The following is a 72,089-nucleotide window of genomic DNA, read 5'->3' on the forward strand; positions in this document are numbered from 1 at the left end:
TCTTTAAACATCACAAAAGCTTGTAATACTGCATTAAGCTCTACCTTTTGAGCTGATTGTTTGGGTACTAAAAATGTAAAAGTTTGATCAGGTGTAACTATTGCTGCTGTACCATTATTTGACCCATCAGTGAATATATTTGGAGCATTCATGATAGGTGTTTTTCTTGTCATTTTTGGAAAAATTACAGGATGCAATGACCAAAAAGACAATAAAGGATTAGATGGTAAGTGGTTATCAAATGAAACACTAGATTTGCACATGATTATTGCCCAAGTATTTAACTCATTAGCTAATTCATCAATTTGATTCATAGTATATGGAGTAATAATTTTATTGGGAGAAATTCCAAATACTCCCTTTGCTGTTTTTATTCCTTTGAGTATTAATTGTCCTACAGCCTCAGGATACCTAGTAAGAATAGTGTTAGGAGAATAAGATAAATGTATCCATAATAATGGACCTTCTTGCCAAAATACTCCTGTAGGAATATTTTTTGTTGGTAGTACAATAAATAATAAAGGCAAACTTATATCAATTCTATCCAAATGCATATTTTCCATATATGTTTCAATGATTTTTAATGTCTTTCTTGCTTCAGGCGTTAACATTCGGGGTGAATTTGGATCTGATGGACCTTTTAAGATATCAAATAAAGGTCCCAATTCTCCTGTTGGAATACCTAGATAAGGCCTTATCCAATTTATGTCTCCTAATAACTTTTGAAAGTCATTAAGTGATTTGAGTTGATCTACTCGTATTTGAATTTTCGGTGGACGGACCATGGTTGAGGATAATAGAACTCCTAAATAATTAATTGGAAAATTTAATTGTACTTTATCTATTGCTATCTCTAGATTATAATTTTTTAATAAGTTTGTAAGTGTGGCATAACATTCTAACAATGTGTTTTTAGCTTTGTGTGCTAATAATACATCATCCATATAGTGAAATATTTGTAGTTCAGGATTTTGATTTCTAAGTGGCTGGATTACTTTGTTAACATAAATTTGACACATAGTTGGGCTGTTAGCCATCCCTTGAGGGAGTACTTTCCATTCATATCTCTGATCAGGACCTTCATGATTCAGTGCAGGGATAGTAAATGCAAAACGTGGACTATCCTCAGGATGAATTGGAATTGAAAAAAAAACAATCTTTAATATCTATAACTAAAACATACCAAGTTTTTGGCAAAGCAGACAATTGAGGAATCCCCGACTGAGCAGGTCCCATAATGACCATTTCATTATTAATGGCTCTTAGGTCTTGCAATAATCTCCATTTACCAGATTTCTTTTTGATGACAAAAATGGGAGTATTATGGGGAGATACAGAAGGTTGTATATGTCCTTCTGCTAATTGTTGTTTGACCAGATCATGGGCTACTTGTATCTTTTCTTTAGTCAAGGGCCACTGAGGAACCCATACTGGTCTTTCTGATTTCCATGTAATTTTTATTGTCTCAGTGGCCCTTTGTGAAAATCCAACCCATGTCTGTCTGTTCCTTGATCTATTTGTATTGGTGCTGCTATACCTTGTTCTTGTTTTTCTAATCTTTTTCCTTTCCTAAAACCTTGTCTAGCCATAATAGTGGGTGCATTTTGATTGATGTTATTTATTAACGTCAAACCTAATTGATCTGGGACATCTCGTCCCCATAAATTTATAGGAAGATGATCCAATTCATATGACTGTATAGTTCCTTCACATCCTTCAGGCTCCTTCCAATCTAATATCATTGCACTTCTATGGGGATTAGTCGCCACTCCTAGGCCTCGAAGCATTTGAGTGGCTTGTTGTAATGGCCAATGTTTTGGCCATTCTTGACGAGAGATGATGCTAAGGTCTGCACCTGTATCCAGTAGCCCATTAAATTCATGTCCTTGAATATTTAGTGTTAGCATGGGGCGAGAATCTAAATTTAAAGAAAGCATAGCCCAATCTACACCTGTGGAGCCTAATCCCTTGGAACCTCTTTCTACAGCATGACTGGAAAATTTATCATGTAGGCTTGGTATTATTAGTAACTGTGCTATTCTATCTCCTGGTGAAATTATTGATATACCCTTTGGAGAACTGGCTATAATTTTTATTTCACCTTCATAATAGGGATCAATTACCCCAGGACTTATCAAAAGTCCTTTTAGAGTAGAAGAGCTGCGTCCCAATAATAAGCCTACTGTTCCTTTGGGAAGAGGTCCTTTTACCCCTGTGGGAATGATTTGAACTCCCATCTCTGGAGTTAGTACTGATCTGGCGGAGGCACAGATGTCCAACCCTGCGCTCCCTCTGGTTTGTCTGGTGAGGGATCTGATGGACAATGTGTCCTGGGCACTACCCTGATGGGGTTGCTGGGTTCCTCCAGTGCTCCGTATATTTGTGGTTTGGGGCCCCAGAGCATTGGGGCCCCCTGTCCATTTTTTGGCAACGGAGCCCGATGCCTTTGTCCACGATATTGTGGATAAACACTTGGTCCTTGTTCGTTTTTTGATAATGGAGTACCCTCTATTGTGGTTTGAGAATGGCATTCATTAGCCCAATGTAATGGAGTACCCTCTATGGTGGTTTGAGAACGGCATTCATTAGCCCAATGTAATGGAGTACCCTCTATGGTGGTTTGAGAACGGCATTCATTAGCCCAATGTCTCCCTCTACGGCATCGTGGGCAAATACCCGGTATTCTACTCCTTTGATACCTAGTTTTGTTAAACCCTTCTCCTATGGGGCAATTCCTTTTAAAATGTCCTGTTTGTTGACAATTGTAGCATGTTCTTGGCCTGGTATATAAAGCCTGTTTTACTGCAGCTGCCACAATTTGCCCTTGTTCATTAATGTCTCTGGCATCTAAAGCCTATAGGTTCTGAAAGAGCATATAATCCTGAGAAAGGATTCTCCTGAGAATTCAGGTCTCCTAAAGATGAAAAGGCCCCTCGTGGGGGGGAATTTATGAGGCTCCTTATTGCAGAGAATGGGGGCCTCTTTACAAGCATCAGTCTATTGTGCAAATTATCCTTTCTGAACTTTCGACTCACTTTGGCCTTGGGTATTCCGTGGGCTGCAAGAGGGTAAGTTTTATGAAAGCTGTGAGTTTTTTTGGAACGCGTGACTGGTTTATCAGCCTTCATGCTTTTAACTCGAGCATTTGCACCTTCTAAAACAAAAAGGGTGTAGGTTAAGTCTTTTGTTTTGCTTCTAATCTCAGGCTGTAATTTTGAAATGCTGGAGGTGGGAGATTTGCCCAAGGAGTATTGTTTGAAAAATGAAGAGACTGCTGGCTTACGTTCATTTGTAAATGAAGTGTCCAGGAGGGAGTTTCCCACTAACTTCCTGGGCCTCCACACCTTGTGAAGCTGCTCTAGTTCCCTTGGGATTGGTCTCCTGAGCCTGCCTTCTTGGGCAACATTCTTACGTTCATTTGTAAATGAAGCGAAGCGTCCAGGAGGGAGTTTCCCACTAACTTCCTGGGCCTCCACACCTTGTGTCACGTCTGGAGGTTGAACTCCAACACTAGATGACTCTGACACCAGAGCTGTACTTATTGTTGGAAGTGTAATCTCATAATATACAGGAGGTTTCGCCCTCAATCTCTTTATATGGCTCTGGAAGCTGAATTGGCTTCCCTGGCAAGGTTTGAGAAGATGCAACATCAATGTTGGGTTTTGAAGTTATGGTAATTTCCACTTCAAAAGATTGAGGCATGACCGAATTTTCCTCGTGGTTGATTTGAGGATTTGTAGTCTCTTGGTATGGACGTGGAAATGTCACATCAGGGGGCTCTGGAGGAAGATTTGTAGTTTCCAGATCTAGATGTGGAAATGTTGTCTCCGGGGGGTTTGGAGGAGGATTTGTAGTCCCCTGGTGAGGACGTAGAAGTGTTACCTCATGGGGCTTTAGAGGAAAAGCTGTAGAATGTAAAACTCCAACATTGGGCTCTGGAGTTATGGTGATTTCCACATCGTGGGGCTTTGGAGGAAAAGCTGTAGGATGTTCAACCTTGACATTGGGCTCTGGAGTTATGGTGATTTCCACGTCGTGGGGCTTTGGAGGAAAAGCTGTAGGATGTACAATGCCCACATTAGGCTTTGGAGTTATGGTGAGTTCCACATAGTGGGGCTTTGGAGGAAAAGCTGTAGGATGTTCAACCACCAAATTGGGCTCTGGAGTTATGGTGATTTCCACGTCGTGGGGCTTTGGAGGAGCTGTAGGATGTTCAACCCCCACATTGGGCTCTGGAGTTATGGGGAGTTCCACGTAGTGGGGCTTTGGAGGAAAAGCTGTAGGATTTTCAACCCCCACATTGGGCTCTGGAGTTATGGTGATTTCCACATCCTGGGGCTTTGGAGGAGCTGTAGGATGTTCAACCCCTACATTGGGCTCTGGAGTTATAGTGATTTCCACATCCTGGGGCTTTGGAGGTAAAGTTGTAGGTTGTTCAACCCCCACACTGGGCTCTGGAGTTATGGTGAGTTCCATGTCGTGGAGCTTTGGAGGAAAAGCTGTAGGTTGTTCAACCCCCACATTGGGCTCTGGAGTTATGGTGAGTTCCATACCTGGAGCTTTGGAGGAAAAGTCGTAGGTTGTTCAACCCCCACATTGGGCTCTGGAGTTATGGTGAGTTCCACATCATGGGGCTTTAGAGGAAAAGCTGTAGGATTTTCAACCCCCACATTGGGTTCTGGAGTTATGGTGATTTCCACATAGTGGGGCTTTGGAGGAGCTGTAGGTTGTTCAACCACCACATTGGGCTCTGGCGTTATGGGGATTTCCACGTAGTGGGGCTGTAGAGGAAAAGCTGTAGGATGTTCAACCACCACATTGGGCTCTGGAGTTATGGGGATTTCCACGTAGTGGGGCTGTAGAGGAAAAGCTGTAGGATGTTCAACCACCACATTGGGCTCTGGAGTTATGGGGATTTCCACGTGGTGGGGCTGTAGAGGAAAAGCTGTAGAATGTTCAACTGCCGCGTCCGGCGAAATGGACCGAGTCCGGCGAGAGACGTCAGGGTTAAAAGAGTTCACAGACGAGATCGGGCGCGTTCAGGGTGGTATGGCCGTAGACATACCAATGAATGGACTAATCATGTATCAGAGTTGTTCAATTTTCCCGCGCCTCATGATGATTTGTTCTGATGTATGCAAAGCCCCCCACCCTCTCCAAAAAGTGTACTTAAGCTCTGCTTGACCTCTGCTCTGGGCTCTGGGCTGCTCTCCCTTCTTGAGTGAGCACGGAGCCCCAGCGCGCTGGAACGGATCCCTAATAAATCCCCCTTGCCATTGCATGGAGCTAGTCTCGTGTGGTCTCTCCTTCTCCGACGCTTCGCCGGACCCTTACAAGGGGCGCGGAGCATGGAGAGGCTTACTCCTTTCCCGCCGCCATCTTTCTCTTCTCGCTAGCTATTTCGGGATGATGACGGGACACTAGCTCGTTCCCTCCAGTGTGTCTCAGCCTTGGGCTCCCGCGCCTCTCTCTGCCTCCGTATCCACAGCCAGCGCTGCCCCGGTCGCTCTCTCCGCCCCCGGCGTTCCCGGCTTCTAGCCACACCGCGGCCCGGTCCGTGGCTTTCTGGCTCGCGGCCCCAGCGGCGCCCGGGGCCGGGGAGGCGACAGCAGTCCCCGAGCCCCGAGTCCTGGCGGCCACAAACTGACACTTCTAATTGACCTACCAATTCCCGGCAGGGCCTCTCTTCACGGAATTTTGCTAGAAGTTCCTCTATATGTAGACTGCCGCTGTTCCAAAGGGTCTTTTTGGTCTCATTAAAGTGGAGACATTAGAATCGCTGTTTCCTCCTCAGCGGCCATGTTGGATCCCCCTATGCCCTTGTTGTTTATACACACATATTTAACTACTTACATGTTACTTTTTACCACATGGCTAGGATTGGTTGTGAATTTTGTACCTTTTAATATGAGAAAAATAAGTATTTTAAAATAAGCACTGATGAGAAGCCAATATTAGAAAATAAAATGTGCCAGTCGCTTGAGGCAAGACAGATTTACTCTCCGCCCTCTTCACCACCCTCAGGAGGAGCAGAGGTCTGTGATGGGGCTTCATCCCTGGGAGAAGAACAAAGCCAAGGTTGTTACTCTTGAAAGGAGCAATTAAGCTTTTCCTTACCTCTTCATTTGAGAATTTATATCACCCCCAGTCACTTACCCAGCATCCTTATTGAAAATCTCATCCTCATCAGAGGAGTCCTTGTCATGTAGCTTCTGTGCCATGTTTTTCTTACGTGTGGCATTGAGAGGTCTGTACATATCCCTAAGCCAAAGTGGCCGCCTTAACCAGAAAAAGCCCTCCTAGAAAACAGAAAGGGGAACATTAATTCTGCTTCCCACTGCCTTCCCTGGCCACAGCACTGGGTCCTCTTCAGATTTACCTGATTTTCACTTTCCGTTGAGCTTCTCCTACACAGAGACCCGAAACAGCTCCTGGGGGGAAACACATGCACAAGACAATTAGTGATGGATGCCATTTTTCATGTCTTTTTGTAATGTGCACCTTTGGTCTTTTTAGGACAAAGCCTATACCTTAGTTCATAAGCACAATGAGCAAAATCATGCTAGACCTGGGGTCCTAAAAACAATTCCCTGCATGCTGGGCTACCAGAACTCTCTATGTATGTTCCCAAAGAGCCACATGAGCATAGGCAGGATTAGCAACTCTGCTTACCCTCTTGGCTAAGTATCTTGTACAGTACACAACCATACTGGGCTGAAGTGTTTTACTCTCTCCAGAGCCTTTCACATCAGTCCTCTTTGGACTTAAAGCTCACATGTATCATCATTTTGGGGTGGGGAGCAGGTTGGTTCTTGAGGGAGAAGGTGATTCTATTTCCTAGCTGCTTTATCCTACAAGTTGAATTACATCAAGTAAATACCAAAGTCCAATTAGTAAAGTTGTCTAGCTCACTGATTTCCATATTGCAGGCTGTCACTTATGATTGAGTTGTAAAATCAGTTTAGACATATACATAACAAAAAACAATAGGAAAAAAAAACCTGTGCATTGTTTCAAACACTGCTGATGTTTACATAGAAATGTGTCTACTAATTCACAATATCAAATGTTGCTCACAGCCCAAGTGTGGGTATAATTAATGGAGAAGTACCTAGCTGGAAAGGAACCATTTTCTGACACTGTGACCACAGGGTAAGATATTTTCCCTTTCTTATTCTCCGTTTCTTATTATAAAAAGAAGAGACAGACTACTCTTTCTAAGCTCCCTGTTAAAATTCTATGAAATCTAGGTAAAAGGAATAGAGAGTGGGGGTGAGAAGGTGACCAGTAAGGCAAGAAGGTAAAGTTTTCCTACCACCTGGAGAAAGGACTCATACATTCCACTTCTACTTCTGCCAGCCTGGAAGGGGAATAGCACAGCACGCTAATGACCCAAGGCCTTCCCTGTCCCTGAAAACCTCAAAGAAGGGCTCCAGCTGAGTGTGATGCACGTGAACAGTGGGAGCAGGCACAGCCCAAACCTCTTGCCCTCCACTCTTCTTTCCTTAAGGACTGGAAACAGCAGATGCATCCCTGCTAGTGCCTTTGACCTCAGCAGGCTGGGGAACTAGTTTTCCTGGAGCCAGGGGAGACATGAGAGGAAGTATTCTTCCTGCCTTTAGCAGTTTCCTCACTGTTAAGATTGAAATAGATGAGTTCTAAAATTCCCATGTAGGGGCTGGGGTTGTGGCTCAGCGGTAGAGTGCTCGCCTAGCATGTGTGAGGCCCTGGGTTCGATCCTCAGCACCACATAAAAATAGATAAAGATACTGTGTCCAACTAAAAAATAAATATTAAAAATAAAATAAAATTCTCATTTAAATACTGCCGGGCTCATATTTACCCTAAGGCCTTTTCTTCATCATCTTGTGCTGCTGCTCTATGGGAATAAATCTGTTTTGGAAGAAAATACAGTCATAAGTATCACAATGACCACTAATTTCCAAGTCTCTATTCATTCCTTTTATTTATTTTGTCTTATCTACCCAGTGAGATAATAACTTTTCTGAGGGCAGGAATTCTATCCTTTGAATGGTTCTCTGACTCTTCCATAGTACCTAGCTTAGGGTCTTGCATGCAGCTGGCACTTAATATATTTTATTGACTGTTTTAGATAAAATTCAACAGATAATTCCTAATAAAAACACTTAACAGTAGAAAAAGAAAGAACTACTTAACTTGATAAACATGTCTGCCAGAACTTTAAACAACAGTGTCATTTTAAAATCAAGAATAAGAGTATTATTATTGCTGCTGTTCAACCTCATTGAGGAGGTCTTAATCAATGTAGTATGAAAAATAAATGGGGGCATAAATGGGGGAAGGAACTGAAACTATATATCAAAATGGATTCTACTGTCATGTATAACTAAAAAGATCCAATTAAAAAAATCTATGTAGTGAAAATACTAAAATTCAGCTGGGTGTGGTGGCACACATTTATATTCCCAGCAGTCTGAGATATTAAGGCAAGAAGATCAAGTTTAAGGCCAGCCTGGGTAACTTTGAAATACCCTGTCTTAAAATAAATGAAAAATATTTTTAAATTTTTTTTTATTGTAGCTCAGTGGTAGAGCACTTGCCTACCATGCGTGAGGCACTTGGTTTACTGCGTAAAAATAAAATATGGAAGGAAACGCTTCCTTTTAAAAAATAAAAATAAAAAAGACTGGGAGTGCAGCTCGGTGGTGGAGTGCCCCTGAGTTCAATCCCTAGCACCACAATAAATAAATAAATAAACAAACAAACAAACAAATAAATAAATAAATGCCCTAGAATTCTTCTGAGGCACATTAAGAAGAAATGAATATATGGCATGAGATTACATGTTCCCAGAATGTTGTAAAGATGTTAACTCACAAATTCATTTTCAAATTCAATGTAGTCCTATTCAAATTCAAAGACAGTTTTTTTAAAATTTGTTTGTTTTTGTTTTTGTTTTGTTTTTCTTTTGGCAGAGAAAATATATAAGAATAGTAATGAAATGTACGAAATGATCAGGAGAGCAGGAGCTTGCCCTACCAAATATATAGCTTGAAATATGTTATAAAGCAACTGGAATTAAGTGGTGTGATGCTAGTACTGGTATAGAAAAAGACACCTGGATCAATGGGAAAAAAGAGTCCAGATAAAGATGGTATTTTACATAAGTGAAGAAAGAATCAACCATTAATTAAAATAGTTTTAAGGGCTGGGGTGGTGGCTCAGTGGTAGAGCACTTGCCTGGCATGTGTGAGGCACTGTGTTAGATTCTCAGCAACACATATAAACAAATAAATACATAAATAAAGGTCCATTGACAACCAAAAAAATATTAAGAATAAAATAAAATAGTTTTGAAACAACTGGGTATTCATGTAGGGGGGAAAAATTCCCTACTCCAACCATACTAAAACAAAACACACATTCCAGAAGGATTAAAAATATAAATAAAAATGCAATGTTAGAAAAGCACTAGAAGAAAGTATCTGAAATCACCTTTATTCCATGAGGTAACAGAGACCTCTCGTTATAACAATAGCTCATCCATGGCCACAAGGCAGTGCTGGTGACAGAGGTGGGTGGCTTGACTAGAAACACACCTACTCTTCACAGCCCTCCCCCTTGTCTTTTTTTCTTATGGATTTATTTTCTTAAGGACTAACATATTTAGTATAAAAAAAAGTTTTATAAATCCATGTTAGTCCTTACAATGGTTTGCAATGGTTTTCTTTGTATTTCAACATTTCAAATATTTCCCAGTATTTTTGTCTCTTAAGGAGGTGAACAGGCTTTGTAATAGGAACTGGAATTTTGCTCTTGGTTAGCCACCGAGGACAGTTGATCTCCTTCATTTGTAAAAGAGGGTTTATAATATTCTCCTAACAGGATTTTTGTGAGGATTAAATAAAATAACATGTGGAAACTGTTTGTTCAATATGCTTCACATCCATACATACTATTTGCTAATGGGCATCAGAGATAGGATGGTCACATCTGCTAAAGACTGCTAAAGGTTTCTGCCTGTGCTATCAGACTTAGAAAGCTGTTTTCCATCAGGTTATAAAAATATATATATATTGCTTCTATTTTCTTTTTCTACTACTATCATGATTTCTTTCTTTTTTTAACATTTACTGAAATATGTTTAAGGTGAAAAGTAGGCATCTTTTGTTACTTGCTCCTTCATTAGGCTTCTATTACTATTAATTCATTTTTCCCCAGTGATTTGAATTTTTTATATTTATTTTTAAGGTGTAGATGAACAAAACACAATGCCTTTATTTTTATGTGGTGCTGAGGATCCAACCGGTCCTGCCTGTGCTCGCTCTACCACTGAGCCGCAATCCCAGCCCCCCAGTGATTTGAATATTAAAAGATGACATTTAAAAAGTTTCAGGGGCTGAGAGTGTAGCTTAGTGGCAAAGCATACCCAAGGCCCTGGGTTTGATTCTTAACACATAACATGCATGCATATAAATATATGCAAACGTATTAGGGTCACTTGAGTCTATTGCTTAGACTCTGTATGCTACTTCAGATACTGGATTACATGATTCCTCATTGTGGAATTGACATAATATCTCATCTCTTTTCTTTTGAACACCATATTGTCCACTATAGTAGTATCTACTACTATATCCTCCCTTGTCTTCCTAGAGCTCATCATCTAAGTCGGGAGAGGAAATAATAAAAATATAAATAAACACAAATATAAGATTGAATTGTACATACAAATTTGTTTTGGGACAGGGATAGACCCCAGGTGCATTTAATCACTGGCCATACTCCAAGCCCTTTTTATGTTTTATTTTGAGACATAGTCTCACTAAGTTGCTTAGGGCCTCACTAAATTAACTGAGGCAAACTTTGAACTTGTGATCCTCCTGCCTTGGCCTCCTGAGTCACTGGATTATAGCCATGCACCACGATACCCAGCTGTATAAACAAATTTAAATCAGTATAAAATTTTACAGAAATTCCAAGAAAGGTCACATGCCACCCAGAGATGCAGATCATACCATCTGTGCAATGGCCAGTGATGATCTTCCCAGAGGCTTTTTGCAAACTGACCCCATGTGTAAGCACCCCTTAGGCTTAGAAATTTGACTCTGTCTTCACTAAGAGAGAACTTACTTCTTTTCTTCTGAGAAGTCTCACCTTATAGATGCTACAGGACTGACCCCAACACAGATTGCCAGAAAATGACCAGATAGTAAGAAATACTTCTGCTCCACAAACAGAACATCTGTCTACACCACAAGGGAAATGCTTCTCTGTAGAGAGGCCTCTGAGGCATACTTAAGCCCAACTGGAAAGCTACTTGGTGAGAATAGAATTAGAACAAAAGGCTAAGGTAGATAGATCCATTCATCTCCTCTCCTGGCCAGGGGTTGTCCGGCCAGTGAAACTGACTCCACACCTGCCCAGGGATCCATTGCTACTCTCGCAAAATGTTAGGATGGGCACTACTCAAACCAGTTTCTTTTTTTTTTTAATATTTTTTATTGTTGATGGACTTTATTGTCTTTATTTTTATGTGGTGCTGAGGTTCGAACCCAGTGCCTCATGCATGCTAGGTGAAGACGCTACCACTGAGCCACAACCCCAGCCCTCAAACCAGTTTCTTTCTTGTCTTTTCTGTGCTTTTACTACTGACCAGCTCTCCTGTAGACATATTTTTCTTTTCTTTTTTGGTACTGGGGATTGAACCTAGCCTACTCTAGCTACTCAGCCCTTTCATTTTTTCATTTTGAGACAGGGTCTTGCTAAGTTGCCCAGACTGGCCTCAATTTCCCTGCTTCAGACTCCTAAGTCACTGGCAGTATAGGTGTGTGCCATCACTCCTGGCCTGGACCTATTTTTCTGTAGATATGTAATATACTCAGTCAGGTTTCTATTCAAGTCTGAGCCATCTGATCCTTATATATCTCTGTTCCACTCCATTAATGGAGCAGAGATGTTGGTGTTTCTCTCTCCTATAGCCATCTTTTAAAAAATTGTTTACCAAAAATTTAAATTCTGAGGGGAGGGACAAAGCTTCACAATCACCTCAAGAAATGGAGACAAATCTCATAGTTGGCATAGGTCCAGGAGAACTGGGGTATTCAGAGAAGGCTTTGTGAAGAAAGATGAACTTGAGTTGGTTTTTGACAGATTCATAAAACTTCCACAGACATGGCAAAGTAAGGGAATTTTAGATAGGCAAGGAATGAGCATGGTGTGACGGGTATATGGAGAGGCTGCTCTGGCTGGAATGGAGGACTGCTATTACAGTAGAAAAGGCAAACTAGCTAAGTTGGGTGGTTGAATTGGGAGGGTAGAATCAAGATTGTCAGCTTATTAAATGACTCTTAATATTCTAAACCTGCCTATTGAGAAAAGTAATAAACCATCATGTAAGCAAACAGAAGGTAAACAGAAGCCAAAGCCAGGAATATACTATTATCACTAGGACCTGCTCTGTAGTAGCCTGATGAGAATTTAGCTGCAGTGCTTTAACTGAACACCTACTTAGACAATACCTCACACACTGGAGGAGGAGGAAGCTGTGTGGATCCACTGAGTCTACATATAGCACTTTTATCTTTTAGCCCTCTCCTTTTACCCCAGGGTAATGACTGCTGCTTGAGAGTGAAGTCATCTCTTGTCATTTCAGTAACAAGGAAAGAAATCAGTGGTAGAATGAGAGTATATCAAAACTTTACAAAAATGAGAGTAACAAATTGTGGACATGGTTTTGGGTTGGATAAATTTTGCTACGATGACATCTCTGGCCACATTAGTCTTAATTTCTTAAGAAATTATAGCTTGTTCTCTTGGTTTCAATTTCTCAAAGATTCCCTGGAAATGAAGTTCCTTTAAAAGTCTCTGGGGCTGGGCACTGTGAAGCACACTTATAATCCCAGCTGCTTGGGAGGCTGAGGCAAAAGGATTATGAGTTCAAAGCCAGCCTCATCAATTGATCGAGGTACTAAGCAACTCAGTGAGACCCTGTCTCTAAGTAAAATACAAAAAAGGGCTGGAGATGTGGCTCAATGTTCAAACACCCCTGGGTTCAATCCCTGGTACCAAAAAGTAAAACAAATAAAAATCCCTAGAATATATTTTTCAATAAAAGAACAAAGCATAACTCAGTGTTAGTGACTGAAGAGAAATGTCAAGTAGTAGGTGGGGAAGGAGCTTTGATTTTCAGGGTATACGTTCTAAATCTATTACAATGATAAGATGTATTCTGGAACCTGAATTGATTGTTGTCCTTACCTCAATCAGACAGAAAATTATAATCAAAATTGTCACCACTGCAGTCACAGATATTGCCAAGATGAGTTTGTTGTTATAACCATATCCCGGGACTCCTTTTGTAAGCTAAAAGAAAGAAAAAGAATAATTTTTATTAAGTAAAAAAGAGACTGGAAAGGATGAAAGTTAACTATTCAAAATTTCCATTCTTCCAGGTGAATAGCTTGCAGTTTCTTAAAGAACACACCAAATTTAATATGTTACATCTTATTATCACACATTTTTTTCCTATTATTTGTTTATCTTGTGTGTTAAGTCCACTTTATTCTCTAATGGAACAAAATGGGGATCACTGTCTTGGGCAAAGTTATGTGGCCAAGACAAGATGTGGACTAGAAGCCCCTGGTCTTCCTGCTTGAATGCTTCAATTGTATAACCTAAATGATGAAAAAGTCTGGGCTTCTTGTTCAATAGTTGCCCTCACCTCACTTGTCTCCTCATGCTCTTTGTTATCACCCTGGGCTTCTGTGCTCTCATTGATATAGTTCTCAGTTTTCCACTGGTCCGTATCCCATTCGGCCTTGGACACCTTGATTTCTTGCTGCTCACTGAGAAGCTTCATCAGGAGGCCTGTTCTGGAGATGAGCTTGGCACAGGCCAGTTGCACATAGGGCTCAGAGCAGTCCAATTTCAAAGTCCGAATAACATGAGAAATGAGCCTTCTCACATCATTGTTGGGGATGAGGGACCGAAGTTGCTGGTTTAGCTGAATTTCAAACTGATCACCTGGGGATGCCGTCAATGGGTAGGATAAGTCTTCAGGCTTGGGTTGTGAGTCAGTGTTCGCGTTGAGGTATTCCCATTGTGTCTCATTGGTTTGTTGAACAGTTGGCATTATGTTGAAAGGAGTCACAGCAGAATCTACAGCCTCTGCAGCAGCGTTTTCATAGGTTGCATTTTCAGAGGTGGGTTCATCCAACACAGTAACGTTTGCTTCAAAAATACTTCTTTCAGAAGGAATTTTTGCAGTATTGTTTTCTGCAGGAACACTTTCTATAGGTTCTGAAAGAGCAGGTAGTCCTGAGAAAGGATTCTCCTGAGAATTCAGGTCTCCTAAAGATGAAAAGGCCCCTCGTGGGGGAGAATTTATGAGGCTCCTTAGTGCAGAGAATGGGGGCCTCTTTGCAAGCATCAGTCTATTGTGCAAACTATCCTTTCTGAACTTTCGACTCACTTTGGCCTTGGGTATTCTGTGGGCTGCAAGAGGGTAAGTTTTATGAAAGCTGTGAGTTTTTTTGGAACGCGTGACTGGTTTATCAGCCTTCATGCTTTTAACTTGAGCATTTGCATCTTCTAAAACAAAAAGGGTGTCGGTTAAGTCTTTTGTTTTGTCTCTGATCTCAGGCTGTAATTTTGAAATGCTGGAGGTGGGAGATTTGCCCAACAGATTTGCACTCTGTTTCCTTCCCATACTCTGTTTTCTCATTTCATTGAAGTGTCTTTTCCGTATGCCCTTCGGCCCCTTGATGACTCTGTTCACTGTCCGCAGCCTTTTCTCTACACTCCTAGTCTCTGCTAGGCTGTTTTCCTGTGGTTGGGCAGTTTCCAATTTCTTTTGAAAGATTTGGCGTTTAAATTTGGGACCTAAAAGCCTAGATTGCATAAGCATGGCAGTTTTTTCTTTTTTTTTCACCTCATCAATTTTTTCCTGAATTTCTGCATCTAACAAATTTTCCAGAAAATAAAGCTTCTTTAATTTGTTTTTATAAGTTGAATTGTTGGATGCAGTTGAAAGAGAGGAGTTATTTGTATTGTTCTTCAAATATTCCATGGCATTACCTCCATCTTGTACGTTTGAAAAAAGCAGTTTAATGAATGGGAATAATGTTGACTCTACATCTTCTAGATTTCCCTCTGAGAAATATGGCAATATGTAATTTAATGCACTTATAACATCACTTTCATCATTGAAGTCTAGCTGTTCATTTAAGAATCCCGAAAAGGTGGCACCATTTTTATCTGAAGCTGGCTTTTCAGGCTCAATAGAAAGCTCAGTGCTAGTGTTCTTCTTCCGGGCCTGTAACACCTTCATGAATGATCCTTCTGCATTCCCTACAGATGCATCTTGAACTGTCAAAAAAGAAGAGACTACTTTTGATAACAGAAGACTGATGGACAGCTTTTTGTCAGTCCACAGCCATACATTCCAGCCAAACATTTAAGTGTCATTTGGAAGAAAGAAAAATAATTTCATAATTAAACCTATGAAATGGCAACAACACAAAGAAAAAAAAGACATCTTTTTTGACAAAGTGCTACTTAACTCAGAATATTCCACACTGTATATAAGAACTCTGTTTAGGACAGCCAATTGCCCAATACTCAATAAAAGCCCAAGACTAGAAGAGAAATATTCATGGGCTCTGAGAGATTCTCTACAGATCAGCTGTGTCTCCTTACATTTACATACCCCATGCTGTCCCCGCTCAGATACAGAGGGGGCACAAGGCTTCCTCTATCCACCTCTTCAGTGTGTCATGTTCCTGCCACCATCACAGATGATCATGACAAAGGACATTCTTCCAAGGAGAATAAGAACCAAGATGCTAAAGCACAGGCTCCGCTCTTTCTGTTAACACATCCTCCCTCATCTGAACATGTCCTTTCCACCTACTCACCCAGTTCCTTCACCTGGCCCCAGTTCCCCATACATCTTAGGCTCCATAACAGATGCCTCTACACAGAAAACAAAACAACAACAACAACAACAAAAAAAACCCCACCATATCCATACTGGTTCTTTCCCTAAATTAAGGCAGGGATCTGGGATGTGAGTTAAAAGATTTTTAAGTTTGCCTGGTTCTATGCCTATGCTGAATGTGCAATAAATCTACAGAATAACAGCATTTTCTGGATAAACAATACTTGAGGTTCTGAAGTACAGTAATGGAAAAGCTATTTTTGTCAGAAGCCTTCCCTGTTTTCATACTAGATGTGAAAACTAGCAATTTTAGCTCTGGGAATCATCCAAAGCTTCTAACTACATGAGGTCAAGTGTACCATTGTGTAGCTGGATTTTTCTTTTTTCCTTTTTTTTGGTACCTGGGATTTGAACCCAGGGGCACTTAACCATTGAGCCACACCCCCAGGTCTTTTTTATTTTCTTATTTTGAGACATGGTCTCACAAAATTGCTTAGGGTCTCACTAAGTTACTGAGGCTGGCTTTGAACTTACAATCCTCCTGCCTCAGCCTCCCAAGCCACTGGGATTGCAGTCCACCATACCCAGCAATAGCTGGTTTCTTTCCCAGGAGAACTAAAAGTATTTTTTGTGTGGTGAGAGTCAAAGAGGAGGTAAGGTTGGAGACAAAAGAGGAATGTGGGTTAGAATTGGGTACAGAAGACCTGGGTTCAAGGCTATAGCACTTGACACCTCCCATCTTGTTTTCCTTATCTGTAAATGGAGATGAAAAATACTTGTTCTGCTCACCTCTGGGGGAAAAGGAAATAATGTAACTGGTGAAAAATCATTTTGAAAAATAAGTTATATGTATGTAATAAGTAGCAAAGTGCTATTAGTTATAATTTGCCCAAGATCACTGGTAGAGACCTATTTTTGAGCTATTTGGATATGAAAGCAACCACATTTTGAAAGTCATGAAATTAGTGCTAATAAACCTAATACACACAAAAACATTTGAAAGCACATGAATTACCTGAGGATAGAAAAGGTTGAGATTAAGAGAAGTTCAGAGTTGGATGGTCTAGGTGCAATTTCTTATTATAGAATCAGAAACTCCTAGGCTTCAAATAAAATATTTATTCTCTTTTATAAAGTTGCACAAACAGATCAAAATAGATTGATGCCTGCACTATAAGGCAGAGGACACTTGAGACCTAGTGTATAAAAAAATAGCTTACTAACTGCATTGTACTATATGAATAAGTTATCACTGGAAGACAAAGTACCAAGCAGAAAGCACAGGACACCATGTGTGGCCATTAATATTATTCCTTCTCCCTTCTATTCCTTTCTCTTCATCCTTAGGCATATGGAATAGCTATATTATTAAATTATAGCTGAAAACCTCACTTTGAGCAAGAGAGCAATCCAGAAATTTAGGGAGTTGAATTCTAGATAAATAAATAAAAATAAAGCAGTTTCATCATTAGTTTGAAAAATCTATGATCACCAGTTAAAAGTTGAATAACAAAACAAAAGTTAAGACATTTCTCATCAGGCAATTCAGACTCACGGCAACGTGTATTTTTTGTCTGACATGCACTGTCACATCGCAGCTTCACTGTCTTGCAGACAACTTCAATATTATTTTTAAACTGGCAGAGGCAGCAGGCCAAATGGCTAGGTAAGATCCTATAAATAGAAACACAGAGGATTAAGTTAATGGAAAAGGAGTTACTTGAGTAGTAGAAGAACAGTCCAAGGCTACCACAGGACAGTGTAGAAAGGAGTTCTTGATACATATAGCCTGGACAAGTTGGATAGAAACCAATGGTAAACTGCTTTTTTAATTATTATTTTTGTACCAGGGATTGGATCCAAAAGTGCTTAACCACTGAGCCGTGTTCTCAGCCCTTTTTATTTTTTGAGACAGGGTCTTACTAAATTGCTTAGGGCCTTGCTAAGTTGCTGAGGCTGGCTTTGAACTCATGATCCTCTTGCCTCAGCCTCCTGAGCAGACAGGATTATAGGCATGTGCCATGGTGCCTGGCATGTGGCTCTTGAATACTGTAAATATATAGGAAGGAGGAGGGAGATGCCCACCAGAAAGGAAAGCATGGCAGTGGGTATGGAAGGCCTAAATAAAAAAGAAATTAGAATTGGGTGACAGTAAAAACATCTCCTTTCAACTTAAAATCTTGCTCTGGGTTAGGAGTGCACAGAAAGATAGAATTCTAAGAAGGATCTGAATAAGTCTCCAACTACTAGAGTCCATATCTCAATTCCGTTTGAGAGTGGTAAATGGTAGACATTATTCTGGGCATAAACAATAGCTTAGTTTAACTCACATTGTGTGGCTAAACAACAATAGAGATCACATTGGCCAAATCTGGACACTTTGAACATGTAAAAGCATAAAGAGAAGAAACGTGCATAAAAATAGATATTAAATATCATCAGCTATTAAAGAAATGCAAATTAAAACCACAATGAGATACCACTACATTCCTACTAGTAGAAAGGCTAAAAAAATATTATTCCTTGAAACAAGGAATAACTTGAAACAAGGATTAGATGAAGACATGGAGAAACTGCAACTCTTCTATTCTGATAGTAGATATGCTAAGAATTATGCTAAGTGAAAGAAGCTAAAAATCTACTACTAGATGATTTTATTTATAAGACATTCTGGAAAATTTTAAACTATAGGGAAAGATAAAAGATTTGGTGGTTTGTAGGGGCTGGTGTAGGAGGAGTGGATGAATGCAAAGCAATGTAAGGGGCTATTCTGGGGATGACAAATGTTCTATATCATCAGGTGGTGGTAACTACATTACTATACATCAAACTGTACGCTTACAGTGTGAATTTTATTACATGAAAATTATACCTCAATAAAGTTAAGAAAATAATGTATTAAAATAATTTTAAATTCAAGATATGAAAAGAGACCTAAAAAAATCAAGTAAAATAAATCTAAGAAAAAAAATAACTTACAGTTTTTCCAATTCAAGAGTCATCAGGAGGATATTCTCAATTGTCGAAAGCGATACTTGAGTTGTTCCCATGTCTCTGAAAGAGAAAGCCAAGATATTCATGATGAACCCCAATAAATATTCTATACTTGAAAAAATATTTCAAGGACATGTGATAACTTCTATTTTGGCTTCTCATAAAACAAGCTGCCTTAAGAGATTATTTCGCATAGAAGATAATTCCATAAAGCTCTTATTGAAGATACGTAAGTTTACTATTTGCACCATCAAATAATGATCTTGGCATTGAAAAATAGAACTTACATCTTTTTTAAATCATCATCTTACTTCTTATTTTCATATTGCATCATTTCTTTCTTTTTTTTTAGATATAGATGGACACAATATCTTAATTTATATATTTTTATGTTGTGTCGAGGATTGAACCCAGTGCCTCACGCATGCAAGGCAAGCGCTCTACCACTGAGCTTTAACCCAAGCCCCTCTTTTTTTCTTTTTTAAAAATAATATACATGTATTCCTCTTTGCTTTCTGGGATAAATAATATATTCTTACATGTGTTTACATGTTCCATATCTGTAAGTGTTCTTTAATATGGCTGCCTTCTTCTGATGGCTGTCTTGCCCCATGATATATCCTTCCTTAACTCTTCTTTACCATAACATTTTTCTCCAGTAACTAATTAAAATTAAAATTATGACTTTTTAGTATTATTACAAAATACTTAACCCTTTGATGAAGTAAACAAGAAGAGCAGAAATCATATCTTGAGTTTAAAATTGTTGTAATACTTACAGATATTTTAATGCTGGCAATTTAAAAAGATATGAATCTTCAACAGTTGTCAGAGGATTACGACTCAGAATTCTGAAACATGCAATGGAATTAAAATTATATTTTCAACATGCATGAGACTACTTTTTTTTTTTAAAGAGAGAGTGAGAGAGGAGAGAGAGAAAGAGAGAGAGAATTTTTAATATTTGTTTTTTAGTTCTCGGCGGACACAACATCTTTGTTGGTATGTGGTGCTGAGGATCGAACCCGCACGCATGCCAGGCGAGCGCGCCACCACTTGAGCCACATCCCCAGCCCGACACTACTTTTTTATAAAGAACTTATATGTTTAAAAAATATTTTGTCTTTATATATAAATCACCCTTAGAATTTTATAAGGCACTTTTTTATTTGGGAATTATCCAGCTCTCTAGAAGATAAAGTGGAAAAGAGAAAGAAAAAGAAAAAAGGAGGGGAAAAAAGTGAACACAAAGAAAAAATATGGCAAAGAATTTTCAGGTCAAAAACCCTAGAAGTAGGGCTGGGGATGTGGCTCAAGAGGTAGCGCGCTCGCCTGGCATGCGTGCGGCCTGGGTTCGATCCTCAGCACCACATACCAGCAGAGATGTTGTGTCCGCCGAGAACTAAAAAATAAATATTAAAAATTCTCTCTCTCTCTCTCTCTCTCTCTCTCTCTCTCTCACTCTCTAAAAAAAAAATGACTATATCTTTAAAAAAAAAAAAAACCCTAGAAGTAACTATACTAGTGGGAAGCCCTTGCCCTATAGGAAACAGTATTTTTAGTGCCTTCCATAGTTCAAGGTGTTTGTCTTTCATTTTTAGAAATTTAAAACATTTCATGGTCTAATTCACTTAGTTAAGAAAAAATATAGAACCAATTCCTTGGCTTGGAAGTCAAAGGAAAGAGGATAAAGTTTTAAGCAATGGAACTGGTAGAAGTCATGCTCCCAGCACCTACTGTCACTGGTATTTTTCTGTCACTTCAGAGCCTTTTCCCATAGCATGTAATCACCTGCTGACTTGTCAGTCTCCTGGCAGGGAGAGGGCAGGGATCTCATGTTACTATCATTGTCATTCCTGTGCCGGGTATAGTGCCGCAAATTTTCTAGGTATTAATAGATGTTTGTTGAATAAATAAATAACATTATGTTTACATGTAAATAAAATGAATAAATTCTCTCTTTTTGAGATGGGATCTCACTATGTTGCTCAGGGTGGCCTTGAACTCCTGGGCTCAAGTGATTCTCCTGCCATAGCCTCTGGAGTAGCTGGGACTATAGGAATGTGCCACAACACCAGAAATAAACTTTTTTTTTTGTATGCAGGATTGAACTAGGGGTACTCTACTAGTGAGCTATATACCCAGCTCTTCTTATTTTTTATTTTGAGACAGGGTCTTGATAAGTTGCCCAGGCTGGCCTTGAAACTGCTGAAGCTTGCCTCAAACTTGCAATCCTCTTGCCTCAGCCTCCCAGTGTAAATTTATTTTTTATGCAAATGTTTACTTTAAAATACTGAAAGATATTTCTTCAATTCATTAAAGCAAGCAAACAGAAAACAAAAAGACAAAAGAAATAGGAAAAAAGAAAAAGAAAATCTGACTTTAGCTTAACTCTACTCAAGAATCATTAGTGTATTCCTACAGAACACTTTTTTGGGGGGTCACCAGAAATAGTACCCAGGGGAACTTAACCACTGAGCCATATCTCTAGCCCTTTTTATGTTTTGAGATACAGCCTCACTAAGTTGCTAAGGCTGGCTTTGAACTTGTGATCCTCTTGCCTCAGACTCCTGAGCTACTGGAGTTTATAGGAATGTCTTACTAAACCTGGCTAGAACATTTTTTTAGTTGTTTCTTTATAATTATTCATAACATTTTAGGATTCATTTTAACATAATTATAAAAGCATGTAATGTAATTTGCTCTAATTCGGTCCCTAGTACTCTCTGTTCCCCCTCTTCTCCTTCCCCCTGTTCTCTCCCTTCTACTCTACTGATCTTTCTGCTATTTACTTATAGTTTTTAAGAATAATTATTGCAGCTAACATCTATTAGGCTGCCAGGCATCTATGATCAGCATTTCATATTTAATCCTCATAATAAGCTTATGTGGTAAATGTTATCATTACCCCATTTTACAAATGAAGAAACTGAGGCACAGAGAGGTTATATAACTTGTCCTAGGGCCACCAAACTAGTAAGAAGCAAAGCTGGAATTTGAACTCATTTCTGACCCCAAAGCCCATATAAAGAAAAAAAAGGGGGGGGGGTTTAAGACAGAAGACAGATGTTACTTTAACCTTAGCTTTGATTTCATCTGGAAGAGATATGATTATTACTACCATTTAAACAGTGGTACTTTACTAATAAGCTCTTGGCACATCTTTTTTCAGGTTCAAAATAGTCTAACATACTGCTAAGTTGTTGCATCAGTGTTTGTCAATAATAGAAAGTCCTTATTCGAGAGATTTACCAGGTTGTATTACATGGAACCCAGAGGTGAATCCAGACTTTGTGGGGCCTGAAACTTATCTAATTTGGGAAATGACCTCTGATAAAAACATGCAAAATTTATGTATATAGAAATTGGGAGGGCCGGGTGTGGTGTCACACTCCTGTAATCTCAGTGGCTTGAGAGGCTGAAGGAGGAAGATCGCAGGTTCAAAGCCAGCCTTGGCAATGGAGAGGCACTACACAACTCAGTGAGACCCTGTCTCTAAATAAAATACAAAATAGGGGTGGGGATGTGGCTCAGTAGTTGAGGGCCCCTGAGTTCAATCCCCAGTACCAACAAAAAAAAAAAAAAAAGGAAAGGAAAAAAAAAAGAAAAAGAAATTGCGAGGGCCCCAATCAGAACCTTAGAAGAGACCTGTGCAAGGGAGGAGACCCAGAGCTTAGGTTCCATTCAATTCATGATATATCTACATCAGCTGAGACCTCTGAACAAACTTTTATAGTTCAGGGAAAATTGGTATTTTAACTTATAAACACCCCAGTACATTCATATTGATCATAAAATTACCGGCATCTTCCCTTGGCAAGTTGCCTTTGGAAAGAAATTTAAGAGGCTTATCTCTCACTATGGCAAGTGTTTCCTGAAGCAAAATGGCTTTATCTATTAGAAAAATTTTACCCAAAACAAAAGTGCTCAGCTCCCAATACACACTTGGTGGATCGTGACCGTTGTGCCAATCTTTTTTTTTTTTCCCTCTCTTCTCTTTTTGGTACTGGGGATTGAACTCAGGGGCACTTAACCACTGAGCCACACCCCCCAGCTCTTTTTTGTATTTTATTTAGAGACAAGGTCTCACTGAGTTACTTAGGGACTTTGCTAACTTGCTGAGGCTGGCTTTAAATGCATAATCCACCTGCCTCAGCCTCCTAGCTGCTGGGATTATAGGCGTGTGTCACTGTGCCCAGCTCTTTTCTTCTTTTTTAAGAGACAGGTCTTACTATGTTGCCCAGATTGGCCTTGAACTCCTGTCTTAGCCTCCCAAATGGCTGGGACCACAGCTGTGCACCTTGTCTGGCTCAATGTGCCAATCTATGAAAGCAACTATGAATTGGTCTGAGAGGCAGAGCTCCATTCGCATTGCATGATATGAGTGTTAATGTCCATTGCCAGTTGGCTCTGAGTTCTCATCATGAAGCAAATGCCTTTTTCTGTTCAGATGAACACAGAAACTAGAGATAAGTTGGTGCCTCCTCCATTATGAGTCTTTTCTGACCCACCACCCATCCCTGCTTTGTTTGAAAAGTAGACTCTCCATATTCTTTCCCCAAGTTAGGCTTCAGCAAATTGATGAGGGGGAGGAGGTGGCTGCAATAAATGAGCATCTGAAGGAAAAGTTAATCCAGCTCCAGGCATACCATAACCATCCCTTCATGGAACCCAAAATGAACCATGTGAACCTGGATTTCTGATCCATGAGACAGGTGAACAATTTTTTCCAAAATTGAGTTGAGGGGAGAACTTTCACCTTGAGTCTTAAATCCCTTTCAGGGGTTAGGGGTATATGTTGCTCAGTGCCAGAGTGCTTGGCTAGAATGCCCAAGGCCCTGGGTTCCATCCCCAGCACTGAAAAACAAAACAAATCAAATAAATAAGTAAAAACAAAATTTCCTTTTGAGCTGAAAGGAAATAAAACCCATACTTCTTGTTGAGGGTAGTCAGGAAAGAAAGTATATGTAATTAGGTCAGAGCAATGTATTTTCTTTACAAATGTTTTTTACACTATATCATAAACATCATCTTTCTCACACCTCTTGCTGCCTACATACAATTCATGACTTCAGAGGCAGGTATTTTTAGAAAAATAATGCTCTGGGTGATTGGGGAGAGAGGTCCCCTGAGCCAATTCGTTTCTGCTTTCCATTGAGAAAGCACCTGCATCTGTGCTCCCTGGAGGGCTTTATGCTAAACTTCATTCTTTGTAGCCCTGTTGCATATATTTAAGCAGTTAGGGACTCTAAATGTGAGATTGAATCAGAGTTAAACTCAAAAATGAAATTCAAGGACAATTCACATGTCAGAGCATCATCACTGAGACTACCATGGCAATGCTAATTTGGGTGTTGCTTGCATGATGCTTTCTATTATCTATGCCAGAGATCAGTGCTAGGGAAAGCAGAGCATGTCCTATATAAATTACAAGTCTCTTGGCTTCTCTGTACCTTAGTTTCCTCATTTGAAAAGAATGAATGGATCTTAAGACATACTTCTCAGAATAAGACAGGGCTTACATCAAGCTAACCAATAACTGTATAACGTTTTTAACACACAGTTTTGGGGTTTTTTTTTGTACATGCGTGTATCTTCTATTTCACTTACAACTTGTGTAAAAACTGCAGTCCATGCCACGCCTGAAATGTTCCAAAGCCCAGTTCTGTGAGTAAATTGCAACCAAGGTTTCTACAAAAAAGAAAGCCAAAGAAGAAGGAGAAGAAAAAAGATATTCTTTCAGAACATTTATCATTTGGCAGTGATTCTAACTTATATATGATGAAATGTAACCTCAATACTTTTTCCACACACTAAAGAAATCTTGCTGTGGAAGATCCGGACTTATGACTTATATTTCTGCGTTTATACATGCAGAGCCTTAGCTATAAAACAGTGAATGCTCAAAAAATACTTGTGATATTTTACTTCTCTAAAACAGGGCTTCACAACTTCAAATGCTATTGACATTTTGGGCTGGAAAATTCTTGTTGTGGAGTTTTGTCCTGTATATTGTAGATGTTTAGCAGCATCCCTGGTGTCTGGCCACTAGATGCCAAAATGTCACCTGGGTATAAAATCACACTAATTGAACCACTGCTCTGTAATGACTCATTTCAATCCATGTATAATAATTCTCATACTTATCTTTGCTAGATACTAAAAAGATTTGCTATATAACTTTAGTAACTTTTTACTAATAAATTTTAATCATAATTTCAAATGAGTAGCAAGGGGGTTTATAAAATTTCAAATATCATCAAGTTGTAACTTACATAAATTGCAAAAAAGGTAGTGGTTCAAATGTTCCTCTTTCGATATATTGTATTTTATTGCAGGATAAATCTCTAGGAAAAGTAAAAGGAAAATATTGCCTTGATTAGATATTAGCTATCTAATTAGTATGAATAAATAGAATCCAGAATTGATAATATTGAATACCTAGTTTTTGTTTAAATTCTAAACCTTTGGACTTATATTTTAATATTTTAGAGTTTTTAACCCTGCCCACTTTTCTCTTGAGTCTCACTTTCATAAGTAAAATATACAACTTTATATCTTGACAGGTTTTGAGATAGTCTTTCCTGACAGTAGGATAATTATTATGTGACCTTTTACAGTTTTATCAAGTTCAAGATTATGAGCTACAAGTATTAATTTCTGCATGTAATTTTTAAAATTAAAGGGAATATTCTCATGTTCCTGGCTTAATTTCGTTTTTCTTTCACACGTGTGTGTGTGTGTGTGTGTGTGTGTGTGTGTGTGTGTGGTACAGGGGATTGAACCCAGGGCCTTGTGCGTGCTAAGCAAGCACTTTAACACTGAGCTATACCCCTAGTCCTTTATTCTATTTTTCTAACCCAGTTTTAATACTAGAAGAAAAAGATACCTTTCCAATCATTTGAAAGACAGTTACTCCTCTAATTAATACATGTCTTTGAACTAATTCAGAGTTGTACTTTCTATCATACTAATGGAAACTCATTTTGGTTTCATATTACCTTAATACTCCATGAAGTACCTGCTTCGGCTGTGTAGTGATGGGACAATGAAAAACAACATGGAACTGGATTTTTATTTGAAAACACCCATTCTGATTAGAGTTGACTCTCTTACTTCCACAGATTTCAGCTTGTTCCTCACTTTTCACCTGGATGGGTAGAACTGTCATGACTGGTGTCTCCAACTCTAGGCTCTCCCTTTCTAATCAGTCCCGAACTCAGTCACCAGTTAGGCTGTCTAGAATTGGTTCTTAAAGACCAGTATTACCTGGGAACTTTTGAAGAATGCAAAATTCTCAGCCCTACTCCAGAATGACTGAATCAGTAACTATGAGGGTGGTATCCAGAACCAAGTTCTACAAAGTCCTCCAGGTGAATCTGAGACTCAAGGTTGTTTTAGAGCACTGCAGATGGTTCCCCACCACGGCTCCTTTGCTTGGCACTCAAAGTCCTAGAAGGTTGGGTTCCATTCTCCCTCTTGTGCCCTATAGGTGCCCATGGCACTCCTCAAACACATTTCTGTGTTTTGCCTTTCTCCCACTCTCCCTTTGTAAGCTTTGTATATTTTCCCTAAGATGCCTATCTGATGATTCCCAGAGTGAGGCCCTTCGAGGTCCTGTTGAAACAGCACTGCCGTAGGAACATTTTCCTTAAACCAATTGGAAATCTTTTCTCCTCTTTTGTGCTGTAGACACAATTTATACCTCTTAGTGCCCATATCCATTTGTTTTCAATTCAATTGTTTTTGTATCCCATTTCTTCTGATACAAACTCTTTGAAAGCCTGCACTGGGTCTTGCTCATCTGTGTTGCCCTCCAGGTTTAAAACTGACACAAGTATTTGAGAAACTAAAATATTTATAAAATAAATGAATATCTAGGGAGTGAGGAGGGGGACAAAAATGACTAGTTAAAAAAGAATGCAGTTTGTGACTTCACAGCTGGCCCTTCTGCTGCACCTCTTTAGCACTTTGTCATCCACTGGGTACTTGCTGCATTATGGTTTGAGCTTAGCCTTGTCTCCTCTGTGAGCCCCTAAGTTCCTAAAGAAGAGGAACCTGTCTTACTCATCTTTGTCCTTCCAATACTAGGGAACAGTGTTTGGCATATTCTTTTGAGCTCTTTTTTATTGGTTAGTGTTTTTTTTTAAATAAATGCAAATATATATGCTAACATGAAATAATCAGCTAACAAAGTCTTACATAGTAGAAATAATGAAAAGTCTACTCCATTAAGCAGTTATCTCATTTGTTTTCTCCAAACCACGTTTGTTTGAGGCAAAAGTGACTAAAACCACCAATACAAAAGCAATTGTCCCTGAGGGCCTAGGAGGTTTGATAATTCAAAGGACTACTTTTAGTATCATGTGAAGCTCTTTATACTCACTTCTTTTAAGCCTTCTACATCTGAAAAAAGAATATATATACTAAAAACATCATTAGTTAGCTTAATAGGGTTAATGACCCACACATATCTAGATACCACAGACAAAGGATAAAAATCAAGCTATCACAGCAAAGAACCTAAATTATCTTTAACCAGATAAAAATACTATGTAAGTGTTCCCTCCTTGACAATAATAATAGAGAGATTTTAATTTTGTGAATAATGAAGTTATAGGCATTTCTGATCTGCTTACTTAGTGTAAACGTTGCAAGCTACACCATTTAACCATCATTTCAAATATCTATTTTCTGGAGGGGGATACTGAGATTGAACCCAGGGACACTTTAAAACTGAGCCATATCCCCAGCCCTTTTAATTTTTTATTTTGAGATTGGGTCTCACTAAGTTGATTAGAGCCTTGCTAAATTGCTGAGGCTGGCCTTGAACTTGCAATCCTCCTCCCTCGGGCTCCTGAACTGCTGGAATTACAGGCATGTACCACCATGCCCAACTTTTTCACATTTTTTATTGGTGTATTATAGTTGTACATAATGCTGGGATTTGTTGCTACATATTCATACATGCACACAATGTAACAATAAACTTTGGCCAATATCATTCCCCAGCACTTCCCCCTTCTCTCCCTTCTTCTCACCCCTTGGTTCCTTTCCTTTTTTCTACTGATCTCCTTTTGATTTTCATGAGCCTCACCCCCATCTTTCTTTTCTTTTTTCCTCTCTAGTGTCCCCACATGAGAGAAAACATATGACACTTGACCTTCTTTATACTTCTGTGTTTGGCAAATATCTATTTTTAATGAAGGTATGTCAATTCCTGCATTGAAATCCTTAATACTGGTATGTTCTTCAGTAGCTTAGTAGTCTTGAAAATATTATTATGTAATTTACTTACTTAATTATTTAGTCTTTTTTTGTTGTTCCAGGGATTGAACTCAGGGGCACTCAACCACTAAGCCACACCCCCAGCCCTATTTTGTATTTTATTTAGAGACAAGGTCTCACTGAGTTGCTTAGCACCTTGCCCTTGATGACATTGGCTTTGAACTTGCAATCCTCCTGTCTCATCCTCCTGAGCCACTGGGATTACAGGTGTATGCCATCATGCTGGCCATCATGCTGGCTAGTTATTTAGTCTTTAAGCATTAATTTAATTCAGTTTAATTGTTAAAACATTCTAATTAATGGCATTCAAATGAATATAGGTGGCCTATTTTTTTTTCTCTCCTGTAGGCACCAAACTGAGGTTAACTTTAATTCCCGCTGTTCTACTAATCCAACTTTTTAAAACCTTATTTGCAAAGGCCAGATAGTAAATATTTTAGATTTTGCAGGCCACATACGATCTCTGCTACATATTCTTTCCTATTTATTTTACAGCATTTTAAAAATGTAAAAATAATTCTTAGTTAATGAGCTGTATAAAAATTGACTGTGGATTGGTTTTGATCCATGGGCTGTAAACTAGATATAAATACATGTAAACACTTATAAAACAAGGTTCATATGAGTGTTAGTAATTGCTCTGATCTTATTACCACTTTTCCACTGTAAGTGGAGGTTTTTTTTCCCATCCGTATCTTGTCTATATAATTTTTAAAACTAAAAATGCTTAGGAGGTATTTAATGCTGGAGATGGGTTAAAATCTATACAAACTTACACAATCACAGAATTTAATTGCTGGAAGAGATTTTACAGATTATCTAATATGAACCCCTTATTCATTAGATAACCCATAACTCACAGATAAATATGATTAACTAACTTACAAATACTGGAGGGATAGCAGGCCTTCAAAGGAATCTTTGTGTAATTCAGTCAGGGAATTTTCACTGAGAATTCTGAAAGATGAAAAGGTTATTTCTGGACCAAAATTCAGCACAAAGATGGAGAATATCCAGTGGTAAAAAAGTATGAGAAAATGAATGTTGTCATATTCTCTTGCCAGGAGTATAAGGTGGCATAGCCTTTTTTCGGGTAGCTAAAATTTCATATCTACAATAGTCTTCACCCCCCAAAATCTCATTTCTATTCTATAGAATTATATGCCCATGTTCACAAAGAAGTATGTTTATTGACATTATGCATGTGAACAGGAAAACCATATACACTCTAAACATACATCAGTAAGGGAATTATTTTTAAATAAATCATGATATGTTCATACTATGGAATATTATGCATGAGTTCAAATGAATAGAGTAGGTTCTGTGTACTAAAAAGAAACCTGACATATGGTGAAGTGAAAGAGTCAAGTTGCATGAATGTTACCATTTATGTAAAAAAAGATAATAAAACCATGCAACAAACCTATTTTGCTATATGTAAATATGTGTGTAGGCAAATGCATGGGGAAAGATCCAGAAGGGTATATATACCAAACTCAGAGTAGTGGTTTCCTCAGGGGTGGAGGGTTAGAGCACAGGGATGGTATCACTACCTGTTATTTCATATTTACTCATTAAGAATGTAATTATGTATTACTTACAAAATGGAAAATAAATTTAAATTGTTTTTTACTTACTTCAAAGAGGGTCCACGAAATTGAATTTTTATTTATTTATTTTTTTGCTGTGGTCCTGGGGATGGAATCCAGGTCCTCGCTTCATGCTAGGCAATTACTCTACTTACTACTAAGTTACAAACCCAGTCCCCATGAAATTTAATTTTTAAAATAACTACCAAATTTCACTCAATACAGGCTGAATTGATTTATGGAGGGGAAAACCTTTTTCTAACAGAATTGACCTCAACATTCTAGACTAAGAAGGATCTTACAATGCATTTTTTTTTTTGTATTCATGTTTGGAGAGAATATACTCACAGTTTCTCAGCCCAACGGTAAGATTTCCATATGTTTTCTTCAATGTAAGAAATAACGTTTCCTTGGAAATTCCTGTGAAGAAACAGTTTATACTTTTGAATAAGTAGGGGAAAAAATGAACAGAAAAAGTAAAACAATCATGGAAAACTCATGGAGAACATTCAAATATAGAAAAAACAAACAAAACAAAAACCCAGCTTTCTAATTTTCAGAACTATCAGCTTCCCCGTTTCACAATAAGATAATAATATGAGCCACTGGCACAAATGATAAAGCAGAAGTTTAACTTCCTATCTGTCGAATTTCAACAGAAAAATGGGCAAGAATTTACCATATTAACAAATATGAATTAAGAAACACATTGCAAGTGACACCAAAGCTTTGCCTAAGTGCCCTCTGTTGAAATATCTCCAGGTATTAGGAGGATAAGGACAATTAGAAATCACGGATGTGGGGGGCTGGGGATGTGGCTCAAGCCATGGCGCGCTCGCCTGGCATGCGTGCGGCCCGGGTTCGATCCTCAGCACCACATACAAACAAAGATGTTGTGTCCGCCGAGAACTAAAAAATAAATATTAAAAATTCTCTCTCTCTCTCTCTCTCCTCTCTCACACTCTCTCTTAAAAAAAAAAAAATAAATAAATAAATAAAGTTACTTGTTTCAATCTTTCTAAAAAAAAAAAAAAAAAAAAAAAAAAAGAAATCACGGATGTGATTCTAATTGTGTGCTGATGTGGAAAGATCTCTTGAACATGTTGCATAGAAAACAAGCATGAATCACAGTGTTTTTTTTTCTTTTTTAAACTTCATCAGGGAAAATTATGCATAGAAGAGAAAGCAGAAAGAAAGACACACACCAATATGTAACAGGGGTCATCTTATGGGTGGTAGGGCATGGACAAGGGGTGAAAAAGGATAGAGGTATAGATTTTCACTTTGATCCAATATACTTCTGTTGACTTTTTTTTTTAATGTGAGAATGTATCTATGAATGACATATTTGAAGAAGCTGTTAAATTATGTTCAGTTTCAACTCTGCAGATACCTTCAACTTTTTTTTTTAAACTCTGTTCTTATCCCTTAGCAATAACTTTTCTGTTTATACATCTTTACCTAGACTTTTTCTTGGCGTTTGAGGTTGGAGGATAAGCCTGCTCATCTAGTGGACAAAGGCCTAGTGGACATTTCCACTCAACCAGAAGCCTTCTGAGGGCTTTATGTTCCCCACTAAGAAATGGCTAAGAGTGAACTCATTTCTCTCCAACTGGCTTTCCTTCCTGGTGTTGTTTTCCACCTGCTACATCACCAGCATTCTCATTTTTTATCCAGGACAAAACTCGTGGAGCCATATTTTATTTTTCTCTTTTCTGTACACCTCATCCCCTAACTCTTTTAGTCAATCATTAAAGCATTTGTTATTCTTCTAAAGCTCCCAGGATTTTTTTTTCCTTTTAACAGACTAAAGTCATACCCTAAAATATTTTTAATATCTTACTTTTAAAACCTGGCATTTTTATTTGTTATCAAACAGAATAAATTGATGGAATTTGATTTTTTTGTTCTTTTATTTGTCCTTTTTAGTTATGGCAGTAGAATGTATTTTGACATATCATACACACATGGAGTATAACTTCCCATTCTTGTTGTTGTACATGACGTGGAGTTACACTACTTGTGTATTCATATATGAACATAGGAATGTTATATCTGATTCATTCTATTGTTTTTCCCATTCCCATTCCCTCCTCCTTCCCCCACTCCCCCTTGCGCTCCCAGGATTTTCTTTCTACTCTATCACAACCACTCTGATTAAGCTCCTTCTTGCTTTACTCATAGATTTTGCTAAAGTTTTCTAGGTGGCCCCATTGAATTAAGCTTTCTCTTCTAGATCACTCTAAAAATGGATTATAAAATTATCTTCCTGTTTTAGTTATTTTTATCTCTTGCTTGAAAACTTTCAGTGGCTCTTCATTTCTCACTGTGTAGCTTTCAAACATCTATAGTTGATATTTAGAATTTTTCATATTACCTTTCATTGATTCTAACCCAATACTTTGTAGGCCCACTAGTCTACCAAATCCTGGTCATTCTTGCAGCCATTCCTTTGTGTAGATATACTTCCCGTTTTTTTCTTTAAAATTATAGCCACTTTCAAGCACCAGGTAACATTTAAGCCTATCTGTACAGCTTTCCCAACATCCCTACTTCAGTAATGAAAGATTCTGAAGAATTACAGCACATGTGGTCTGCATCCTCTTTTATTACTTAATTATATATCATCTCAATTTTTAGTCTTCTTCCCACCTATCATTTTTGTGTTCTGTAAACAATGTCATATTTCTGTGGCTCCCATAGTACTTAGCCCTCAGTTGGGCACAAAATGGATGTTATATGAAAGCCAAGACTAAGATGAATTCTGGACATAACTGAGGGACTGAATAATAATATTAACAGCTAGTATTCATATATGATAGGCACCGACATGAGTATTACATGTACTCTCTCATCTAAATTTCACAACAATCCTATGAACCGGTAACTATCATAATCCCCATTTTCCAAATAAGGAAACTGAGACATAGAGCTTTTTTGCCCAAGGTCACAACGCTAATAAATGAAAGATCTGGGTTCAAAGTCTTATTCTAGAATCTACTCTTAACCACTTGGTTGTATCATCATTAATGAGATGAGTTGTAAAGCAGATGGAGCAAAATGGTAAAGCTTAAGCAATGATATGATAGGGCTAAATAAAAATGGGTAAGAAAATAAAGGATGATCACAAGTGAAAGACTGGAGAAAGGGCACAATAGTAAGAAGGAAAAAGAGGATATGGAGAATTGACAAGCAAAAACTAAAAGCAAAAAGTCAATCAATGTGGGTTGGGGAGATGAGAAAGGCCCAGGAGACCCTTGAGGAAAAGGGTAGACAGAATGCAGAGCACAAATGAGGAAAGGTGATTCTTACAAGACTGCGAAGGTGCCATTGTAGCTGTAGGGCTCTAGCACAGGCACTCGGTGGAGTTTCTGCATTGGGGCGAGACCAACACACAACAGTGTGTCATCTTGGCAAGTACAGAGCTCACATATATTAGTGTTCTTGGTGACATTTTCTTCCTTTTCTGTGGCATAAATTTCGGGGAAATGAGTTGTGGTTTGGTCTGGCTCCACTTGTGGAATTGTGAATTCAGTCATATTTGTTTGCTGTGAAGTTGTTTCAGTTGTTGAAAGAGTTGTAGGAGTTGTAGAACTTTCAGTTGCCACACTGGGTAGTGCAGTCAGGGTAACTGTCACGTCTGGAGGTTGAACTCCAACACTAGATGACTCCGACACCAGAGCTGTACTTATTGTTGGAAGTGTAATCTCATAATATACAGGAGGTTTCGCTATAATCTCTTTATATGGCTCTGGAAGCTGAATTGGCTTCCCCGGCAAGGTTTGAGAAGATGCAACATCAATGTTGGGTTTTGAAGTTATGGTAATTTGCACTTCAAAAGATTGAGGCATGACCGAAGTTTCCTCGTGGTTGATTTGAGGATTTGTAGTCTCTTGGTATGGACGTGGAAATGTCACATCAGGGGGCTCTGGAGGAAGATTTGTGGTTTCCAGATCTAGATGTGGAAATGTTGTCTCCGGGGGGTTTGGAGGAGGATTTGTAGTCCCCTGGTGAGGACGTAGAAGTGTTACCTCATGGGGCTTTAGAGGAAAAGCTGTAGAATGTTCAACTCCCACATTGGGCTCTGGAGTTATGGTGATTTCCACGTCGTGGGGCTTTGGAGGAAAAGCTGTAGGATGTTCAACCTTGACATTGGGCTCTGGAGTTATGGTGATTTCCACGTCATGGGGTTTTGGAGGAAAAGCTGTAGGATGTACAACGCCCACATTAGGCTTTGGAGTTATGGTGAGTTCCACATAGTGAGGCTTTGGAGGAAAAGCTGTAGGATGTTCAACCACCAAATTGGGCTCTGGAGTTATGGTGATTTCCACGTCGTGGGGCTTTGGAGGAGCTGTAGGATGTTCAACCCCCACATTGGGCTCTGGAGTTATGGGGAGTTCCACGTAGTGGGGCTTTGGAGGAAAAGCTGTAGGATTTTCAACCCCCACATTGGGCTCTGGAGTTATGGTGATTTCCACATCCTGGGGCTTTGGAGGAGCTGTAGGATGTTCAACCCCTACATTGGGCTCTGGAGTTATAGTGATTTCCACATCCTGGGGCTTTGGAGGTAAAGTTGTAGGTTGTTCAATCCCCACACTGGGCTCTGGAGTTATGGTGAGTTCCACATCCTGGGGCTTTGGAGGAAAAGCTGTAGGTTGTTCAACCCCCACATTGGGCTCTGGAGTTATGGTGAGTTCCATGTCCTGGAGCTTTGGAGGAAAAGTCGTAGGTTGTTCAACCCCCACATTGGGCTCTGGAGTTATGGTGAGTTCCACGTCGTGGGGCTTTAGAGGAAAAGCTGTAGGATTTTCAACCCCCACATTGGGTTCTGGAGTTATGGTGATTTCCACGTGGTGGGGCTGTAGAGGATGTTCAACCACCACATTGGGCTCTGGAGTTATGGGGATTTCCACGTGGTGGGGCTGTAGAGGATTTTCAACCACCACATTGGGCTCTGGAGTTATGGGGAGTTCCACTTCCACAGGTTTAAATGTAAAGCTGGGTACTTTTGAAAAATGAACTTGATTCTCAGTTAGGACCTGTGGCTGAGTTGAAGTTTCTTGTGTTGGAATTATTCCTTCTTGATACGTTGGAAGCAAAGTTGAAGTTTCCTTCATGGTTGGAAAAACAAATACAGGGACCGTTGGAAGAGATATATGGTACGTTCCAATAGCCATAGGGAACAATGAAAGAGCTACAGGCTTCTTCTCAGCTGTAGAATGTTTAGTGGGTTTTGGAGTTGAGGTGAGTTCCAGGTCCAAAGGTTGAAAGGTAACACTGGGTGATGTTAAATCCTGAGCTTTATTCTGACTTAGGACCTGAGTTGAAGTTTCCATCTGAGTTGTGGTTGCTTGTTGGGCTGAAGAAAATCCAAAGTTTTCAGGGAATCCTGGAGACTGGGAAGGGGCATTAGACTGGGTTGGATAAAATGTAACTTGCTGGGTGGAAACTGGCTCAACTTCTTTAGTGGCTTCTGAAGGTACAGTAACTATCAGAGCCACATGTTGAACTGTGGTTTTAGGCAAATCTGAAGACCCACTTCTGAACATTACTTCTAGATCTTGAGGTGAAAATGACATGGAATCACTGAATGAAGCAATAGTCGAGACAAATGTGGATTCTGGAGGTTTAGTTGGGAGTGTTTCCTGGACTGGTGGAAGTTCAACACTCACGGGGGGCGTTGAGGGCAGAGATGAGCTCTCCTGCTGACTTGATAAAGATTCCTCAGGCAGCTCTTCAAGCTGACTGGGGACCTCTTGATCAATTGGAGGTTGTTCCTCCTCTAGAGGGGGGCTTGGCTGAGGTTCCAACTGCTCAGGGGACACTGAGGACTCATCTAGGGTCTCCTGTTGCGCTGAAGTTTCAACCTCATTATTCAATTCTGGAGTAGGAGACTCAGCTTGATCAGAACCTAGAGAAGAACCTGTCACATCCTCACCTTCTGGAGGTTGACCTACATCGTTAGGGAGCTCTGGAGGCACAGTTGGGGCTTCAGGCTGGGATGCAGAAGGTCCTAACTCATTAGTTGGAATTGAGGGAGGAACTATAGCCTCACCATTGATCACAGAAGTTCCCACCTCTGTAGTGGGTTCAGGTGTTATAGTAATTAGTACATCTGCAGGTTTACCAGTCACACTGGGCAAGTCTAGAGGTTGCACTGGTACTTCCAGCTGGCTTTCAGAAGACTGGTCCTCCCCAGGAGACTCAGAAGGCTGAGTTGGGGTCTCTTGCTCACTGAGAGAAGGTTCAGTCTCCACAGGAGGGCCCGGAGGCTGGGCTGGGGTCTCTTGCTGGGTTAGAGAAGGTTCTACCTCCTCAGCATATTCTGGAGGCTGAACTGGGGCCTCCTGAACTGGGGCCTCCTGAACTGGAGCCTCCTGAACTGGGGCTTCCTGAACTGGGGCTTCCTGAACTGGGGCCTCCTGAACTGGGGCCTCTGGCTGAACTGGGGCCTCCTGAACAGAGGCCTCTGGCTGAATTGGGGCCTCCTGCTGGGCTAGAGAAGATTCGGCCTCCTTGGTAGGTTCCGAAGTTATGGTAATTTCCACGTCTGCAGGCCTACCTGTAACACTGGGCAAGTTATAATAATGAACTTGATCCTGACCTAGAGATGGAACTACAGGTAGAGTTGGTAGAGTTTCAGCTATATTCTCCATAGGGGACTTGGGAGCTTGAACTGGAGTCTCTTGCTCAGATAAAGAGGGTTCAGAGAGCTCTGAAGTCTGAGCTGGAGCCTCTTGTTGGGTTGATGAAGGTTCTACTACTTCAAGACCCTCTGAAGGCTGGGTTGGGGCCTGCTCCTGGCCTGAAGGAAGGTGAATCTCTTTATCTGCCTGCGGAGTTACGGTAACCAGATCTGCAGGTTTACTTGTGACAACTGGCTGAGTGTCACTTCTTAGAGATGAAAGTTTATGATGCATTGATGCTTCACCTCCTAGAGCCTCCTGGTCCTCAGGAACTTCTTGCTGGGACGAAGAGGACTGGAGCTCCTCAGGAGTCTCTTGGGCCTCCAGAGAAGGTTCAACCTGGTCAGGAGTTTCTGGAGACTCATCTGAGTTCTCCTGGGATTCCGGAGGTAGGTTGCCAGAATAAGCTACATCTGTACTTGGATATACATAATCATCCAAGTTTTTTTGAACCTGAAGTTTTGCAAATTGCTTTGGAGTTCCACCAACTTCTTTAGCAAATCTCAGATGCTGAGCTACTTCCTTCTTCAGATTCAGTGGTGAAACAATAAACTTTGCTGCTTTTGAACTCTGGCTATCTAGAGGTGGAACAAGTACTTCAAATGACTGGTGATCTGTAGACTGATCTAGATTGACAGTATGAATCTTACTTTTGAGTCGAGAAGGTAGAGCTAGGACCTGATTCTGATCCCCATCTAGCATTGGAACCAATTCTGGGAGCCTCTCTTGCCGAATTAGTTTGTCTTGATGCAGATCCTGACGTGGAACAGCAAACTGATCTACCTCTGGGGGCGGCTCTCCAGGTGAATCCCTGCCCAAGAACGGAAGCAAACTTCCATTTAACTTCTGTGGTGAGTCCAACATCTGGGAGCGAGCAGAGGACCCCAGGTCATCAAAGCCTCCCGGGGCCGGGGGTGTAAGCGCATGGGGTGATAAGGGTGGGAGTTCAGAGGAGTGCAGAGACCAGGGCTTGATAGGTCCTGGGTGCTCAGAGGTCAGCTGGAGAGGGTCCTGGGTCCACTCCAGAGGCTGAGCTGCCTGGACCAGCAGCCACAATGGTTGCAACGTGAGGAGAAGCCCTGGTGCCCAAAGGCGCAGCAGGGACATGACGTTCGGAGGCTCGGGGGCGCAGCGACCCAGGCCAATGGGGCGCGTGCCTGTGCGGGCCTAACCGTTATGGCAGCCCCTTGACACTCGCGCCTGGGCAACCCCGTGGCCCCGCCCCGCCCCGCCCCGCCCTTTATTTACGACACCTTTGTTTAGGCAACATTTATTAGGCTCAACCTTTATTAGGCTCGCTCAGACGGGGAGCCTTTTCCCACAATCAACCAACCCAAGCCTCCCTTCCCCCGGCAGGGGCCACAATCGACCCCCATAGGCCCCCTCCCCTACATCGAAGCAGGATCTGGGCCCTAGATGTGGGTGGCCCCGGGACTCTAGCAGCCCATTGGGTGGAGGGCCGCAGAGATTCCCAAGGAAGTCACAGGACTGAGCCTCTGGGGATATTCAGTAGTGCTGGTCCAGTTCTGGCGGCCTGAATTCTTCCTCTTCCAGGCTGAAATCCGAGAGATATTCTTCCTCCCCTTGGCTATACTGCTTCCAAGAGAAGCAAGTGACCTGTAAAACGAGGGCCAGTTAGGTTAACAGGCAGACTACACATTAAGGTTATTTATTCCAAAATGTTGCCATTTGCTCTAAACTCTCTGTATCCTATTTCATGTTTGATAATTCATCACTCTGTTAGGCTGGGGCTACCAAAGCACTGAGCCACATCTCCTGTCCTCTCCTTTTCTTTTTTTTTTCCCGGCCCTGGGGATTGAACCTAGGGGTGCTCAACCACTGAGCCACATCCCCAGCCTTTTTCTTTTTACTTTGAGATAGTGTCTCGCTAAGTTTCTTAGTCCTGCTAAATTGCTGAGGCTGGTTTTGAACTTGTGATCCTCCTGTCTCAGCCTCCCAAGCTGCTGGGATTACAAGCATGCATATTTTATTTTTATTATTTATTTATTTATTTATTTTTTTTAGAGAGAGAGAGAGAGGGGGGGGGAGAGGAGAGAGAGAGAGAGGAGAGAGAGAGAGAGAGAGAGAGAGAGAGAGAGAGAGAGAGAGAGAGAGAGAGAATTTTTTTTAAGTATTTATTTTTCAGTTTTCGGTGGACACAACATCTTTATTTTATGTGGTGCTGAGGATCCAACCGAACCCAGCGCCGCGCGCATGCCTGGCGGCATGTTACCGCTTGAGCCACATCCCCAGCCCCCATATTTTATTTTTGGTTTTGGGGATTGAACCCAGGGGCACTTTACCACTGAGCTAAGTCCCCAGACCTTTTTATTTTTAATTTTGAGACAGGGACTCCCTAAATTGCTGAAGCTGGCCTCAAACTTGTGATTGTCCAGCCTCAGCCTTCTGGGATTACAGGTGTGTGCTACCACTCTGGGCTCATTTTATTTTTGAGCCAGGGTCTCACTAAATTGACCAGGATGGACTCTAATTTGCATCTTCCTGCCTATTCTTCCCAAGTAGCTAGGGATTACAGGAGTGCATCACCATGATCAGTTTGTGCTGTACATTTCTGAGGCTAGAATTCACAGTCTCCATTGGATTCTCAGAAGGATCTGTGACCCATCAAAGGTTAAGAATCATTGATTTTCTCACCAGAAATTAATAAGAACAGCTATCTTTAGGGAGAAGGACTGATGGAGAAAGGAGGGGAAGATTTCATTTAACATTTTCAACTTATTTGAACTTTTTTTTAAAACCGTGAACATTTATTAGTTTTGTTGAAAAAAATTGCTATAGTGAGATAATGAACCCTTTTTAGATTTTTTTTTATTTGTTTTATTTTATTTTGGTACTGGAGATTCTACGCAGAGGTGTCCTACCACCAAGGTGCATCCCCAACTCCACAGCCCTTCTCTCTCTCTCTCTCTTTTTTTGGTAGTGCTGGGGATTGAACCCAGGGTCTTGTGCATGCTAGGCAAGCAGTGCACCAACTGAGGTATATTCTCAACCTCTCATTTTTAATTTTGAGACAGGGCCTCACTAAGTTGCTGAGGCTGGCCTTGAATTTAGGATTTTCCTGCCTCACTCTCTAGGTGCTGGAATTATAGCCATCTCAGCCAGTTAGATTTTTATCTTTATGTCTGTGTTAGACGAATATAGCAAACACAAATACAACTGGTGTCTTTAAAAACTATGATAGTATCAGCACACAAAAATCACTCCGTTATGCAGAGTTCATCCCCTGTTGTGTAAGGCAAAATGTCTACATTTCCTATGAGCTACTGGCTTCAATTCAGTAAAACTTGCACATCAAGTAGGCGCGGTGGAAAAGAAAAAGAATTTCAGTAACACAGAGGCCTAAACATGTCAAATACTGTTTATACATGTCAGTCCTCATATATATACTATCTGCATTTCTGTGTACCAGCTAATAACTTAGCTGTTGACATTTGATACTTGAAGCTATGGAACCGAGGACGGGGTTATATCCACTATCTTCTCCCCACGCAATCTAGTAATTACTCTATTTTCGCGTCATATTTCCGGGTGTGTGTGCCCGACTCACGCAGAAACCAAAGTTCAAAGTAGGCAGGAGTCGCCCATGTTCTTTTTTGTTGTCCTCAGACACCTAGTTCAGGAGTTGGGCCCCCTGAGGATCCGGTGCTAACTGGGAGTCTGAACTGGCTGATTCCCACGTGGTAAGAAGCTCTTAACCTCTCCCCACGTGGTGCCAAGGGCCGGGAAAAGGGAAAGCGGGCAGCAGGGAGCCGTAGCAGGGCATTTAAAGTGTCTTGACGTCACGCACTGCCAGGAACTCAGCTGAGTTTTCAGCAGGACATTCCGGTCATTTCCCCACCCTCCCCCCGTGATTCGGTGCCCAGGGCTTGGGTTCTTCCCTGGTTATTACGGAGGGAGGAGCACTAAGCCCTTGGAACAGCCAACACAGGGGCGTACCCAGTCTTCTTTTGACTCCGCCCTTTCTCTTAGAGGCTCTTTTTATTGGTTTGTGGGTGGGGTTTTGGATGTACAGCCATGCTCTGGGGCCTCTGGGTGGCCGAGCAAGCTGGCCGTCTCATGAATTATGCATGAGGCGTGTCTTGGCTAGGCAGGGGCTGGGTGGGGATTGGCTGGAGGGTCTGTAATTCAGCGGTTTCCGGAGCTGCGGCGGAGTAGACGGGGAGGGGGAGCCTGGGGTTCCGACGTCGCAGCGGAGGGAAGGAGCCCCAACCGGATCCTTGACGAGCACCCCAGCTCGGCTTTGCCCCTCTGCGTCGCCTAGGAGAGGCCCGGCGGCCCCAGGGAGTCCGGCCACCCGCACCCGACGCGAGCGCAGCCCCGGCCTGTCGGGCCTCACAGCTGGAGAAACAGGTGAAGGGGGCGAAGGGTGGGGCCCCGTCCCCCGACTGCCGGCCGGCCGGCCTGGGGACCCTGGGGGACGCCGCAGGGACTGCGAGCCTTCGGAAGTGTTTTGGGGGGTAGTTGCGAATCGACGCTTCAGTGGAGCTGGTGGGATGTGAGAAGACACCGAGGGTCGCCCTGAAGGGACAACTCCCTGGGATGACAGGAGTGGTCTCGGAAGAGAAGGGGGCACTGGAAGGAAGTTTCTGTCTTGGGGAAAAGGGGATAAGCGGAGGAAGAGTGGGAATGAGCTCGAGGGAGCAGAATCATGGAGCGAGGGCGTACTAGTGTTGGGGTGGCTGGAGAGAGCGACAGCCCCCCGACTTCCTGCTCCCTGGGGCTTTGGGGACGTTCGGGGCACGGAGCGACTGTCACGCCGGCCGAGATCACTGGTGGTGTGTGTGTGTGGGGGGCGCGTGTTGGAAAGAGCCTCTTCCCTGCCTCGCCTTCTCAGCGCTTCCTCCGCCTTGCCCTGCTCCTGCTCTTTCGGAAGCCAGCTGTGCCCCTCCGGAGGTGGGAATAGGTATACCCCTATAGCCTCACGGGCTGGCTGGTTTGGGGTAGGATTATTGAATAAGAATCAAGTTTCTTGTAGGGAAACTGAAAGACTTGTACTCTATAAATCCTTCCCCATCCCCATCCTTTTCTAGGTTAAGCCATGCATCTCCCCACCTTGTAAAAATATAAGACAAATCCCCGGTCAGGCCCGTTCTAGAGAGCAATAAACCTCTTTCCTCCTTGACATTGTTCTTTTATAAACACCAGGTAAACTCGACTAGAAGATAAATAATTGAGCCATTGCGTTTACTGGATTGTGGTGTTGCTTAATTGCATGGGACAGAATGAACCAATCAAGAGTGGGAGTTTTCTGTCTCAGAGCCAAGATCTTGGGTAAATGCAGAATAGAGGGAAACAAAGAAAGGCTGGCCTTGGCCAAGCCCGGTGTGCCAACTTTACCTGTTGAGGGGTGTGGTTGCACTTAAATTAGCAAAATTCAAACTCTCACCCAAGTTGCTTTTTTCACATTTAGTACATATCACTGTGTAATATTAAGTGGGTGGTGTTGGTGAAACCAGTGGTTAGTCTTTTTTTTTTTTAATTTAACTTTATTTTTAATGGTATTGGGATTGAACCCTGGCCTTCACATATTAGGCAAGCACTCTACCACTAGGCTACATCCCCATCCATTTACTTTATTTTGAGACATGGTTTTGCTAAGTTGCCCAGGCTGTCCCTGAGCTTGGGATCTTTTTACCTCACCCTCCCAAGTAGTTGGAATACAGTCTTTTTTTTTTTTTTCCTTGTTAAACATGTAGATAGTGTGTACCTGCTGTTTTTTTTAATATCTAAATGGCTTATTTATTCTGTGTATGGATTGTGAATTTTTAGCTGGCTGTTCTGATGAAGCATTGGTTTGAAAAAAAAATCAAAGCAGTAAATCTCACATTTTTACATGAGGAGTTAGACTGTGTTATGACTTGATTCAGTCACTTTTCTGTTATATTTTATATTAAATATGTCTGTGTTCTCTGAGTCAACATGTTTGTTTCCTTATTACATGTGCCAGACTGAAGTATTTGTTGAATTTTTGCTCATACATTTGCATAGTGGGATGGGATGAAGAAATTTGGGGAAAAAAATGTTGGAGTGTTGATCTTAGTCCATTTGTTAGCATATACTCCACAAAGAACCATTAGCAAATTCATGAATCTTTTATCTATCTATCTATCTATCTATCTATCTATGTAGTTGATTTGGGAAGAATAACCATGGTTATGACTTACTCATAAAGGGTTTGTGAGGTAGGTATTTCGCCTAATATTAATTCCTTTTTGAAGATAAGGAAATTGAGGCCAAAGGGACAAGACACTTGCCCAAGGTAATAGTACCATAGTGCTGAAACTTGTGCCTTCTATATATCTTGTGTTCTTTTGACTGTCGATACTTAAATATTGGGTCTTAATTTAGAGCCAGTATAGGCCCTACTGAGAAAAGTGTCAATGAATTTCTTACATGTGTCTGCACAATGAGATCCTACCAGTAGGCTGAAGGACTCCAAGGGAGATATATGCTTAATAAATAGGTGAAAAAAAAGTTGTACAAATAGGACTGGCTTAGGTCATTCTGCTTCTAACTTGGGAAGAAATTAAATTTTTTGTCAGCATAATTTGCCATCAGAATTTAGCTACTTGCTAATGGAGATGTTTAGGCAAGTTTTAGGTAAAGGGAAGTTATGACCTAAATGTCATTTCAACCAGAGTACCTTGTGGCTTGATCAGTGGTCATTTGTGTCTTCAGAAAGTTGCTTTTTCCTTCCTGTCTGTGTGTGTCATGACATTCAGATGGGGCAGAAGTGAACATCACTGTAGATGCCTGAGTCCAGCACCTTTTTGCTGATATTTTCTGATAAACTGGCATGTACATAAGCAAATATTTACTTTTATCAATTTCATGAGAGTTGCTATGAAAAATAAGATGTGTCTTGTGTACAGAATTTTCAGTCTACTGGGGTGATTTGATGAATGTTTTAACCATAGAATGCAGCAGGTTGGTGTTACCAAAGAGATATTGAGGCATTAGCCTGTGCTGTCCAATAGGTAGCTATTATATACAAAAGAACATATAGTACAGATCTAGAACATTTCCATTGTCTTTGAAAGTTACAGGTCTTAAGAGTAATGAAAGGTTACAAGATTTGGAGTTGTCTAGGTAGTCTTTCTTGCCAAAGGAGAGATTGAACTGGGTCCCAAATAATGGGTATAAAGAGCAAGGGGTGACAAGGTATGGGGATATAACATAAAATCTTGAGAATTTGGGAAGGTAAATGGGCCTTGAATATAAGACCAAGGAATTGTAACTCTGTCCTTCTGGAGGGAAGGTTTTAAAGGATTTTGAGGCCAAAATTTAGGGTTATAGAGTACCTCCTGTGTCAGGCACATGCCTGGTGCTCTAATTTGTACAAAGTAATTCAGTAATTCAGTGCATATGCCCTCTGCTCTAGGGGAGTTGTCACTTGAGTCTGACCGTACACATGGGGCCACCATTCAAAGAGAAGTGAAAAAAGCCTAGAGTGTTGTAAGTGCAGAAGTATTTTTTTGAGGATTTTTGATTGGCTACATATCATTCCCCACACCTTCCCTGTCCCAGGACTCTAACTCAGGGCCTCACACATGCTAGACAAATGCTCTACCTCTGATCCACACCTTGAGCTCCACCAATCACATTTTATATCTTTTATACTTAATTTTTTTTTAGTTGAACATAGACACAATACCTTTGTTTCACTTAATTATTTTATGTGGTGCTGAGGATCAAACCCAGTGCCCCATGTGTGCAAGGCAATTGCTGTACCACTAAGCTACAACCTCAGCCCCCTTAATTTTTTTTTTTTTTACTGTAACTTTTGGGTAACTTATTTTTAAAATCACCTAAATAGTACTTGAGGGACATCCCCAAATCCTGAAGAACTCTCTGGTGTTCTGAAACAGTCTCTGAGGGGCTGGAGACATAGCTCAGTTGGTAGAGTGCTTGCCTTACATGCACAAAGCTCTGAGTTCAATCCCCAGCACAAAAAAAAAAAAAAAAGAGAAAAAAGAAAAAAATCAACTGAAATAATCTCTGTAAGATATGGCAGGATAACATAGCTGAGCTATCTCTGACTTTGTTGACTGTGGTGAAAAGAATTTATACGGTACATATATACTTGTTGCTGGTGACCTTGGCTTACTCTGGTGCACTGTAGTCAGGCTGGCCAGATGGTATTTGGTGGTCCATTGTTTGAAATGCTTCCAATATTTAAAATGAACAGTATTTGGAAGAATGAATTTCTATATGGCCAGTTCTCATTTATTGTGTTAGGATTATCACAGTTATTAATTCAGATCAGCAATCATATACACTGAAAGCCAATTATTGTGCTAGGCAGAATCCAAGGAGAATGAGAAATCATCCTTGTTTTCATTGAATTAGAAATGTTGTGGAGACCAGGGGGTGTGCTTTGTGGGTTTGGATTTGGGGCAAGGGACATGACAGAGTAGTGGTTCAAGACTCAGGCTCTGGAATCAAATAGATCTGGGATCAGGTCTTAGGTCTGCTGCTGCCTAATCAGAATCTGAGCCTTAGTTTTCTTATCTGTAAAAGAAGATGCTAAGAGTACCTTTCTTGTAGGTATTATTGAAGATTCAATAAAAAAAGATAAAAATCCTAAGCACTATGCTAGTATATGGTAAGAGCTCTGTAAGTCTAAATTCCTATTAAATGTCCAAGAAAAGAGATCAGTTCTCTTAATGGTTGAGAAAAAGGCTTTATTACAGAGGGGCTTTAGTAGGTATGAACACCTGAATAGGGTTTTGTAGGATGAATGGAGATTCTGACAAAGTTGAGTTGTAAACAGTTGCATTCAAGGCTGAAAGAACATGAGTGTGCAGAGGCTTAAAACAGCATACTGTATTCAGGTAGCTATAAGTGGAAGTTCTTAATTTAGGAGAACTAAACTGAGGGGAAAGGAGGCTACAGAGTTACACGTCTCTGGTCCCTTCCCAATAATGGAGTTTAAATGTCATTAAAATAAGTTGTTTTGTCCATTTTACAAAGTAATAAGGATATTATAAAAAATTAAATTTATTATTGTACCTATAATTTGGTATGTTTCTCCAGATTTTTTTCAGCTTTATTTGTCAGTTTATCTTGGACATGTTTATTGCAAATTCATTTTAAGAGTCTAACAAAAGAATAATAAGGAAAGCAAATCTATTCCCAAAAGAAAATAATGTTTGAATTATCTGGCTTTCCCTCTGCTAGCCCCATCTGTAGGAATAAATGACTTGTGCAGTGGTCCACACCTGTAATCCAGCAACTCCTCAGGAGACTGGGGCAGAAGGATCACAAGTTTGAGGCAGCTTGTCACAAAATAAAAAAGAAAAAGGTCTGGAGATGTAGCTCAGTGGTAGTGTACCTCTGAGTTTATTCCCCAGTACCATAAAAAAAAAAAAAGGAATAAATAACTTTACTAATCACTGAACATTCACCTCACCTTCCACTTAAATTGCATCAGCAGAGGAACTTATATTTTGAGCTTTCCTAAAAAGGTAAACTATTGTTGTAGTGTTTAGATACTTGGGCAGTGTGTTTGAGGGTTTCCTGGTGTACAGTTACTATAGGGGTTAAAAGAGTGAGACCTTGGACTTTAATCCCAGATCCACCACCTCTTAGACCTTGGGCCAGGTGCTTCAACTTCTTTGGGTTTGTTTCTGTATCCACAATCTAGATACCAGGTCCACTGATAGAATAGTTGTGAGGATTAAGTAAGATAATTCATATACCATAAAGTACTTTGTGTAGTGCCTGGGAAATAGCTAACACTCAATCCTAATAATTGCTATTATTAAAAACTGCAGTATCTAACTACAGAGTTGGGTAAGTTATGATTCATGGTAGTCATTAATGACCCAAAGGAAAGAAAGAGTAATTGGGAGATTCTAAGCTACTGGGAAAAAAACAAAATGAATAGGGACTGGGGATTTACACTGTGGTAGAGGAGACCGAGGCCTTCACGTAAAAGGTATAGACATGGCAAACTGTAAATTCCTGTTTACACAAAGGCCCTTGTGATAAGTCTCTTTGCATTCTCCAAAAGCTTTGATTACATCCTATTTAATATTCAACACATTAAAAGTTGATTACCACTTAGGAATAGTCCCTTGGGGTTTTTCTTGACACAAAAAGTACAGATAATATTGAAGGTTTGAAAGGTTAGAGGAGTGTTTCTCAGAAAAAAGTCAATCAGAAGAACTTTATTTTGGGTCAGGCTGGGAAAATGGGACAACTTTTGTTTTTTTGGTGGTGATAAGGATTTGAACTCAGGCCCTTTTACATGCTGGGCGAGCACTTCGAGACCTGAGCTATATCCTTAGGCAGCCCAATGTTTTGTTTTTGAGACAGAAAAACAGTTTTTGTTTTTCTCTGTGTTAACCAGGTTGGCTTCCAACTTCTAGGTTCAGCTGATCCTCCTGCCTGTCCCTGAGTAGCTAGAGCTATATAGGCCTGAGCCACTGCACCTGGCTGTTATATCATTTAGTTTGGGGGTGAGTAGGCATCCCAGGTGGTATGGATGATCTGTTTGAATCTGGGAGCTGATTTGATGTGTACTACTCAGCTGAATTAGCTGTCCCTTCACATTTATATGTGTGTGTTTGTGTGTTCCATGAGTCAGTGTGTATGAGGGTGTGTATGTATGTAATTGTGGTTAATCAGAGGTGTAGAGCTTTATTTTCCTGTCCTTGCAACTTTCCTTTGCAAATTAATCAGTATTCAAAACAACCTTGCAGATAAGAACAACCATTTGGCTTCTCCATAAAATAGATTTTTCTCACCCCAATTCTCTAATTTTGGACTGGAGAAGACAGAAAGGAAAAGGCTACCCAGTTGTTTCTTGGCCAAATGTGGGGCAGGAGGAAGCCAGCAGGGTTTGAAAGAGAAAGTAAAACTTCTGGTAAATAATGGCTTCCCTATTGTGGAGGAGGAGTGTAAATTATTAGGGGGATGTTTGGGTAGTTTTTGTAGACGCCATTTCTGAAAACTGATTTGGATTAGCAAAGGTGAGCCTAATTTAGGAAAACCCTGCCCGCCTGTGTCAAACATCTGTTTTCCCGTTTTGTTGATTGATTGCATTAGTTTGTGGTATCTTGACCTCTTGGTATGAGCGAATTTGAGACTGAACTTGAGCACTTGCTTGGGTGAAAGTTTCTTAAAATTTATGTCTTTCTCATCTTTTCTACTGTTAATTTTGTTTTACTTTTCAACAAGCACTGTTTTTCTGGCAGAATCTAAAAGCATTAGACTTTTCTTTCATTATCCCTGCTGCCCCAAATGTAATCTTCAAAACCTCAAAACCCAGACGATAGCTGTGTAATTACCTCTCCTGTAAACCAAAGTGCAATATTGCATCAAGTTAGCATTAAAATAGTCAGCCTTTGAAAATTTTTTCTACTTGTGGTTCAGGCACAATAAATATTTAATCTCAGACTGATTTTCTCTGACAAATCAGTTTTGCATTGTATGTGGGCTTTTTTTTAAAATCAATATATTTAGGGAAAGCAAATTTACTGAAACAATCAAAATTAAACATAATTAGGATGGTAACTCTTTTATGATGCATATGGGCAGGTGGGATAATTGAAGTGTTCTAGAGCCAATATCAATACCTATTCTTGGTTCTGTGTGTTATTGTCTAGTTCCATTAGAGTGAAATATACAATGTGAATTCATGTATCAGGCCAGGTTCTGTATAGGCGTACACTGTAAGAGAATAGAAACCTGTGGAAGCTTTAGCATTCTAATTACTATATTGGAGATTCTTAGGTTCCTAGAGCCGGCTAAGATTCCTGTTTCTAGTACCATTGTGGTACAGAATGTCCATAGTTGGGGAGGCTGTATGTGTGACTGGGACAGGGGTTATATGGAAACTCTTTGTTTTATGCTCAGTTTTGCTCTGAACCTAAAAGTGTTCTAAAAAATTAAGTTTATTCATTAACGAAATATTTCTGTGTCTGCAGAAATAGCTGAGATGGCCTGGGTTAGAAGTACCCAATATGGAGCTGGAGTTATAGCTCAGTGCTTAGCAGCACAAGGTTCCATACCCAGCACCCAAAACAAATAAAAAAAACAAAAGCCAAACAAAACCCTCAAAAAAAACCCAAACACAAAACAATTTTCATAATATAGATATTTGCATTTTTAACTTAATTGACATTTGCACATATACCAGTAGACATTATATTCAATTCACTCAGGAAAAAAATACTGGTTTTGTTTAAGGATATCCTTGATGAAACAATATGCAGTATTAAATTCATGGTCTGTCGACCCTTGAGGACATGTCTTTGATATTCTGTAATGAACTGGGAGGCACAACATAAAACACTGCTATATACTAAAGTATGATGGCTGTCTCAAGGAAAAGCACTTTTTTTCAGGGAGTGGTACTGGGAATTGAACTCAGGGGCACTCAACCACTGAGTCACATCCCTAACCCTATATTGTATTTTATTTAGAGACAGGGTCTCACTGAGTTGCTTAGCACCTTGCTTTTTTGCTGAGGCTAGCTTTGAACTTGAGATCCTCCTATCTTAGCCTCCAGAGTCGCTGGGATTACAGGCATGCACCACTGTGCCCGGCAAGGAAAAGCACTTCTGATTTGAGTTGTGATTTCAATAGTTTGCTTTTTTCATGAAATACTATTTTTACTTGAAAGAATAACTGAGAGGCCAGCTGGGAATTTGGCAGATATTTTCTTAAAAATGAAAGAAAGGAAGCTGTCTGCTTAAGGAAAACAACTGCCAATATCTGTAACCAATGATAAAATTTGGGTTTTAGAGTAAAAATCAAAATTTGAGAAAACTTATATTCACTACTGTGAGTTTGACAGCTTCCCAAAACTAATGAAAATGATTTTTTTTTCTAATTGAAATTTTTTTTTTTAATTGGTGGTACCTGGGGGTTGGGAGAAAGCATTCTACCATTAAGTTGTTACTTTCCCAATCCTTTTTATTTTTTATGTTGAGACAGGGCCTCACTAAGTTGACCAGGCTGGCCTTAAATCCTCCTGCCTCAGCATCCCAAGTAATTAGGATTAAAGGTGTGCACCACCACACCCAGTCTGAATGTCATTTTTCAGTGTTAACAAAAGCAATTTTGGAGGTTGGTGTATAATGAAATGTCAGCATTTGAAAGCCTGCCTGAGTATCTCTGAAATGTTTTCAAAATGTCTAATGCATGATATTATAAAATCATACATGGCAGACCTTGTGTTCAAAATGCAAGGTAGACTAGTGGATCTTAATGTAATTGAATATGAGAAGTGTATTGACATGGTCTCAGATTCCACATTGCAACTGACTTTAAGGAACTGTCAATCATTCATTCTTGGTGTAGTATTAAAGAAGAATATTCAGAATGATCTGAAAAGACAGAAATTCCTCCATGTTCCAAATAGTATATCTGTATGAAATCAAATTTTTCTCAAGTACTTCAACCAGGACAACATATTGCCACAGACTGAATGCAAGCAGTTATGAGAATCCAGCTGTTTTCTATTAAGCCAGATATTAGATACCCATAATGTTCAATAATACTACTTTTCTTTTACTAAGGTTTTGAAAATTTAGTTATTTTTCATAAAAATGTTATTTATACTAGCATGCAATAAGTTTATTGTTTTTAAAGAATGAATTAATAAATATTTTTAAATTTTGTCAATTTTAATTGTTAAACCATAGTTTCTAAGAGGTATTTTCTAATACCTATTTATGGATACTATATGTATTCTTTTTTTGGTGATGCTGGGGAGGATTGAACCCAGGGCCATGTGCATTCAAGGCAAGCACTCTATCAACTGAGCTATATCCCCAGCCCCTTATATACATTCTTTTTTAAGAATATTTTTTAGTTGTCAATGGATCTTTTATTTTATTTATTTATATGTGGTGCTGAGGATCGAACCCAGGGCCTCACTCATGCCAGGCAAGAGCTTTACCACTGAGCCACATCTCTATTTTGTATTTTACTTAGAGACAGGGTCTCATTTAGTTGCTTAGTGCCTTGCTTTTTTGCTGAGGCTGGCTTTGAGCTCACGATCCCCCTGCCTCAGCCTCCAGAGCTGCTGGGATTACAGGTGTGCACCACTGCACCCAGCTAATTTTTAAATTTTGAGACAGCGTCTCACCAAGTGGCTCAGGGTCTGCTGAGTTGCTAAGGTTGTCCTCAAATTTGCCTTAGCCTGCCTCAGTTTCCCTCTTCCTGGTGCATGCCTATAATCATAGCAACTGGGGAGGCTGAGGCAGGAAGATTACAAGTTTGAGGCCAGCCTAGGTAATTTAGTGAGACCATGTCTAAAAAATAAAAATTAAAATAAATAAATAAGTAAATACATAAATAAAAAGAGACTGGGGATATAGCTTAGTGGGAGAGTGTCCCTGGTTTTCAATCTTAAGTACCTGGGGAGTGAGGCATTGTCTTATAAATTTTATAAGAAGTGTTGATTTATTTCAGACATGTCTTAATAAAGTTAACTTTAATTTGTTACATGCAACATGAGTAAAGTTCTCATTTTCTTCTTATAATTGTGTAACAAATTTTAAAAAAGAAATTTACTTGTCAGAGATCTTACAGCAGAGATAAGACTTAAAAACGGATAATTAGCCTAGCCCTGGAGTTTGAAGGCTCAAGTTGTTCTGGCTTGAGTTAACCATTATCTGTATATGTCACTTAACCTTTCTGACCTTATCTGTAAAATGGGAATGATACTTATTGATAGGGATTGTGGCATTATCTTGGTCCCCTCAAGGTGTCCTCTGACTAATTGGACATTCAATGTGAATTGGCGCTTCAGATTAGTTCTGTATGGGTGTGACTTTTAGAATTTAGATCTCAGAAACTGGAATAATGTTTAATTTATTAATTCTTTTTTCAAAGTGTGCATTTTTCTAAGTTATGACCAATCCTCACTTAACATTGTTGAATTATAATTTCATTTTAAAAAAATTCTTAGTGGATTGGGAATATAGCTCAGTTGGTAGAGTGCTTGCCTCACATGTACAAGGCCCTGGGTTCAATCCTCAGTACCACAAAAATAAATAAAATAAAATAAAGTAAAATAAAATAAAACAAAATGTTCTTAGTACTGGGGATTGAATCAAGAGTCTCACACATGTGCTCCATGTCTTTTTGTGGCTTAGCTCATCTCTTTTCATTGCTGTAAACATTCATGCATAATATATACGCATAAATTTTCAACTCCTCCAGGTAAATACCAAAGGAGCACAATTGCTGGATCATATGGTAAAAGTATGTTTGGTTTTATAAGAAATTGTCAACTCATGTTCCAAAGTGACTGTACCATTTTGTATTCCAAATTGCAATGAATGAGAATTCCTGTTACTCCGTATCCTCACCAGCATTTAACGTCATTAAAGTTTTGGATTTTAGCTGTTTTAATAGATGTATAGTAGTATCTCCTTATTGTTTTAATATGCAATTTCCAATGGCATTTGATGTTGAGCATCTTTTCATTCTGTGTCATCTGTGTATTCTCTCTCTCTTTAAAAGAATTTAACTATATATATATATATATATATATATATATATATATATTAGTTGTCAATGGACCTTTATTTAATTTATTTATATGTAGTGCTGAGAATCGAACACAGGGCCTCAGCCATGCTAGGCAAGTGCTCTATCACTGAGCTACAACCTCAGCCTCTATATATTCTCTTTGAGGTGTCTGTTCAGATCTTTTTTTTTTTCCCCCTGTATTGGGGATTAAACACAGGGGCACTCGACCACTAAGCTACATCCCCAGCCCTATTTTGTATTTTATTTAGAGACAGGGTCTCACTGAATTGCTTAGTGCCTCATTTTTTTGCTGAGGCTGGCTTTGAACTTGCAATTCTCCTGCCTCAGCCTCCGCTGCTGGGATTACAGGCATGCACCACTGTGGCGCCCGGCTGTTCAGATATTTTGCCCAGTTTTTCCTTTTTATTTTACTGTACTGGTAATTGAATCCAGGGGCACTCTATATTGAACTATATTCCCAGCTCTTTTAAAATTGTATTTTTTAGGGCTGGGGTTATGGCTCAGTGGTAGAGTGCTTGCCTACTGTGTGTGAGGCACTGGGTTTGATCCTCAGCACCACATGAAAATAAATAAATAAAGTAAAGGTATTGTGTTCATCTACAACTAAAGAAAACAAATATTTTCTTTAAAAGAGAGAGAGAGAGAGTGAGAGAGAGAATTTTTTTAATATTTATTTTTTAATTTTCATCAGACACAACATTTTGTTTGTATGTGGTGCTGAGGATTGAACCCAGGCCACACGCATGCCAGGCGAGTGCGCTACCGCTTGAGCCACATCCCCAGCCCTACAGTTTCCTTTACTGGTCATCTTTCTCTCCCTGATCTCAAAATATTGAAGTACCTCAGGCCTCTTTGTCTCTGGGTCTCTTTCCTTCTGTTTCCCCATATTCTCTCTCAAGGTGATCTCACCCATGACTTTGGCCTTTACTCTGATAAAGCTTTAACCACCCTGATGACCACCAGATGCCTGGGCATCTCTGGGCTCCCAGCTCCTGCATCCCACTGCTTACTGGACTTTTCCCCGTGGATACCTTGTAGTTGCCTTCTGTTTATCTTGTCCAAAATATGACTCTTTAGCTTTCTGTCCACAAGCTTGTCCTTAGATGTTCTCCTCATCTAATTTCTCCATCCAAGTAAAGGGTAGTTCATTGTCTACCCCATTATACAAACCCCAAATCTAAGGTCATTCTTAATTCATTCTCTTCTCTCATAACTTCTGCTTCCATTCAAAACTTCAGCAAGTCCTGTTGGATCTACCTCTAGAGTTTTCTCAAATCTCTTTACTTTTCTTTTTCTTGACTTCTGTTTCCCCTCTATGTAGACTAGATAGATACCCTGAAAACCCTCTGATAACAAAACATCTAGAAATGCTGGAAAAAATGAAGTCTTCAGAATCAAAAACAAACTTGAGCTGGGCATGGTGGTTCATACCTGTTAGTGGCTTTGGAGTCTGAGGAAGGAGGATCACAAATTCAAAGCCAGCCTTGGCAATTTAGCTAGGCCCTAAACAATTTAGTGAGACCCTGTCTCAAAAGAAAAAAAAAAGGGGGCTGGAGATGTGGCTCAGTGGTTAAGTGCTGAGGATTCAATTCCTGGTACTCACAAAACAAAATAAAAAAAACCATGATCTCACCAAAGACAGGAGTAGAAGCCAGCCTGTAATGGTAGGGGTTAGGGTGCCTGTGTGGCACTTATCTATGTCCATCACCAAGGATTTTTAGTTTAATAGTTACTCTAAGGGCTGGGGAATAGCTCAGTGCTTATCTAGCATGCAGGAGACCCTGGTTTAATCCACCGTAGAAAGAAAGAAAGAAAGGAGTGGAGAAAGGAAGAAGGAAAAAAGCAAGCAAGCAAGCAAGCAAGCAGCCACTCTGGGCAGGAAATAAGGCCTTAGTCTTGATGAGTATTTGGAAATGTCCTAAAAAAAGCTGGGCAGGTTGGTACATTCCTAGAATCCCAGAAGCTGGGGAAGCTGAGGCAGGAAGATTGCAAATTTGAAGCTAACCTCAGCAATTTAGGGAGAACTTGTCTCAAAATAAAAAGTAAAAAGAGCCAGGGATGTGGCAGAGTGCCATTGGGTTTGATCCCTAGTACAGGGGCGGAAAAAGCCTAAGAGTAGAGGCCTCTCATTTCAAAGTTTGAATTTTTACTATTGTTTTGGCCCTGGAAACTCCAAGCTGAGATTTAACAGAAATATGTGTGTTTTCAGTAGATGTGGTGACACACGCCTGTAATCCCAGCAACTTGGCAGGCTGAGGCAGGGGGATCATAGTTTGAGGCCCACCTGGGCAATTTAGTGAAACCTTGTTTCAAAATAAGGAATAAAAATGGCCAGGGGGTGGGGCTGGGGTTGTGGCTCAGTGGTAGAGTGCTGCCTAGCATGTATAGGGCACTGGGTTCGAGTCTCAGCATCACGTATAAATTAAAAAAAAAAAAAGATCCATTGGCAACTAAAATAATATTTAAAAATTAAAAAAAAAATAGCCAGGGGTGTAGCTCTGTGGTAGAATGCCCCTCAGTTCAATCCCTAATGCCCCTCTACATGAGAGTTTTCCTATAGGATTGAGAACAAGCATTTATTTCCTGGAAGAAGCCTTCCCTATCTGAAGTATGTCATCTTGACCCCAGTCACTATCCTGTCATCTTTACTGCTCTTATCACAGATGGTCATTGCCTGACTAGTTTACTCTTTGTCTTCTCTATCTCTGTGAGGGCAGAGACCTGTCTGTCTTGTTCACCATCTCTATCCTGCCCTTGAGAACAGAGTAGTTTTTTTTTTTTCTTTAAGGGTGAATAGATAAATGGGTAAATGAGTTGGTAAAGGAGGTTCCTTCTGAGGGATGATAAAAAGATACTACCTTTTGTGGGCGGGATTGAAGCCTGGGGCACTTAACAGCTAAGCTACATCCCTAGCCCTTTTTTATTGAGACAAATTATCCTTAAATTGTTCAGACTGACATTGAATTTGCTATTCTCCTACTTCAGACTTCTGAGTCACTGGGGTCACAGAGTGAGGTGTGGGTCACATGACCAGTGCTACCTATTTTTAGAATTTTTAAAAAGATATTTATTTTTTAGTTATAGGTGGACACAATATCTTTATTTTATTTTTATGTGGTGCTGAGGATGAACCTAGTGCCTCAGGCATGGTAGGCGGGCACTGTACCTCTGAGCCACAACCCCAGCCCTAGAATTTTATTTTGATACTAAGCATTTCACTTAAAAATAATGTTAACTTTTATCAAAGCAGTACATATAAGTAATTTAAAAATCAAAGAATGCTGAAATGCTTATGTTGAAAACAGTCTTAGACTGGGCATGGTGGCACATGACTGTGATCCTAGTGGCTTAGAAGGCTCAGGCAGGAGGGTCTCATGTTCAAGGCTAGCTTGAGCAACTTAGCAAGACCGTGTCTCAAAATAGAATAAAAAGGGTTTGGGATATAACTGAGAGGTGGAGTATTTCTGGTTTCAGTCCTCTGTAGTAGTAGTAGTTGTAAAGAAATAAATAAAGAAAACATCTATCTCTTGTCTCATTCCATCGCACGTTCAACTCTGCTTCCCAGAGGCAGCCCTGAAACACTTTGAGATTTTTCTTCTGCTTCTAGGTGACGTTTATACTGCTATTTTTTTTTTTTTTTTTTTTTTTTTTTGGTATTGGGGATTGAATCCAGGGGCACTTTACCACTGAGCTGCTATATATCCCCTGCCATTTTTATTTTTTATTTTGGGACAGGGTCTTACAAAGTTGCTTAGGGCCTTGCTAATTTGCTTCAAACTTGTGATTCTCCTGCCTTGGCCTCCTGAGTCGGAGGTTTATAGCAATTATGTAGTTGCTGGGATTATAGGCGTGTGCCACCACACCTGCTATACTGGTATTTTTGATATATCAAATTTTAGACTCCTTTGAACTTCCTGTTATGATCATTGAAGCTCACAACATAAGCATCATAATTTTTAATTAAAACACTGAATAGTGCATTTTATTGATTAAATACTGTTCTAATATAAACCAAGCATGATTTTGTTCCTTTTCACACATATATATTTATTTTATCTGGAGTTAGTATTTTTATTTTTATTTATTTATTTTTTTAGAGAATTTTTAATATTTATTTATTTTTAGTTTTTGGCCAACACAACATCTTTGTTTGTATGTGGTGCTGAGGATCGAACCCAGGCTGCATGCATGCCAGACGAGCGTGCTACCGCTTGAGCCACATCCCCAGCCCCAGTATTTTTATTTTTAAAAATTGGTTTAGTTTTCTTATGCCTATAGCTAACTTTCTCCATATGGTTCCAGCAGGTCTCCCAAGGGCTTGGCATTTGACTTTTTTATTTTTATTATTTTTATTTTTTTTATTTTTATTGTTGGTTGTTCAAAACATTACATAGTTCTTGATATATCATATTTCACACTTTGATTCAAGTGGGTTATGAACTCCCATTTTTACCCCGTGTACAGATTGCAGAATCACATCAGTTACACTTCCATTGATTTACATATTGCCATACTAGTGGCTGTTGTATTCTGCTGCCTAGGCATTTGACTTTAAACACTGAAACACATTGATAATACATCATTCGTGATTTTCTTGATGACCTCTTATTCTCCCTGCCCCTAAGTCCTTCCAAGGTCTGGGTCACCTTTTGTCACTCTCCTGTGCCTGACTTTCTTCCTCTCTTTCTAGCTTTGCTGCCTGTGTGGTGAGGCACATAATCTACTAACACACTAGCAAGGACAGGTGGGTGGAAACAAAATTTTTGGAGTTTTGGTATCTGAAATATCTGTGTTCTCTCTCCACACCTGAAGGATCATTTGGGTGGGTGCTGAGTTTAGCTCATTTTGGAAGGCATTGTTCACACAGTTTGCAACAGGGGTCCACTTCATGCTTTGAATATAACACTTGCTGCTGTGCCACCATGGTTTATTTTATAACTGACATGTTTTCTTCCTTCCTCTTCTCCCTCTCTCCCTCCCTAACCATGGGCGCAGCAAGATTAACCAGGCTGTTATCTGTCCTTTGGCTCATGGACCACACGAATGAAGGAATCCAGACTTCTTGGCTGGACCTGGACATCTAGGCTGTCTCTCAAGGCTACAAATGAATTGATACCTGACAGGGCACCGTTAGAGTGCAGCATTTGTATCCCCTGTTTAAAAGCCCACTGTTCCCTGTAGCATTTAGAAATCATAGCCTCTGGGAGTCCCACATGTATTCTCTTTTGTTAGCAAAACTATAGAACTTCTTTTTCCTTTTTCTCAAAACCTTGTCCTTGTTATTGGATTGATATTTGTGACAAGTACTGAACTTTTGGTATCAGGTTGGCTTTATTTATTTATTTATTTATTTATTTATTTATTTTTAAAGAGAGAGTGAGAGAGGAGAGGGAGAGAGAGAGAGAATTTTTTAATATTTATTTTTAGTTCTCAGCGGACACAACATCTTTGTTTGTATGTGGTGCTGAGGATTGAACCCGGGCCGCACGCATGCGAGGCGAGCGCGCTACCGTTTGAGCCACATCCCCAGCCCCTCAGGTTGGCTTTAAATCCTTTAGTATTTGTGTTGAAAGTCTGGTGCTGTTGTGATTTCTGATCCTCCCTAATTTCTCTGGAAGTCTGTCCAACTTCTGTTTTCCCACTGTTCTGAAATGTCACAGGATAGACCTTCGTGTGGATCTGTTTTCATTCATTGGGCTGAGTGTATGAGATGATTCCCTTTCAGTCAGAAAGGGAAATTCTTATTTCTTTGAGATGTCTTCTTGCCATTGTTCTCCTTTTTGTTCTGAGAATCCTCTTGGTCAGATAATGATTCTTCTGGACAGATCATCTCAGGGTGGTTGGTTTGTGCTCTCCTCCCCTATTGCCTTCTCTTTTCCCATTCTTCTTCTTCTTGGCTTCCTTGGCTCTTTCAAACCATGTATTTAGTTTTTTTTTTTTTTTTTTGGTTCTGGGAATTGAGTTCAGGGATACTCTACCTCTGAGTTACAACTTACCACCCCCCCTGCTTTAAAAATTATTTTTTTTTCATTTTATTTATTTTTATTTGGTGCTAAGAATCGAACCCAGGGCCTCACATGTGCTAGGCGAGTGCTCTACCGCTGAGCCACAACTCCATCCCTCACCATCGCCTTTTAAATTTGACATAGTCTTTAATTTCTGACATAGAGTCCTACTAAGTTGGCAGGCTGGCCTCAAACTTGCAATCCTCCTGTCTTAACCTCTTAAGTAATTGGGATTATAGGTGTGTGCCACTCTGCCTGGCCTATTCATTTTTTAATTCTGGTTGTCATTTCCACTTTTAAGAGTTCTTTTCCCCACTTGCCATTTTAATTTTCACCTTGATCCTATTTCTGTTTAATGGGTATAATTTACCTCTCTGAGGATATTTTTTATAGTTTCATGAAGTTTTTGTCTATTTTTTATATTCTCTGATTACTGAGTTCCTCTTTTCTTCTTTCCTTCCTTCTTTTCTTTTCTCTTCTTTTTACAGAGCTAAGAATGGACCCAGGGCCTCATGCATGCTAGGCAAGTGTTCTACCTCTTTGTTAGAGTTCCTCTCTATTTTTCATGTTGGAGATTTCTTCAAAAGTGTAGTTGTTCTTGGTTTTGTTTACTAAAAGGTTGAACAGTCAATGTGCTTGTTGAACAAGGTTTGTTGTAGGCAGAGCTTTACTGTGGAGGTTGGGGGCTTCAGCTGCCAGGTTCTAGAAGTTGATGTGTGTAGACTGTCACCTAATGTCTATGTTTTAGTTTTGTGACTGTCTTGCCCTCATCTGTGCATGGTGTCCCCAAGTTACTTGGCTTTCTTTAGACAATAAGTATACTGTCTTCTGCTGAGTTTGGAGAGAGGTAGTTATCTGGGGAAATGAAATGTTCTTTATACAGATTTTTCCACCCATCTTCCTGTTTTCAGCTGATACATTTGTCCTAGCCTTCAACCGTATCTACCACCTCCAACTTGAAGCTTTGGGGGTTTACACAGTGAGCTCAGAGCTCTTTTCTGCAAACACTTTCAGTTTTCTCAGCGTGCTAGGTCAGTTACCATCCCTGTACTTTCTGGATTCTAGAATTTCATTGACATCTTTTGTCCACTGTCATTGCACATTCTTTGTCCTTGTGAGTTTATATCCACTGCCTCTGCTTTTCTTTGTAGGGTTTTGGGTTATGCTTAACCAGGAAATGTGTGTCGTGTTCTCCGGAGAAGTCCTTGTTTGCACTTGCTATTCCCTCTACTTAGACTGACCACCCCTTCCTCTCCAGAATGACCTGTCTGTAGAACCATGATGCTTCATAAAATATATGCCCTCTGTTGTAGCACCTAGCTCATTTTCATGCAATTATCTTGTTATATGTATGCCTTTCTTTTAAAACAGTATCCAGTATCTTCTTTGACAGTGGGGACTGGATTGCACAACCTGTAGGAGCACCTTATTATTTTGGAGTTGTGTTCCATGAATGCCTTCCAGAGTGTGCATTCTTGTCCTGGTGGACACCTTGGTAGATGTCCTGAATTCTCCACTTCTGTGTTCCTCAGTTTAGCAAAGAACTTGGTAAAGAGGCACTCAAATATTCAGTGAACCAGTGACCCTCTATGGATGGCCTAAATGTCATAGATTGGCAAGAAAACCTCTGAGAAATTATGCATTTGGTTCTTTGCATTTTTTATCTGCTGAGGTCACAATATTTTGATTTTTTTTTCTTAATGCCAGCAAGAAAACATTTCAGGAGAATAACAATAGTGATGCCATTTTCCTGACTGGATAAATGATTTTCTCTGTAATTAGACCTTTTATTTTTTTCCTTCTCTAGGTACACTTTTCCAGTTGTAGAGTTAGAGGCTTGATGTACTTCCTGCCTCTTAAGTTAGGGGAAAACAGCCTAGACTAAAAGCTGAGAGGTTGGCTTTTGGATGTATCTATGTTCATATCACTAGTCTGTATCCAAATCTGTAAAATGAGGAGGTTGGATTTTTTTAATACCTTCATTTTATTTATTTGTGGTGCTGAGGATTAAACCCAGGGCCTCGCACGTGCCAGGCAAGCATTCTGCCGCTGAGCCACAACCCCAGCCTGAGGAGGAGGTTGGATTTTCTGTATTTTTAAAAAAATGTTGACAGACCTTTGTTTTATTCATTTATTTATATGCAGAGCTCAGAATTGAACCCAGTGCCTCACACATGCTAGGCAAGTGTTCTACCACTGAGCCACCCTCAGCCCCATGGATTGTCTATATTTTAAGAGCTGGTAAAAACAACAAAAATTCTGGGCCTGGTGGTGCATGCCTATAATCCTAGTGGCTCAGGAGGCTGAGGCAGAAAGATCACAAGTTCAAAGCCAGCCTCAGCAACTTAGCAAGGCCCCAAGCAACTTAATGAGATCCTGTCTCAAAGTGAAAAATAAAAAGGGCTGGGGATGTGGCTCAATGGTTAAGTGCTCTGAGTTCAATCCCTGGTACCAAAGAAACAATAACAAAAATGCTTTTTTTATCGAGTTGGAGCTCACATTTCTTGAGGATAAAGCATTTGAAAGCAGACAGTGGAGATAGAGATTTACTATGGACTGTAGGTTCAATCTTAGATCTATCACTTTGGGATGATTTCTAATCTTACTTATCCACGTGGTGTTATTTTATGAGCTCTTTTACTTCAGTGACAATATTTAGTTATGGTCTTATTTCTTAAGATTCTCAAGTACTACCAATAGACACTTGCCACGAAGTAACCTTTTGTGGAGGATGAGGGGTGCTCAAGTCTCATCACTGCACCTTAAAGAGAAACAACTCTATAAGAATTTAACATTATAGGAAAAATCTTATGCTTAAACTTTTTTTCTTTTGAAGCTTATATTTTAGTATAAATCCTTTACTGGGAAACTTTACCACTTAAAGTATATTTCCATAAATTATTGTATTTATTAGCTTCTGCTTAAGAATGACCAGTTTATGCCTTTATATGAATTAGCTTCTTATGCTACTCCAGTCTTCTCAATGCTAAAAACATATAACAGATTTTTTTTTTTTTTTTGGTGGTGCTGGGGATTGAACCCAGGACCTTGTGCATGCAAGGCAAGCACTCTATCAACTGAGCCATATCTCCAGCCCTATAACAGATTTTTTAAAAACGTATTTAAGGCTAGGGATGTAGCTCAGTTGGTACAGTGCTTGCCTTGCATGTATAAGGCCTTGTGTTCAATCCCCAGCACCAAACAAACAACAACAAAAAAATTAATTTTTATTAATTTATTCAACAAATATTTGAGCATTCCAGTTTGCTGGGCAAATAGCAATGAACTGAAGAAAGTCTTTGTTCTTGTGAACCATGAGTTTCTAGCTGGTGATAATGGAAGGAGACAAGCTAAAAAGAAGTACACAGTTGGCCCTAGCACTGAATCCTTGTGAACAGAGTGATGGTGGGCAGCTCCTGTAGTCTACCCCCAGGCCCCAGATCCTCAGTGTCTCCGTGGTCATTGTTTGAGCTTTGCTTGAATCCTGTTCAGGTACCATGTGGCTAGGCCTAGGATTGTGTCTGCACTGAGCATGTACAGATTCTTTTCCTTGTCTTCATTACCTAAACAATACAGCATAACAACTCTTTATATAATGGTTACATTTTATTAAGTATTTTAAGTCATGTAGAGGTAATTTAAAGTGTTTGGGAAGTTATGCATAGGTAATATGCAAATACTATGGCATTTTTCCTAAGGGACTTGAACATCCACGGGATCTTGTCTTAGAACCAATCTCTGGCAGATACTGGAAGACAACTATATTTGCATATTGAAGGAGGATGAGTATTGTGAAGACAAATTCATCAGGGGAGATGTGCTGTAGTAAATTGAGGCCTGTCTATGGACAGTGGTGCAGAGACTCTAATGAAGTGAGGGTGTGAACTTCCCAGGTTGAAAGAAGACTAAGTATAAAAGGCTAGAGGGGTGAGGGTGAAAGCATATAGACCATCAGGAGTTTGGTCTAGCCTTCTAGGGAAGAGATGCTGGTAGCTCAGACTAAGGTTGTAGTGGTAATGGAAGGAGACAAGTTAAAAAGAAATACACAGTCGTTACCCAGGCCAGCCTCAAACTTGTGCTTCCATTCTAGGAATCCTTAGAAGGTAGAGCCAACGGGTTTGTTCATGGACTGGATGTGGAGGGAGGGAGGGAGGGATGGAGCAGAGAAGGTTAGGAGGAGAGAGGCTGGAGTCAAGGCTTGTCTCAATATGTGTAGCCTGAGCATGTGCAAGGATGGAGTTGTCACTTGCTAATATGGGAAGAGTAGAGGGGAAGCAGGCCAGAAGTTTTTAACAAAGGGGCTGGTTTGAGATGCTTTTTTGATATCCAAGCGAAGATGTTGAGGAGGCCACTGGATATAGGAATCATGTTCATGAAAGAAAATGGGCTGTAAATTTGGGAACTGTCAGTGTATGATGACAGTTTTTTTTTTTAATATTTTATTTTTTTTTAAGAGAGAGAGAGAGAGAGAGAATTTTTAAATATTTATTCTGTAGTTTTCGGCGGACACAACATCTTTGTTTGTATGTGGTGCTGAGGATCGAACCCGGGCGAGCCAGGCGAGCATGCTACCTCTTGAGCCACATCCCCAGCCCTTTTTTTTTTTTTTTTAAAGTACTGGGGATTGAACCCAGGGTGCTTTGCCACTGAGCTACATCCCCAATCCTTTTTTAAATTCTGAGACAGAATCTCACTAAGTTACCCAGGTCAGCCTCAAACTTGCAATCCTCCTGCTTCAGCTTCCTGGGTCCCTGGAATTACAGTGCGTGCCACTGCATTAGGCTTTTACATAGCATTTTAAAGTAGTGGATGCTTTTGTGACTTTTTATTTGGTCTTTGGCCAAGGATAATCGTACCAAAAGGCTTTTCCCAGCAATTTGTCTTTTTCCTCTCTTTGGTTGCCTTCAAGCTATGAAATCTTGAATGATGATTTGCCTGCCTGACCTATGATTATTTCTCAGAGGCTATATTGCTGCTTACTTATTTACTTACTTGTTTATTGAGTAGTATTGGGGATGAATCCAGCGGCCCTTTACCATTGACATACACTCCCACTCCCAGCCCTATTCTCAAAAGTAAAATCTTTTTTGGGGGGTGCTGGGGATTGAACCTGGGGGCTCTCTCCCACTGAACCACATCCCCAGCCCACTGAACCACATCCCCTTTGAGACAGAGCCTCACTAAGTTGCTGAGGGTCTTTCTAAATTTGAGGCTACCCTTGAATGTAATAGTTGTACTTATAGTAGTAATTCACTCCAGTGGGTAATTAATTAACTACATATTTTTTAATTAACTACATATTTTTTTGAGGCTGGGAAGGTGGCAAGACATACAGTAGGCAAAAGCTGAGACTTTTCCAATCCCCATGGACCTTGGAGTACTGCAGGGTGGTTGCCACTCCAGTAACAGAGGCCCAGCGATGGTGTTAGAAGGAAGGCATCCTGCGAAGACCTGTGGCAGGAAGGAGCTTGGTGTCTCTGAGGAGCTGAAATAAGAGCCAAGTGAGGGCCAGGAACAGCCAGCAAGCAGTGGCAGCTGAGAGAGGGGCAAGGCCAGCTAGGCCATTGGTCATTTTAATAATGCTTACAGATGTACTGAGTGCCAGCCTTGTCCTAAGAACTTTGCATTAACTCAGTCAGTTACTACAATGATTCTGCCTGTGAATGTGATTTTCACCCACTTTTTTCCAGATGAGAAAACGGAAGCACAAAGAGCATAAATAACTGGCAGTAGGTTGCATACTAGTGATGGAGTCAGGATTCAAATTCAGGCAGTATGGCTCCAGTATCCACACTATCCTTCCTTCATAGGATATATATCATACACACACACACACACACACACACACTTTTTTTTTTTCAGCCTAAGAACAATGCTTGGTGGGGTTTTAAGCAGGGGAGTGGCAAGATCATGTTTACATGCTGAAAAGGTCTCTCCAACCACACTGTGGAAAAAGGCCTGGAGGGAAGCAGGCAGATGTGCCAGACCATTAAAGCTCTGGTGCTGGCCCAGGTGTATTTTGGCTCTTAGGTTTCTGGTTGATTTTCTTTCAACTTGACTCCTTTCCTGAGAGGGAAAGGAAAGGCAGGGTTCATTAGTGAATTGGAATACAAACCCTGGATGTTTGGTCTTTTTGGTTAAATATCAACTTTCTTTTACTATAGCATTTATTCTTGGTTGCAGCAACCCTAATATCTTGAAGGAATCGAGGCTGGTTGTATTTTATAGACTAAACAGTGTTCAGAGGCCATCCAGCCCCGTTGCCCTCTCTGTGTTGAGATTACTGCTGTGACATTTCTCCAGTGAGCATTTAACCTTCATTTGGACACCATATGTAACAGGAACCTGGAAGATTGTCCCTTAATTCTCCCTTTCTCAGACTTACCTTGCCCTTCAGTCACCAAGCCTGGTCATCCCTACTTTTTTTTTTTTGGTATTGGGAATTGAACCCAGGAGTGCTTAACCACTGAGTCACATCCCCAGCCCTTTTAATTTTGTATTTTGAGACAGGGTCTCACTGAATTGCTTAGGGCCTCACTAAGTTGCTAAACTGGCTTTGAACGTTTTCTCCTCCTGCCTCAGCCTCTGGAGTCACTGAGATTACAAGTGTGTGCCACCGCAACCGACATCCCTACTGCTTCAGTTATCTCCAGAAAATGTCTACCTCAAAATATTTCCTACTATCTTTCACCTTGATTATTGCAGCCTGAGGTATCTTTCTGAAATGTAAATGGAGCTGTCATTTGTGCTTAAAACTTTTCAGACTTCTCCATTGGAAGGAAGTTCAGATTTCTTAGTGTGGCTTTAAGAGAGCCTTCTCCAAACCTCATCTCATGCCATAGTCTTTTTGTACAGTCTGTATAGTGTTCTGCTTTGTTACAGCTGCCTAGACCCTATCCCTGAAGGTTACTACTCCATAGATTTAGGCTAAGAACCAGCATCTGTCTTTTCAGAGCTCCTCAGGTGATTCTGATGTGTATCCAGAGTTAAGCCCTGATCTCTGCTCTGATCCCAAGCTTTTCATTTGGACTGCACATCAGTTAACATCATCTGAAGAACCTTTAAATTGCAAAACCTGATTCTCACTCTCAGAGATTCAGATTTGGCTTCTGCTTTTAGTTCCCAGACTTTTAATCAATCGGTGTCTCTCCCTCCCTCCTTCTCTTTCTCTCTCCCCTCCCCGTTCCCCCTACCTCATTTGTTGATATTGACCCCTGTAATTCTAGGTGGAACCTCTATATACACTCCAAGGGGCAGAATTGAGAAGTGGATGTTATGGGGAAACAGATTCTCGTTCTGGAGTGATTGACCTTGTCATGTACAGATCTCCAAGTATTTGAAGCTGTAATTTATCTTTTTCTTCCCTAATTTTGCTTCCTGTTGTCCACTTCTCTTTATTGGCAAATTTGTTCCAAGTCTTGGATTCTTCACTCACTGATTTGTGACATCCCTGAATGTGTTTGGTTATTTTTTTAGAGTGCCATTTAAATTGTGATATACACAAAAGGAATAACATTCCAGACATGGGCCAGTTATAGGGAGACTTACCGATTCTTTAATCTAAGCACTGTTATGTGTATTAAAATACCATAAGATCACTTTGGATTGATATCATGGTTGACTCAGGGATTACTTGAAGTCAACTAAAACTCCTCTATCCCTGAGTTGCAGTCCCAGCTATTTATTTATTTATTTATTTATTTATTTATTTATTTATTTTGAGACAGAGTCTTGCTAAAGTGCCCAGGCTGGCCTTGAACTTGCAAACTTGCAATCCTCCTGCCTCATCATCCTCCAAGTCACTTTTTTTTTTAATATTTTTAGTTGTAGATGGACACAATACCTTAATTTTCTTTATTTTTTTATTTTTATGTGATGCTGAAGATCGAACCCAGTGCTTCATGCATGCTAGGCAAGCACTCTACCACTGACCACAATTCTAGCTCTCCATGTCAGTTTTATGTGTGTATCACCATGCTTAGCTCTAAAATTCTCATAGTGGTTAATAGCAAGAATTCATCGGGGAGGTGGGGGGTAAGGACTATTTGATTTAGGATTCCAGCCCCAAGGCTTTCCTCCCTATGTGATATTGGGTAAATCACTTAATATTCTGTCCCTCAGTTTCTCCTCTGTAAAATGAAGATATAAGTAGTGTCTATTTCATATATTGTAAGGATGAAAGGTGTCAATAAATGTATGTCAAGTGCTAATGGTGCCTGTCATGTGGTAAGAAGTATTATGTAAATTATTTATTATTTATTTATTTTTTATAGTGCTGGGGACTGAACCTAGGGGCCCTCTACCACTGAGCCACACCACCAGCTTTTTATTTTTTATTTTGAGACAGAGTCTTCCTAAATTGTCCAAGCTGACCCTGAACTTGCTATTCTCTTGCTTAGGCCTCCCAAGTATCTGGGATTGCAGGAATACACCACTCCACCCGGATTCCGGTTTGTCTTTAAAATCCTGCTTGTTCTTCATGAATCAGAGCACTAGATTTTCTTTCCTTTTTGCCATTTGCATTCTTGGTGGATGTTGCCTCTTAAAGTTTAGTGTAAACCTGATATATTTCATTCTTCATATTGCTGGATATGAACCAGATAACTATATAAATGGTAATGGTAGTGATGGTGGTAAGACCTTACAAGCATGTCAGGAGTTGGAATGGAGAAAAATAATGTTCCCGGCCTGAGATTCTTGAACTTTAACAAGGAGAAAGTGAAATAGTCAGCTTTTTTGAGTTAGGAGTTCTCCAGAATGTCAATAAAAAGTTTCTGGATCCTGGATAGAGTGCTGGCTTGGCATGAGGCAAGCCATATGTTCAACTCCAGCATTGCAAAAACAATGAAAAACAGAAAAAGTCATTTCCTTTACTTCTCTGAGCTCTACTGTCCAGTGATTTAATACTTCTTTTAGTATTTTTTAGTACTTCATATAAGTAGTGAACAAGTTCTCATATATCCTGATATTCATTTTTACTGGGAAGAGTTAGTTTCTAACTTTAAAACAAATCTTATTATTTGTAATTGAACATATTTGAACACTACAACATTTATAATTTGTTTTAGATTGGGCATTCAAGTGTTAATTTTTTTTTTTAGGAAATCAAAATTAGATTTTTTTTTAGAAATATTTTATTAGTTGTTTTTTTTTAAGAGAGAGAGAGAGAGAGAGAGAGAGAATTTTAATATTTATTTTTTAGTATTTGGCGGACACAACATCTTTGTCTGTATGTGGTGCTGAGGATCGAACCTGGGCCACACGCATGCCAGGCGAGCGCGCTACCGCTTGAGCCACATCCCCAGCCCCTTTATTAGTTGTTGATGGACCTTTATTTATTTACATGTGGTGCTGAGAATCGAACCCAGTGCCTCACACATGCTAGGCAAGCGCTGTACCACTGAGCCACAACCCCAGCCCCCTCAAAATTAGATTTATAACATATATTTCTTACTGTAAAGGCAGATTAAACCTAAAAAGGCAGTCTTAAGCCTTATAAAGGTACTGTTTGGACTTGCAAGCAATAAGATTACATATTTACTTTATAATTGTACTTATTTTGAGTTAACTTTCATTTGACATTCCAAGTCTTTATGTTTAGGGTAATTATGAGTGGTTAAATCATGAATGCCTAAATAGTTAAAGCTCAGTATTTAAATGTGGACTATCTGCCATCCATGACAGTTTATCCTACAGTGAATTTATAAAGGTGAATATTTTTCTCCAGCCTTAATCGTGTTTTCTTTTTCTCATTTCCCCCTTCCTAATCTACTTTAAGGAGTTTGCAGCCACCTCAAATCCTTTTTGGAATTTTTTATAGCAAGAGTAAATAAAATAGAGTTTGCAAATTAAATAAATTCTGTGGCTTCTCAATTGGATTTGCAGGATTGTATTAAAAACACTAGTAGAACCAGAGAGCTATTTTGTGTGGCCTTTAAACAAAAATCTCTTTTCATAGAAGAATATGAAGCGGGCTGGAGGCTGAGGCTCAGAGGTAGAGCGCTTGCCTAGCATGTGTGAGGCCCTGGGTTCGATCCTCAGCACCACATAAAAATAAAATAAAGATATTGTGTCTACCTATAACTTAAAAATAAATATTAAAAAAAGAATATGAAGTTATAATTAATACCATGATTCCTTCTGTACACACACACACACATATGTACATACACATGTTCTAAGATAAGAAATTGCATCAACATATCAATTGTAGTTCTGGACAGTAGGATGGTGGAAAGTGGGTAATTTTATCTTTTCTTTTCTTTTCTTTTTATATTCTAAATTTTCCACAGCGAACAGTATTACTTTTATCATCTTTTTAAAATACCTTTTTATTAAATATATTTTTTTAGTTGTCATTGGGCCTTTTTTTTTTTAATACGCAGTGCTGGGAAATGAACCCAGTGCCTCACACATATTAGGCAAGTGCTCTGCCACTGAGCTACAACCCCAGCCCTAAAGTACCTTTTTAAGAAGACTGGTTTCTATAGAAATTAATACAGGTGTTTTTCTTTGTTATTTTATACTTTGGTTGCCTTAGTCACTACTAGGCTTTTCCTGATGGCAAAGAGGAGCTAATAGTGTAAGCATCAGGTAAAATATGGGTAAACTCTGTTTAAAATATTTGTATAATGTGTGGGTAATACCCAAAGAAGAATCTCCTGGAACAGAAATTATCTTTAGACCACTTTCTGTTCTAGATGATCGTGTGCACCTGATTTCCACCCCCCTCTTCATGTTCTCTTACCTCTAGTGTGAATCCACTGGTGCATGGATGTGAAGTACAAGTCTCAGTTTAGAAAGAAGTGTTCTGAGTGATATAATAAATCCCCTTTGTAAGTGGTCCTGTGTTTTCAACATATCCCTTGTTTTTTTTTTAAAGTATGTAAATGAGAGCTGTGACCTGGAACATTTTTATTAATCTTTATTACAGTAATAAGTTCCCCGAGGGGCAATAATTGTTTGTCTTATTGTTGATTGGTTATCCCCAAGAGGCTGAGAAATTCTTATTTCAAAAAGTCCAGAAAGTGGGGCTGGGGTTGTGGCTCAGTGGTAGAGTGCTTGCCTATGATGCATGAGGCACTGGGTTCGATCCTCAGCGCCACATAAAAATAAATGGGCTGGGGATGTGGCTCAAGCGGTAGCGCGCTCGCCTGGCATGCGTGCGGCCCGGGTTCGATCCTCAGCACCACATACAAACAAAGATGTTGTGTCGCAGAGAACTAAAAAATAAATATTAAAAATAATTCTCTCTCACTCTCTCTCCTCTCTCACTCTCTCTAAATAAATAAATAAATAAATAAAGATATTGTGTCCACCTAAAAAACTAAACAATAAATATTTTAAAAAGTCCAGAAAGTGTTTAGTGACTTGCTGTTTCATTTTTATTTTTCTTTTCTCTTCAGTTACAAAAAATAGGATTACACTTTACCTTTCCTTTATATACAAGCATCTATAATCTGTTAACCTAAGCCTAGTAAATGCTCTGAGAGTTAAGCCCCATGAAATGCCCTAACCAGGGCTTTGTGGAATGATGGCTTCTCTCTCAGGTACCCACAGTGGTACTCAGTGATCAAATTATGCATATCACCTTGTGTGATCAGGGTTTGATGAAGTGATTATTAAATCACAGATTTAGAATTATTTTGTAGATAAGAAATATTTTAGTTAGAATTTAGTGGAACTCTTTAGATTAATTTATAATTTGAAAAAACAGAATGGAGATGGGATAATAAAGTGGACTCTTAATTTTTTTCCAGTAAAACAATTACAGTAGAGCCAGTTGGGGATGATTTTTCACAGACAATGGGGCTAGTCTTCTCCTAAGGACATCCTGTTCTTATTATTTTTTTTTAAAGAGAGAGTTAGAGAGAGAGAGAGAGAGAATTTTTAATATTTATTTTTTAGTTTTCAGCGGACACAACATCTTTGTTTGTATGTGGTGCTGAGGATCGAACCCGAGCCGCACGCATGCCAGGCGAGCGCGCTACCGCTTGAGCCACATCCCCAGCCCAACATCCTGTTCTTATGAAGAAAGTTGGGTTTAATTGCCCCGAGGCTGCTGTTAATTAAATATGGTTTGTATTTTAGCAGCCTTTAAAGGAGATAACTATTTGAATATTTGACAGTGCTTTTCTTGGAAAGTAGAACATAAAATACATCACATTTTGTGCTTTAATTTTATGGAAAAAAACCCTGCAGTGGTCTCTAGTTTAAGAAATAGCATTATTATTATACACTGGACCTCCCTTGTCCCCAACTAAAACACCCAAACTGCAGCAACAACAACAACAAAAAGTTTCCGAGTTACGAACTAAAAGTTAATCAGACAGTTTTCAACAACTTATCATTTTTTAAGGTATGTTATTTGAAAATGCAAATGTGCATATACGACTTCAACATTCTCCTATATTTGAGCAGGTGTACTAGGATGCAGTTTTATGGTTTTAACTCGGAACTTGAAGGAGTAGTCTGTAATAGCTCTGCATTTCTATCCAAGATACACAATGAAATATTCTATTTTTATGGATTTATAACACTGGAATATATGATGATAAACTGATAACTATTTCTTTGGGCTTTCAATTAGGAGAACCACCATTTCTTGGTTATGGTCTAGCAGCAGTGTCCTATAAAAATGGAATGTCAGTCACATATATGAAGTTAAATTTTCTAATAGCCATATTAAAAGAAGTGAAAAGGAAATGGGCAACCTAATGTGGTGGTCCATGCCTATAAATGCCAGCTACTCAGGAGAATCCCTAGTTCAAGGTCAGCGTGGGTAACTTAGTGAGACCTTGCCCCCAAATAAAGAGGGCTGAGGACATGTGTTCAGTGGCCACAATGTGACTATACTGCTTGCTCTATAGAGTCTTGAGTTTCAGTACATTGGCATGTGGTAGAATCTACATAAATTTCGAATACAGATCTTTATGTAAATAAGATCCTGAGAAGCAGACTGTAGATCTTGATGCTTTTGGTCTACTAGGCAGATTTTAACTTGGTCCTCATGTGAGTACTTTAAAAGAGATCTAAACCTTTGGTTTCTTACTGATGTTACTACAGCCATGGTTACAAGGCTTGGGTTTGGAGCCTGAGCTTTGTTCCAGCTAGTGTTTGGTGTGCATGTCCCACTTCTTAGTCTTTGGCACTTACTTGTAGCTATTTTTAGATTTTCTTAAGACTATTTGTCAATCTGTATTGACATTTCTGTGACTCGAACTATTCACAGAGAGGACTGAAAGTGATTAGCTGGATTGGTTTCTCACACCTGAGCATTTTACTGGCATATTGGTGAAACCAGGAATGACTTGTATACCTGGTATTTAGCTCCCTTTCTTCCTCATCCCAGACTTAGAAACTAAAAAAAAAATCAAAATTACTTTTTATTGAGTGGGAGAATCCCAGGGCACTTGGCCATTTATCCTCTTAAATATGTAGACTTGGAATTTGCTCTTGGTCCTTTTTTTTTTTTAATTTTCTAATTGTAGATGAGAGCATGCCTTTATTTTATTCATATATTTTTCATGTGGTGCTGAGGATTGAACCCAGTTCCTCACACGTGCCAGGCAAGTGCTCTACCATTGAGCCCTAGCCCCTGCCCCTCTTGGTCTTTGTTGAACATCCACATCCTGTATTTTAGTACACTGGGTATATTTTACACTATACCTAAAAGAAGTGTTGTGGGGAAATAAAGAAAATGACATTTGCTAAATATCTGTTGTGTGCTGTGCATGGAGCTGGGAACTTTAGAAATATTATCTCATTGGCCCTGAGGGGTAGGAAATGTGATCTTCATATTATAAACGAGGAAATAGAAATCTTGTACTTAAGTGATTTTTCAACTACACATATTTCTAGTAGATAATGGATTCTAAAACTTGGCATCATGTCTACTTGTTATCTTCTGAAAAAAAGCTATGTTGGTGGTACATACCTATAATCTCAGCTACTCAGGAGGCTGAGGCAGGAGAATCACAAGTTTGAGGCCAGCCTCAACAAATTGGTCAGAACTTGGTCAGAACTTGTCTCAAAATAAAATAAAAAACAGGACTGGGGATGTAGCTCA

General features: G+C 39.9%; 2 protein-coding genes across 2 annotated transcripts; both read right to left on the bottom strand.

The window, feature by feature from the left end:
* Positions 1-5,884: 5,884 nt before the first annotated feature.
* On the bottom strand, positions 5,885-14,258 carry LOC308636203 (leucine-rich repeat-containing protein 37A2-like). Its single transcript, XM_081271461.1, has 5 exons — positions 13,706-14,258; positions 13,243-13,347; positions 7,844-7,893; positions 6,380-6,431; positions 5,885-6,299 (listed from the first exon to the last, which is right to left on the bottom strand). Exons 1-5 carry the CDS (start codon positions 14,114-14,116, stop codon positions 6,153-6,155), a joined length of 765 nt encoding a protein of 254 aa, XP_081127587.1. The 5' UTR covers positions 14,117-14,258; the 3' UTR covers positions 5,885-6,152.
* Positions 14,259-16,933: 2,675 nt separating this feature from the next.
* LOC308636362 (leucine-rich repeat-containing protein 37B-like) lies at positions 16,934-33,173 on the bottom strand (the record flags this gene model as incomplete). Its single annotated transcript, XM_081271777.1, has 9 exons — positions 16,934-16,937; positions 17,474-17,596; positions 18,902-18,976; positions 19,696-19,767; positions 24,527-24,607; positions 25,192-25,263; positions 29,090-29,161; positions 30,145-30,216; positions 33,109-33,173. The coding sequence occupies 9 exons, from the start codon at positions 33,171-33,173 to the stop codon at positions 16,934-16,936; spliced, it is 636 nt and encodes a 211-aa protein (XP_081127903.1).
* Between the last annotated feature and the right edge of the window lie 38,916 nt (positions 33,174-72,089).

Source organism: Spermophilus citellus (assembly GCF_964194105.1).
Source record: "Spermophilus citellus genome assembly, chromosome: 17".
Classification (NCBI taxonomy): Eukaryota; Metazoa; Chordata; class Mammalia; order Rodentia; family Sciuridae; genus Spermophilus; species Spermophilus citellus.

What these genes read in the sequence shown, in the direction of transcription:
- LOC308636203 (XM_081271461.1), bottom strand. Translation starts at nt 14,116, where the DNA reads ATGCCAACTGTTCAACAAACCAATGAGACACAATGGGAATACCTCAAC. An exon ending in AGCATGAGGAGACAAGTGAG is followed by an intron (nt 13,348 to 13,705) that starts GTGAGGGCAACT and finishes TCTTTCTTTTAG; the next exon opens with CTTACAAAAGGAGTCCCGGG. An exon ending in TAATTTTCTGTCTGATTGAG is followed by an intron (nt 7,894 to 13,242) that starts GTAAGGACAACA and finishes CTTCCAAAACAG; the next exon opens with ATTTATTCCCATAGAGCAGC.